This window comes from Chlorocebus sabaeus, chromosome 20 (genome assembly GCF_047675955.1).
Source record: "Chlorocebus sabaeus isolate Y175 chromosome 20, mChlSab1.0.hap1, whole genome shotgun sequence".
Taxonomy (NCBI): Eukaryota; Metazoa; Chordata; class Mammalia; order Primates; family Cercopithecidae; genus Chlorocebus; species Chlorocebus sabaeus.
The window spans coordinates 41,301,297-41,373,385 of record NC_132923.1 but is presented as its reverse complement, the minus strand read 5'-3'; the positions used below and the strand labels follow the sequence as shown (position 1 = coordinate 41,373,385).

At 38.1% G+C, this 72,089-nt stretch overlaps 1 protein-coding gene across 2 annotated transcripts; it reads left to right on the top strand.

The window, feature by feature from the left end:
* The first annotated feature begins 14,222 nt into the window (after positions 1–14,222).
* Positions 14,223–28,765, top strand: RWDD3 (RWD domain containing 3). Of its 2 annotated transcripts, none has more exons than XM_007977884.3 (4): positions 14,223–14,388; positions 25,660–26,100; positions 27,965–28,080; positions 28,179–28,765. In XM_007977884.3, the coding sequence occupies exons 1-3, from the start codon at positions 14,304–14,306 to the stop codon at positions 28,039–28,041; spliced, it is 603 nt and encodes a 200-aa protein (XP_007976075.3). In that variant the 5' UTR covers positions 14,223–14,303; the 3' UTR covers positions 28,042–28,080; positions 28,179–28,765. The 2 variants fall into 2 exon arrangements, with proteins under 2 accessions (XP_007976075.3, XP_007976074.3); XM_007977883.3 differs by having other exon boundaries at positions 14,224–14,388; positions 25,660–26,147.
* The last annotated feature ends 43,324 nt before the right edge of the window (positions 28,766–72,089 follow it).

Genomic DNA, 72,089 nt, shown 5'->3' with positions numbered 1-72,089 from the left:
GTACTGGATCAACATTTTTTTTTAATTTTTAGTTTTTGAAACAGGGTCTTGCTGTGTCAGCCAAGCTGGAGTGCAGTAGTATGATTACAGTTCACTGTAATCTCGACCTTCTGGGCTCAAGTCATTCTTGCACCTCAGCCTCTTGAATAGCTGGGACCACGGGTGTATGTGTATCTTTAATTTTTTTTTTTTTTTTTTGTAGAGACAGGGTCTTGCTATGTTGCTCAGGCTGGTCTTGAACTCCTGGGCTCAAGTGATCCTCCTGCATCAGCCTCCCAAAATGCTGGAATTATAGGCATGAGCCACTGCACCTGGCCTAATTGTCACTTTTCATTTTCTGACTTCTGAATAGGTAGTATAGTGTAAAAAATTAGAGAGTTTCTGCTCTCTATAATTAGCATTGGGAATGGAAGAGAAACCACAGAAGAAAGCAAACTGGTTGTGCTGGTCAGCCATAGTTCATCTAAATTCTACCACTTACTAGTTGTGTGACCTAGGGAAAATTACTTGACCTCTGTAAGCCTCAATTTTCTCACCCATAAATTGAGAAAAGTAATAATACCTACATAACATAATTTTGGGGGACTAAATGAGATAATATACTTTTAAGTGTATTTGTAAACTCTAAAGTTGCACTGGTTGCGCAAGCTGACACCCAATTGCTGGGGCTGACACTCAGCCAGGATGCACTGCGCCAGCCAGCAGAGATGTTTATACCTAGTGTTTGTTAGATTGGCCAGGCCTCAAGCTGCATTCACTGTTAAATATTGTGAATATCACCACTGCTAGCGACCGGGGAGCCATACTGAGTCAGCTTCCTCCTGGCAGTCACAGCCATTTATGTACTGCTGGAACTAGCACCGTAGCTGGGCCTCACTACATGTGAATGACTAAGGTTCTCTGATGTCTTGGGATATGAGTGTGGGCAGCCAAATATTTACCATGATGCATTTTGAAACACAAACTTTCCTCTTGCAGAAGGCGTACTGGCTATCCTCGGGTCAGCATGTAATGCTGGTGTATTGCTTCACAGAGTATGCACAGACAGGCAGACAGACATTCCTGTATTCGTTCTGCAGATGAAAACAGTGGACATAATTAGTATTTAGTAAATATAGTTTTGTTCCTTTCCTTGCTTTCCCTTTCTTAAAATGTTACCCAAAGTAATGAACACATGACGGAAGTCATACCCCTGAATAATTGCTTAAGTATCAGTAGTTTAGGCATCAATACAGAGCTATCAAAAATTCCAAGCCATAAATATTACTGACTTTGAAGATGGTTCTTTCAGTGAATCATATGACACCATTAAATATAAAAATATATTGAGTTGCATCCCCTCAAATACATTATAACTTTAAGCTCTTTATTGAATCAATTCTACTTTTGTTGGAAAAAAAATGATTTGTGCTTTTGAGAGAAACGATAATATAATAATTTCCAAATTGCATCCTATGCTTTGTTTTTCCAAGTCAACATTTTGGCTAAGGAGTTTAGTTTTTGATTTGTAAAACTGTATCAATTGGCTAAGATTGAGTACACAAACTTTTTTATAATTGCAAGTTACTTATTAAGTTGGGCTTTTAAAAGGTCATGATTTTGGTGACAAAAGCAATCCCACATTCAATTTTGGTAATAAAAGTTAAAATCAAGCTGGGTGCTGTGGCTCACACCTGTAATCCCAGCACTTTGGGAGGTCAAGGCAGGTGGATCACTTGAGGCCAGAAATTCAAGACCAGCCTGGCCAACATGGCGAAACGTTGTCGCTACAAAAAACACAAAAATTAGTTGGGCATGGTGGTGTACTCCTGTAATCCCAGCTACTCAGGTGGCTGAGAGATGAGACTTGCTTGAACCCATAAGTTGAAGGTTGCAGTATGCCTAGATTGTGCTACTGCACTCCAGCCTGGGCAACAGAACAAGACTGTCTCAAAAAAGAAAAAAATAAATAAAATCAATAGTCCATGAGGAAAAACAAGAACATTTCCATTTCCTTCTCATTATCTAGCTTTGAAGATCTGACTTCAACTGCAGGGAGAATGGAAACTTTCTGTACCATTTCAGAACTTAGTGATTTTTCCTTTCCCCAGTCACAAGTCTTATAGTATAAAAACTATCATGAGGTAGTTGGAGATAAGGTTTATAACATCAGTTTATTCTTTTATTTCATCCATAGGTATTTCATAGTTCTTAGAAATTCTCACTACTGAGCACAGTGGCATTGTCTTCATTTAATTTTGTTAAGCATATCACTTGACAATACTGAATTTGAATTCTATTAAGAAGACAATACATATGATCAAAGAAACTGGGAGTGAAATGGGCCATGAAATCCACTGGATATACTCACATGTAACCCATGCAATGTCTGGATGACTTTAATCTGTGTGAGAGGAAAGAATTTTAAAAACCAGAAAGGTTCTCAGAAATCATCGTGTAATTTGCATCTTTTTACAGTGGAGGAAACTTTCATCAAAGTTAAGCAACTTACACTAAAACAGAGCTGCTCAGGAAAACTGAGCTGACTCATGGTCTAAGTTCTTTGTGCTTATTTTACTGCTTCTTACCCAGTGCTGATTAGGGCATAGTTTAATCCTACAGAGAATCAGACGCTTCCAAAGCCACAGACTTGTAACTGAAACAGCCAGCTTCATTCATTGCACTTTTAAAGAAGTGAGACAGCAGGGCTCAAATCTGGCTGTTAGAGGTATGTGAAAAGTAATGTTTTATTATTACTAGTAAAATGTATAAATGGTATACATTACAATGGTATGCTTTTGGTTACAAGGAATAAAATCCCAAATAGAACTAGCTAAGGTAAAAAAAAAAAGAGGATGCTTTGATATTAGGATTCTAAGGTATCTTACATAATTGAAGAAAGAGCTGCACCACCAAATCAAAGGTAAAGCTGGCTTTGAGAACAACCTGAACAGTGACTGAATGTTGCTGGGATTCTCATTCTCTCTGTCTCTTTCTAGCTCTCAGCACCTTCTTTAAGCTTTCACTTTGAACTCCTAGGGATGTTGGGGGTGGGGTGAGGGAAGTTGCTGTACAGAAAGTAAGAGCTTTTTTTTGAGGGGGGTCACTCAAAACTAGGTTCAAATTCTGCTTTGCAATTTTACCTTGGACATATTATTTAATGTCTCTGAAGGAATAAAAGTTCAATAATAACTGCCTTTTGGGGTTTTGGGGAAGAATAACATGCAACAATGTACATAATGCACTTAGCATAACTGTTGGCCTATAGTAGCTACTCAATAAATGGTACCATTATTGTTATACATTTAAGATATTATTTGATTCCAGGTCTTTCGTCCTTACTCTTCCACCATAACCCTGGCTGAAAAGCCAACAGACACAAAGCCAACTGATAAAGATCAGTTTTCATAGAATCTAAGGTGCCACCAATTGTGAGATGGGCCACTATTTTATGTAGCTCTACAAAAGAAAATAGCTGCCAATTATACTCTGGCTTATTTATTGCTTGAAATTTTTATTTTATACTTCTTGAAAAAGCTCTTTTAGATTTAGTTAGATGTATATGATCAAATATCAGTATTATTCATACATAGAAAGGAAGATATCAGTCAAAACTTGGCTACAGTATTCCCAAAACTTAACATTCCATGTCTGTGAACCACATTTCAACTCAGAGGCATTTGTGTCTGTATTCTTCCATATGTATTATCTTTTGTTTCTTTGACAGCATTGGTGAAACTGCATTACTTAAGAAACAAACAAACAAACAAACAATTCCCCCCAAAACTCCACTAATACCTCCAGGACTTCTTTCCAAGATGTTAATAGTCATTTTGTCATTCTGTAAGATTTCATGATCTCAGAAATCAAGTCATCAAGGAAATGACAAAATAATGCATGTGCAAGCCATCTTGTCTGCTGCCTGGCTAATGCCAAGGCAAGATGCCATTGATGGTATGGCGCTTCTTGATTTCAGAGATGTTTATATATATATATATATAATGCATCTAAAAAGTGATATACAGTCTGGGCATGGTGGCTCACACCTGTAATCCCAGCAGTTTGGGATGCTGAGGCAGAAGGATCATTTGAGATCAGGAGTTTTAGACCAGCCTGGACAACATAGCAAGACCCTGTTTCTACAAATAATAATAAAAAAATAAAAAGTGATATATAAAGAATACTAGACTGCCCATATCACTACAGGTACCTGACTTTGCCAAAAATAAATATCATTATAAAATTATTTGAAATGTGAGTTCGTTTAATGCATTAAAAATTATTTGAATAACGGCTGGCTGCAGTGGCTCATGTCTGTAATCCCAGCACTTTGGAAGACTGATGTGGGCAGATCACTTGAGGTCAGGAGTTCAAGACCAACCTGGCCAACATGGTGAAACCCTGTCTCTACTAAAAATACAAAAAATTAGCCAGGTGTGGTGGCTCATGCCTGTAGTCCCAGCTACTCAGGAGGCTGAGGCAAGAGAATCGCTTGAACCCAGGAGGTGGAGATTGCAGTGAGCTGAGATCGCACCACTTGGTGACAGCGAGACTTGGTCTCAAAAAAAAATTTTTTTTTGAATAACAGTCTGTGTAAAATAAGGTGTACTTGAATCGATCATTTTTTTTCTTTTGGTTAATATTAACAGACAATGGTAGGCTGAGCTTTTAGGCTAAAAACAATTTTCCCTAAGTGAAGATTTGGTTTTCTTCAATTCTATTATCATTTCATTCACAGAGACAGATTGGTGCCATTTGAAGACACTTGAAACCTGTATTTTTTTCTTGCCAAGATTTGTTGTTATAACATAAAAATCAAGCAGTAGCAAAGCTTACATATTTTTTAAAAGAATAAATTCCCTTTAGTTTTTAAACTGAGGGCATACTCAGCTCAAATTCAGAAAAAAACGGGAATCTTATGAAAATATGAACTTGCTTACCTGTCTATTTTCCCCCAATACTTTAAAAAATCGAGATGTACATAAAATAAAATGCACAGCTCTTAAAGGTACAGTTAAATGGCTTAAACTCATGTAACTACTACCTCAATTAAGAAATAGAGCATTTTAATCAACAATAAAAATTTCCCTTGGATCCCTCTCCAGTGAATCCCCTACCCCCTTCAACATAATCTGATCTGTTAATTTAAGCCATGGTCAACAACATATTGAAGCATCAGAAAAATAAAAGGAGAAGCATGAGAAAAATTTAAAAAAATACAAAAGAAAAAGAGGCTTCTTAAGAGATTATGACCTATAGAGTTAGATATCTAAATGCCTCTTCTTAATTTTAATTACTATGGTTATATTGTTACACATCACTTGCCTATCTATGAGTGACTCAGTTATTTTAAAAGTGATTAATAGTAACTTGTATAGTAACAAAACATTATACCCTACTCACTTATTCAGGTGGAAATACGATAGATTTCTAGCTAGCCTGGATCAGGTACCATGGGGTATCTCATTTCAGTTTGGGACATAAATACTGTATAGATTTACCTACCACATGACTTCCAGACTCAACCCAGTAATTTCAAAAGTTTATATTGTATAGTAGCTTTAAATTACTTTAAACTAATTTAAAGTAAATTAAAGTAAATGGCTTTAAATTACTTTAAAGCCATTTTTATTTGCGCATAATACAATCAAGTGAAGTAGTAACTGTGAGCAACTATTAGTCAAATGTGAAAAGTTACTGTAAAGGTGGCATGCACTCCTCTTTTCGGCTCCTGTATGAAACTGTGGGCTTTCGTTAGGATTAATCCATTGTTTCATTTGCCCATTTGTATTTTCTTCACTACTGTCAATGTGAATCAAGTAAAGACATTAGTATTAATCTACCTGCTTAACACTGATGTGTGTCAACATGTTCAAGATCTAACAAAATCTGGTAGACATCAGAGTGAAGGTAATAAGAAAAGTGAACCATAACATATTTACTTACACACTATAACCATGCATTCATTCATTCTTGACTCATTCCACAAATATTCAATGTCTTTTACATGCCCGGCCCTGTGCTAAGAGTTGGAGATACCGAGAGGTGACAAGGTGCTAGCAGCCCTCACTCTAGGCGCCTCCTAGGCTTCAGCATCCACTCTGGCGGTGCTTGAGGAGCCCTTCAGCTCACCACTGCACTGTGAGAGCCTCTCTCTGGGCTGGCCGAGGCTGGAGCCGATTCCCTCTGCTTGCTGGGGAGGTGTGGAGGGAGAGGCGCGGGCAGGAACCGGGGTCGCGTGTGTACAGGCCAGCGCGAGGTCCGGGAAGCCTGATTGCGGGCTCTGCGGGCCCCGTACACGGAGCCGCAGGCCCAGGGCAGTGAGGGGCTTAGCACCCGGGCCAGCAGCTGCGGAGGTTGCGCCGCCTCCCCCAGCAGTGCTGGCCCGCCTGCGCTGCACTCAAATTCTCGCTGGGCCTTAGCTGCCTCCCCGCGGGGGCAGGGCTTGGGACCTGCAGCCAGCCACATCTGAGCTCCCCCGGTGCAGAGGGCTTCCGCGGTCCTGAGCCTCCTGCTCAGTGGCGCCCAGTCCCATGGACAGACCAAGGGCTGAGGAGCGCAGGTGCGGCTCAGGCCTGGTGGGCAGCTCTGCCTGCATGCAGCCCCTGTGCAGGATCCATTAGGTGAAGCCAGCTGGGCTCCTGAGCTAGATGGGAACTTGGAGAACTTTTATATCTAGCTGGAGGATCGTAAATACACCAATCAGCACTCTGTGTCTAGCTCAAGGATTGTAAATGCACCAATCAGCACTCTGTGTCTAGCTCAGGGTTTGTAAATACACCAATCAGTACTCTGTCTAGCTCAGGGTTTGTAAATACAACACTTGGTACTCTGTGTCTAGCTAACCTAGTGGGGACTGGGAGAACTTTTCCCTCTAGCACTCTGTGTCTAGCTCAAGGACTGTAAACGCACTAGTCAGCACTCTGTTAAACCAGATCAATTGGCTCTCTGTAAAATAGACCAATCGGCTCTCTGTAAAATGGACCAATCAGCAGGATGTGGGTGGGCTCAGATAAGGGAATAAAAGCAGGCTGCCTGAGCTAACCGGCGGCAACCCGCTCAGGGTCTCTTCCCTATCGTGGAAGCTTTGTTCTTTAGCTCTTTGCAATAAATCTTGCTGCTGCTCACTCTTTGGATCCATGCTGCCTTTAAAAGCTGTAACACTCACCGCAAAGGTGTGCAGCTTCACTCCTGAAGCCATTAAGACCACGAACCCACTGGGAAGAACAAACAACTCCAGCTGTGCTGCCTTTTAAGAGCTGTACTACTCACTGCAAAGGTCTGCAGCTTCACTCCTGTCAGCGAGACCACGAACCCACCAGAAGGAAGAAGCTCCAGACACATCTGAATGTCTGAAGGAACAAACTCCGGACACACCATCTTTAAGAACTGTAACACTCACCATGAGGGCCTGCGGCTTCATTTTTGAAGTCAGCCAGACCAAGAACCCACCAATCACGGACACAATACCACCAAAGATGACATAGAAATGCACCCTCATCTCATGAAAGTCATAATCTACTGGGATTATAGACATATAAGCAAATACAGTTCCATATGATAAGTGATAGGGAAGTATAGGAGGAGTGGGATTCAGATCTGAAGAATGAATAAGAGTTCACCAGGGGGAGAAGTAAGGAATTAGGAAAAAGGAGAAAGAGGTAATGACAAAGTATGTGGTAATATGATCCCAATAGTAGAAGCTCTGGCTGTGTTTCATCTGGAAGTATAATGTTCATTTTGAAACTAATGAAGCTATCGGTGAAAAAATTTCTGGCTAATTAATGTTTTGAACGGCAATGAGAATCACATAAATATACAAAGATTTTACCTAAAACAACAAATGACAAAGTATTATAGCCTAGCCTTTTATTCTTAGATAGCTTTTATATCACTAAGGCAAAGAGACAGAAACACACACACACACACACACACACACACACACACACACACAGAGAGAGGCAGGCAGACAGAAACAAAAGCCATGTGGTATTAGCAGGAGGCAGTTGTGCTACAAGGGAGTTTTTTTCTATTTTGACTTCTTTCCCCAACTAAAAACAGAAGGAAATAATATTAAAAAGTGAAAAACAACAGGGAAATGCAGCAACACTCCCACAAAGGGGTTATTGTTTTGATCCAGATTGTGTTAGAAACACCAGCAAAAGAGTGCTGCTTTGTTTCATTGCCAGGAAGTACATCACCGTCATTGTGAAATTCTTGTGATTCAGACCGGCAGTAATCTACTCCCATGATTTCTGCAGGCTGCAGATGACCACATGTATGATCTTTTAAGACCTGTCCCTCCCACTACACTACAACTTCTAAGAGATTCCTCTTGAAAACCAGTTTCCCTGGGACCTGGTGCAATACTTGGCACATAGTAAGGTGCTCAATGAATGCTTGTTGAAGAATAAAGTCAGAGATCTATCTTTCCAGACACACTTCCTTAAGCTTTCTTCCTCCTCCCCTAACCCTATGATGGGGAAACTCTATCACAATGACCAAACCAGGCATCCTAGACCTTCTCCAATGGTCTTTTACTTCTTTGGCAGGACCTTCATCACTTCATCCCAGGAAATGCTGGTGCTCCTCTGGGATTAGATTCCAAGTGTCTGGAGGGCAGTGACTATGTCTTATTCTCTCATAAAAATGCCTGAAATTTTATAAAATGACTAGCATATGGTAGGTGCTTGATAAGTCTAAGTTATTTTATCAAGAATTTATGAACTTTATGAGTTTATTTGTATCAATAAATATGTATTGAATTCCTAATCTGCCAGGCACTGTTTTAGACTCCTAAAATCTAGATACAGAGGTGAACAAGCATGATAAGGCCCCTGGAAGCTTAATGGAAGTTTAAATTCTAGTGGAGACAAACTAGATACCTATCTTTCACCATATACAAAAATCAATTCAAAATAGATTAAAGACTTAAATTTAAGACTAGAAACTATGAAACTACTAGAAGAAAGCCTAGGGGAAATGCATCAGGACATTGGTCTAGGCAAAGATTTTTTGGGTGAGACCTCAAAAGCAGAGGCAACAAAAACAATAGACAAATGAGATTACATCAAACTAAAAGCTTCTGCACAGCAAAGGAAGCAATCAACAGAGTGAAGAGGCAACCTACAGAATGGAAAAAAAAATTTGCAAGCTATCCGTCTGACCCAAACTCATCTTGAGTACAGGGCCTCTCAGATTAAAACCAACATTTTCAAGCTCTCTTTTAACTGGCAGCAGTCATGGGGACTGAGTTCTAGCCAATGAAATTGGACTGAATCCCATTCTTCTGACTGGTGGCTGGAGCTCCAAAAGCCACCCTGGACCACAGCATGACCATGGGAATCAAATCTGTGCAGAGCAGAGCCACAAAATAGATGGAACTTGTATCCTGACACTGGGGAGCACCAAAGCGCTGCCTACCTCCAGACTTGAACATTTAAGAGAAAACCAATTGTATCTTGTTAAAGCCACTGCACTGTTAGGCTCTGTGCTTTTTACACCCAAACTAATCCTAAATCATACATCTGTTAAACACATCACTTTAGAACCTGTCATCTTCTGTCTCTTAATATCATCCACCAACTCTATTCACTCCATTTGGCTCTGGTTTTTCCTTTTTCTTCCCTCCTATTTTCCTGATTTATTTTTGTCCTTTTTCCCTTAGTTAAGCATTATGCAAAACTCAAATATCCTGATGTATTATCTACTGAACACATTTTTTAAATTAACATTTATTAAAAAGAATATGAAATACACAAATGTAGAGGGAATGAAATACTGAATCTTCATGTACCCATCACTCCACCCCACCAATCGTTAACCTATGATCAGCTTCTGCCCCACTCACACTATAGCCTCTTCCCCCCTCCTGTATTATTTTGAATCAAATTTCAGATCTCATATTGTTATTGAATCAAGTTTCAGAATTCTTTATTTAAGAAGCAGGCAAGTCAATCTTTTTTACTTTTTCCTGACATAAAGACAAATTCCTAACTCATGACTTCTTTTGCCTCGTAAAAATCATCCTTTTCCTTCCGTATTTCTCCTCCTTTTCCCCCCTCCCGTTCCTCCCACCTTTTTTTTTCTCTTTCTGTTTCCCTTCCTACCTTCTTCCCTCCTTCCACTATAATTTTTAAAAGGGAAATCCAGTTCTAATTTTCCGAGTTTTACCTGTGGTTCCTTGATATACATCTATTTTTCCATTTGCAATCACTTTTGCTAAAATGGCAGAGTTTACTCATGGATAGTCCCCTTTATGAGTTTGGAGAAAAGGATATCTAAAAAGTCACACAATCCTCAACCCTCTTTTAGATAATAAAAACTGGCTACACTAGTAATACAGTGGGAAAATATAATGAATAAAAAGAATCCATTTATAGTATCACCAAAATTAAATATTGGATACTATTTTAACTAGAAAAACTCAAAAACCCTAATGATACCAGTGACTTGTTTTATAACATTGAGAAGGCATTGAGCTTTTATATTGGTAAATTTGGGCCATATGGATGGGTTCCCATAAAGCAAGCTGGAACTGTCTTGATATCATTCACGCATAGAAATCAAGCATGGCAGAGTGCAGCCAATATTTTGGAGGGAGTACAGATTACTTGGACATGATGGAGGCAGATCTTTCCACACAATGGTATGATCACAGAGCCAGTAGCAAATTCTCATATATTTTATTTGCTTTTCTTTTATCATGATGAAAAATAAATTTATGATCTGTATACTGTAACAAAACAAAACAACTATGACCAGTTAATATCCCAGACTTTGTGTACTTTTGGAGGGCTACTGTGTTCCTGAGCATTTCCAAATTATTTCTCCTCTGGGAAATTGTGGGAGGTATATGCTACTCCTACTCTGTTACTTTAACCTATACCATAATATTGAACCTCACACTGCTAAGGAAATGTGATAATTCTTGTACCCTCAGCTTGGTGAAAGAACTTGTAATTGTTGCATATTGTGTTTACTTGTCTAGACCAAAGGCTGTAGTCACTGGAAACACAGACTTGTTTTCATCTCTTAACTCTCCTCCTCTCCACACTCAGCCTGCAGAGCCGGGCCAACAATCAGTGAGTATCTAAGAACATTTTGTGAAATGAGTATGCGATTGCAGAAACTCTTTAGACAGAACCAGTAGCACAGTTTCTTGGAGTTCAGATTTATTTAGGAAGTTGGCATTTAAGTCCTCTTTTGGTTGTTTTGGTGGCTCATGAAAGCACTTTTACCTTTCTGAGTTTTGATTTGATATTTTTTCTTATCACACTCCACTCCAGTATCAGGATCCTCACCGTTTTTTGACATAACACTTAACTCTCCTAATATTCTTGAAATTGTGCATTCTCATTTCTATGCTCATGTGAGTTTTGACTTAAGATTTCAAACTTAGAGTTGAGTAAGTCTACATACTACTCATGAGAAAGTGAGTAGAACTGTTTCCCCCCAAAATGAAAAGAACTATCTTCTGGGTTATTGGTTTTAACTGAAGGCAAAAGGTTTTAAACCTTTCCCCCTTGTGGTCTTGGGGAACCAACTATTTAGAAAATTTGCTTGTAAAAATAATTGTTCTAGCAAATCATACACCTTTGTGTGTGCAAGGATGAGAAGGGAGAGATAGAGATGGAGATAGACAATGCTCTAACTGTAGACATTCATCCTACATTTAAATATTTTGAATTTTCAGTAGCCTGTGAATACGAGGAAACTTATTACATTAAGGTAGACTTTAGAGATTTGACATGTAGCTGATATTTTCACAGTGCGAGAAATATCAAGCTGACATTATGCAGTCTCTGAGATGATTATTTCCAAATGTCAGAGTGCAGAAACTTATTCATGGGACTTCAGTGCCTTAGGATAGTGTCAATTTAAAAGACATTCACATTGACTTCTTTTTTATTTAAACACGCTAAATGAGGTATGAAAAGCAGGTTAAGAAATCAACTGAGAAAGGAAGAGCAAAGAAGAAACCTATTGACAAGAAAATTTTAATAATAGATTGATGTACTCTTTAATCAATTTTCACGGACCTCTTGCTGACAGTGGGCTTCAGCAATTGCCTCCTAATCCTTCCTACAGCTGTAATTTTGCTCTTCGTGTTATTTCACTCATCTCACATATAGTAAATTTGGAAAATTAAAAATAAGTAAAAACTATTTGAATATTTTATAGATTTTTTTTTTTTTTTTTTTTTTTTGCTTTTGAGACAGAGTCTCACTTGGTCACCTAGGCTGGAGTGGTGCAAAGGCGTGATCTCGGCTCACTGCAACCTCCGCCTCCCGGGTTCAAACGATTCTCCTGCCTCAGCTTCCTGAGTAGCTGGGATTATAGGTGCCTGCCACCACATCCAGCTAAGTTTTGCATTTTTAGGAGAGACGGCATTTCACCATGTTGGTCAGGCTGGTCCCGAACTCCTGACCTCATGTGATCCACCCTCCTCGGCCTCCCAAAGTGCTGGTATTACAGGCGTGAGCCACTGCACCCGGCCTATTTTATAGATTATTTTCAATAAATAAGTCAAAAACCAAATTGTTTGACTTTTAATCGTAACACTGGATTTTGAATTAAAATAACAGTGATATTTTAAATTAAAAATGTATTCTTTTGTTCAATCTCTTTAGCAGTTAATCTGAACCTACTGAACTGCTGGAACGTCTGTTATTTTGGAAATAAAGGAGTTTTTTTTTTTTTTTTTTTCTTTAAGCCAATTGGCCATATCAGAGATAACTGAGTTTAAATAAGCCTTCATCTTCCCAATTATGTGCTCCTAATTACTCGGGGTCACTGAAATCCCATGGCATCTTCTGAAAAGCATTTTCCCTGCAGTCCATCTTGTTCGGTTTCCTTTCTGTTCCGGGAAGCCAGTATCTTTTCCTTTATCAGATTTCTTTTTTACCAATAGCGGGAATGGTAATGGTGAATGGATGCAGGGTCTTAAAATCAGCCAACTTTGTTCTGACTTCTGTAGGTCAGTGACAGGAGTCACTGCATAACGACCTAAATTCCCATATTTATCTCATGAAATGTGATTTCTCATACAAACAAAAGTTGTGAGAACTCCATGAGCAAGGCCAGCTGCTTTTGGGGGCTGCCAAATTTTAAATTGTTACTGGAAAAGCAAAGACCAGGCAAACATCCGAGAGACAGACCTACCGCAGATAAGTATTGTAATCTTGTTCACTAAAATCAAAACAGAATAGATTGCTTATTCTGTTACCCTATTGATATTGCTCACATTTTAAAATTTAGGTGCTGGACTCAAGAATGATAATTTCATTAAGCTTCAAGAGTCACATTGTATTGTATGCATCGAATATCACGAAATTGAAAACACTGCAAAGCTAGTGTTTATACCCTTGGGTCATACACCCAACAGCCAAGGATTCCCACTGGCCACCTGCAGCAGGGCTGTCCCCTGTGAAGGCAGGAGACAAACGAGGAGCCTTAGGACACTTTGCTCCCAGGACTTTGGCGCACACTTCCCATGAGTCCTGGTCCGTCAAGTCAACATCCCGAAGCCGGGACTGGCAGGTCCTGACCCTCCCTTTTTGCACCCGCACCCGTAAGGGGAAGGGCTCGGGAATCCGGACCTTGTCTAGAGTCCCGGCGCCAGTACCAGTTCGGAGGGCATCCTGGAGGTTATTACTAACCCGGGCCTCTTCCGGGCTGCCCAGACACCAGGGTTGCTAACAGCTCCACCGGGGCGAAGAATTTTATTTTGTTGACTGTGGTTATGTCCAACACTCAGTTCAAACCTGAGCAGGGCAAGGTCTCACCTCGTCTCTCGGTCACTTCCCTGCTTGTTTGTTTCTTCCTAACTCCCAAGTGTCCTTCGCCCAGTTCATCCCCACCTCAGCAGCCCAAGGCTGGGCGGGGACGGTCGGGGTTCGAAGCCTGCAGCTAAACTTAGAGGGTTTCAGGCTTTGCTGGGAGGCTTCCCTGTGCTCAGAAGAGCCGGGGGTAAGCTGGGCGGTCGCCTCCGGTGCAGACAGAGGCGCAGGGCCTCGACCTCCAAGAAAATCTCCAAACCGAGGGTCTGAGCTTCGCGTCTGTAGTTAATGAGCAAGAGCTTCCGGGAGGAATTTCTAAGGGTCCAGCCCGCGCAGTCTCCCCCAGCCCTCACCCCGTCTCGCCCCGCCCATGTTCGTTTCGCTCCGCCCTCGCCCCATCTCGCTCCGCCCCCGTGCTGCCCGGCTGCGGAGGTGCGGGGTGCCCCCGGGTGGCCGCAGGCAGTGCTGCTCCTGGCCAATGGAGGCGGCGGCGGCGGCGGCGACAGCGGAAGGGGAAGCGCTGAGGGGGCGAGGCCCACAGCCATGGCGGAGCTCGTGCGTGAGGAACTCTCGGCCCTGGCCGCGATTTTCTGCGGGCCCCACGAGTGGGAGGTGCTGAGCCGCTCAGGTGACTACCCCCGCGCGGGAGGGACAGGGCGCCCTCAGGGGCCACCCGCGTTCTCTCTGCGGCTCCTCCCCACCACTGAGCCTGGGCACCCCGCCTGGGCCCACGTATGGGGACCGGGTTAGTTGAATGATGGAGTGACACGTCCTGGAGGCCGGAGTGGTGTCGCAGCGGGCTGGAGTTTGAGGCGACCCCAGAGACACTAAGAGAGCGGTGCGGACCACTGGGGCCTCTGCAGCCGGTCCTGCTCCCGGAGCCGCGGGCCCCTGCGGTCCGCGTCCCCAGGCCCTTCCCCAGCCTCCCACCATTCAGATCTCACCCTGTAAAGAAGCCTGTGCTGAGGCCCCCTCGTTGTTCTGTGTCATTCGTAAGCACTAAGCCCTAGGCCCACGAGAGCACTCCCCGGTTTTAACTTTACACGGGTATTTGTACGTCTTAAGTTGCAGGAGGGCAGGGTCTGTTTGGTAATAACTCCAGGCACCTAGAATGGTGCTGGCCAGGCACATGGTAGGTAGTTGGTAAATGTTTGTTGACTGAACTTTTTAATTTATCCAGTGCTCAACCTCAACTTTATCTGCATTGTATTTCCAAGTTGTTTGCTTTTCTGATACCTTTTTTTTTTTGGTGGAGTCTCGCTCTGTTGCCCTGGCTAGAGTGCAGTGGATCCATCTCGTCTCACTACAGCCTCCGCTTCCCGAGTAGCTGGGATCACAGGCGTGTGCCACCATGCCTGGCTAATTTATATATATAAGATACTTTTAAAAATTTTATATATATATATATATACACACACACACTTTTTTGTTAGGTGGAGTCTCGCTCTGTCCCCCAGGCTGGAGTGCAGTGACGCGATCTCGGCTCACTGCAAGCTCCGCCTCCCGGGTTTACGCCATTCTCCTGCCTCAGCCTCCGGAGTAGCTGGGACTACAGGCGCCCGCCACCACGCCCGGCTAATTTTTTTTTGTTTTTAGTAGAGACAGGGTTTCACCGTGTTAACCAGGATGGTCTGGATCTCCTGACCTCGTGATCCACCCGCCTCGGCCCTCCAGAGTACTGGGATTACAGGCGTGAGCCACCTGCGCCTGGTCTTCCGATACTTTTTTTTTTAAACAAGCTCTTGAGAGCTTTATTAGTCAGTTAGCCCACATTTATTGAATCCCTGCTGCCTGCAGACTTTGTCAGGGTTTCAAAGACACCGCTACCCATGGCCTCTAGGAGCTTACAGTGTAGAGAGGTTCTTTTCACTATTTTTTGATGATAGGTGAAACTTACTGTCCCTGTATGTGGCTTCTATTGAGTAAAAAAAAAAAAAAAAAAAGCCATTTATGAGAAAGTGCAGTGACTCAGTTTTCACTTAGCTTTCAGATACATTATGGACATGTTTGGGGCATGAGAGTTATTGTTCTAATGTTATATTGTAGCTACTATTAAAATGGACTTTCTGACCATAAATTGGTTAACCTTTAAGAAGGTTACCTTTAAGAAGGTAGTCTAGGCCGGGCGCGGTGGCCCATGCCTGCAATCCCAGCACTCTGGGAGGCCGAGGCTGGCGGATCACGTGAGGTCAGGAGTTCGAGACTAGCCTGTCCAACATGGCGAAACCCCGTCTCTACTAAAAGTACAAAAATTAGCTGGGCGTGGTGGCATGTGCCTGTAATCTCCGCTACTCAGGAGGCTGAGGTAGGAGAATCAATTGAACCCGGGAGGCGGAGGTTGCAGGGAGCCAAGATCTCACCATTGCACTGTAGCCTGGGTAACAAGAGTGAAACTCTGTCTCAGGAAAAAAAAAAAAAAAAAAAAAAAGATAGTCTAAAATTGGGCTGGATGTTGTGAGAAAACCATCTAAGATTAAGATCCTTCATGGTATCCATTGGATGTGTTATTCACTGAAGGACAGGGAGTTGACTTCCATTTATTCCTTCTTGCATTCATCCACTTACATCCACTCATGGGGCACTGTTATGTTCCAGGCACTATGCACCTATTAGTGTAATGGAGTTGCTTTCTTTTTAGTGCCCAGCCTGACTTGCGTCTTTTGAAACAATTGTTTAAAATCCATATGAAGGGATTTACTCACTTTTAGTGTTTTCTTGTCATCCCTCTTCTGATTGGATAATTCTTCACCGTCTCCCTCTCTGTCTCCACTGTTCTCTTTAGTGATAATTACTTCTGCCTGAGGCAGCTATTTGAAGAGATCATCAGTTTTCCTAAATTCCTTTATTATGGCTCAGTTGGGATTATCCTGGAAAAATGAACCTGCAATTTCCCATCACACCTTAAAGAACTGGTAATGATCTGGGTCATTAGTACACAGCTGAGCATAAAACACTGCTGAAGGGTCAGAGAAAACCCAAAAATGTAAGCATAGAAAGAAAACAGTTTCTTAATCTTGAGAACACTGTGGACCCTTTATCTGCTGTTAAATTAAGCATGACTTTCAAGCCATGCCTCCTAATTAATTTAATTCAGTGTTCTGGCATCAGTAAGTAATTGAATTATAAAAGAATTCAGTGTAACTTAGGACATTTTGTTGCTGAGAGGTAGAACAATTCAGTGATTGAAACGGGGATGTTTGATGTTCACAACTTGGAATTAAGGGTAAGGTAAGGCCTTTTTTTTTTTTTTTTCCCCCATGGTTTTTGTAACATCTTTTTACAAAGTAAGGACTTCTTTAACAGACCACAGTAAACATGCAGCAGACTGCTGGCTACCACTCACCATCACTGTCAGTTTGGGTTGGAGGATGCACGCCTGATACCAGAACACTCTGAACACCAGTTCTTTTTTGGCCTCCCCCAAATAGGGTTCTCCCTTTTGCTGCTAGAATCAGGAGAATGTTGCAGAGGAATTGCATTCCTGGTAACACGATACCCAGCAAGACTCAGACTGCTAACCCAAGGATCAACTATTAAGGCCGTAAGATTGAAGAAGCTGAATAATTGGATTCCATTTAGCTGGACTAATTTTATGCTGAGAATTTCAGGGGATTTTATCTGCCTTTTGATCTCTTTACAATGGTTATAGTAAGCTCATAGTAAGAGGCATAACCATCTCTTAGGGGTGCAAATTAAGTAAGTCCCTACACTCTCATCTACAAGGGAGGGCTGTGGATAGACCCCATTAGGGATATTCTGTTTTTTTCTATGCATTGTAGTCAGTCCAGTTGCCAGATTTGATGGGGTGACCTGCCACATATGTGATACTTTAAATACATCTTACTTGATGAGGGTTACTATTGGTCTTATTTCACAGAGAAGATAACTGATACTTAGACTGGTTAAATAACCACCAGGCTCCAGGTGTATGGGCCTTTGCACTGCATCATGCTCCTTAATAGAGAGATGGGGCTGTTGCATCAGGAAAATCGTTCTTGGAAAGCAAGGAAATACTTGTCCAGAGAGAGAGATAGTGAGCACCCAGAGAAAAGACATGAGTGTGAGCCAACTTATGTTCAGAACAATCCCAAAGGGGAGTGTTTGTGCATATATGTGTGGATCTATGAGAGGCGTGAGATTGGTATTGTATCGCCATTTTCCTGATGGGGAAATTGAGTGACACAGATTATGTGGCCATAGTCAGTGTTCATTTTATGTGGCAGTTGTGCGTCTGGAAATAATCTCACAGATAAAGTTGTAAGATGGGAGAATCCAATATCATGTAATATGTTTTCACAGAAGCTGTAGAGTGAATTTTTGTATTTTATCAACACTAATGTTCAGATTAGTTTGGACCCTTTTATAAAATAAATCATGACTGCCACACATTGACCCCGCTAAATCTGCTCAGCTTGGTTTTCTGCTGATTGTCGGTATTGAGCTCAGTTCTGTAAAACCAATGAGATTGCTACTTTTAGCTTCATTTATTTTTAGGTTTTTTTTTTTCCTTCTGAAGCTACATTGAAACTTATGTAAAAATCCAACTGAAGCATAAAACAAGCACTGGTGTATGCTTGCCTGGGAGCTGCCTGGGAGCAAGAGGAGACAGTCTTGTCTTATCAAGTATGAGAGGGTGCTGGAGGTTTCTTAGTGGTTTTCTTCAAAGTTGTATGTTGAGGATATATAACAATTGCAAAGAAAAAAATACAAGTGTAGAGAAAGTCAGATGTATATGGTATGTAAATGATTTCTTAATTGGCTCTTAGTGAATCCTGAATAACCCATTCTCTTCAATTTTACCTTTTTAAAAAGTGTCTTCTGTTATTTGCATTTATAGAGTTTCTATTGTCTGTTGTATTTTATGAAGTAGAATGAAACCTTAAATATAGCATTAGTGTGAATTTGGAGTTCTAAAAGTTTAGTTTCTCTAGTTTGAATTTCCGTTTGGAATGTAGTTAGGAGCATACTTTCAGATGTTTGTAAGGAAGTATAAGGTTTGAAACCTGTTTCAGTTTGTGTTTTAGGTATGAAAATGACACACTTACTATAAGACAGAATGATTTGGTGAGAAACAAGTAGTCGATTTGTATCAACTTCAACCAGAGGGCAAGACCTACATCTTTTGGTAGGGTCTTTAGAATACATGAAAATAGCCTTGGACTTAGGAAATGTTAGTTTTCTGGGGGCAAGCCTTAAGTTTTCTAGGGCATAGATGTTTGTTGAGAATGATCAGTTTGTGAATTAAGCTTATTAACTAAAGTTTTGGGGGGCTATGGAGGGGCAGAGATTAGTGTTAGATTTAGAGCATAATTATTTTTCTGCTAATCACTGTTTCTAAGCTGTTAATAACCTTAAAGCAGATAGGGGCAACTTTGTTTTCTTTTTCATTATGGCAAAAAAGAAAACAAAAAATCAGATTTACAGTGCATGTGTTATATGAAAAATTGTGAGGCAAAAAGGAGCCAGTTTAATTGCTTGTACAATGTCAAGCAGATGAGAAATGGAAGAGTACAATACATACTTGTAGAGTTTTCAGGAGAAAATGAGTTTTTAAAAGTATGTAATTTTATTGCCACATTAAATACCAGAAGAATGGAGGATGTTATTGGGCTTTTCAGTTTCTTGTAGAGATGACAGTATCATTTTGTATAATCTTATTTTGCAGCTGGTGGGCAGGGGGATTTACCAAGACCAATTAGGAAGAATGCTAATCCTTTCCAGTTCTTAAAAGAACTAAGGCAGTTTTCTTCCAAACATATAACTAGTATGGGGGTCACAGTTTTCTAACGTGAAAGTCAGGAGTTTCACCCATTGCTATTCTGTTTGCTGACTAGGACCAGAAAATAACACAGAGAAAAATGAAAATTGGTAAGGACTGACATGGCTGGTTCAATAGCTTTTTAAGACTTTCCCCCTGGACTACCAACATGTTTCTTTCATGTGGTTTCCTGCACTAGAGAGGACCCAGTGGGTGTTTATATGGCACAGGTTGGAGAACACTATGGGTGGTCTCAGGGTCTTGATCAGACAGGGATTCTTCAAAGTTTGCAGCATAGCATCTTGCTTCAGTGTGGATACACTGCCTTCTTCTGTAGTAAAATCTCTGTCTCCTCCTTTTAAGGACCCTTGTGATTACATTCAGGGCTCACCTGGGTAATCCAGGATAATCCCCCCCATCAAAATCCTTAATTTAATCATGTCTGCAGAGACCCTCTTGCCATGTGAGGGAACATATTCACAGATTCTGGGGAACAGAATGTACACATCTTTGGGCCCATTATTTAACACAGGTACCAGGGATTTCTGTACCTGTGAGATCCATGGTTACAAGCTACTAGCACAATTCCAAAACCTATATGACTGTAAAGTTTAAAAGTTTTTTTGTATCCCCCCATTTTGGTTGTTGTTTAAAAAGAAAATCAAGATATTTCAGTGCTGGAAAAATGTTAATTTAGTTTAACCACAATAATTCTGGGCATGAAAATACCATGAAATAAGTTTGAAATACCATGGAAGTCATTAGGTGGGACTTAGGGAGGAACTGTGGAACTGGACAAAATTTTAGTAGACAGAAAGTTAAGGGCCTTCTTGGAGGTAGTAGGAGCAAGAGACAGAGATGGGACACCTGAGACTGAGGACATGGTATAAAATGGGTAATGAAGCAAAGAGTGAGGGGAGAGGAAGTCAGAGTGGTAGGCTGGCCCTAGGCGTTGCATGGAGGAATTTGTAATTCATTTCAGTCTGGGAGAGTGGTATTGGGATGATTTGGTGTGGGGAGAGGCAGGCGGCGAGGAGACCACTATTGCAGAAGCCAGAGAAAGGCCTGAATTAGGAGGGTGAAAGGGAGAGAAATTCTGGAGGACTTGTGGGATTTGGCAGTTGAATGCTAAGTATGAAAGGAGGGGAAAAAAGAAAGTGGAAGGCAGCTTTAAGATTTTATGCCTAGGCCAGGTGTTGTGAGTCACACCTGTAATCCCAGCACTTTGGGAGGCTGAGGCGGGCGGATCACCTGAGGTCAGGTGTTTGAGACCAGCCTAGCCAACATGGTGAAACCCCATCTCTACTAAAAACACAAAAATGAGCCAGGTGTGGTGGCGGGCACATGTAATCCTGGCTACTCGGGAGGCTGAGGCAGGGGAATTGCTTGGACCTGGGAGGCGGAGGTTGCAGTGAGCCGAGATCACACCACTGCACTCCAGCCTGGGCAACAGAGCAAGACTCCATCTCAAAAAAAAAAAAAAAAAAAATGCCTAGATAACTGGAGGAAGAAAGTTGTTTGTGGAATTATGCTTTAGCGAATGCCTGTCATTTAGGGGTTTAGGAAAAGTAGAAAAACAGTGCAGTGATGAGCAGGGATGTAGGAAAAGAACCAGGACACTGTGGTGCCTGGGAGGTAAGGGAAGAGAATTTTGAGATTGGTTCAGCAGGTTCAGAAGCTATAGAAGGGTAGGACTGGATAAGGGCCACAGAATGTGGCTATGTCAGGGGTGCCCAAAGCACCCTCACACTCAGTGATTTGCCAGAAGCACTTATAGGACCTGGAAAAACTGTTATATTCATGGTTGCAGTTTATTGCAGCATAAGAATACAGACTAAAATGAACAAAGAAAGAGTTGCATGGAATGAAGTCCAGGAGAAACTGGGGGCAAGTGTCCAGGTGTCTCCTCCAGTAGGGTCACACAGACATGCTTAATTTTCTTAGCAATCATGTGTGACAACATGTGACATGTGTTCCCAATCAGGACAGCTCATTTGAGCCTCCTTGTCAGAATTTTAATTGGGGTCAATCTTGTCAGCATGTAATAACTTACGTGACTCATTTCAGCTACTCAGACTCCAGTCTCTAGAGCAAGAAGATTTACCATAAATCACATTTTTAGCCTAAATCCTTTAATCAGACTGTGTGGTCCAACACTTCAGGCATACAAAAAAAAATGAATAAATAAAAAATGAAACCCACACTCTTTTTTTTTTTGAGATGCAGTCTCACTCTGTCGCCCAAGCTGGAGTGCAGTGACGTGATCTCGGCTCACTGCAAGCTTCACCTCCTGATAAAACCCACACTCTTAACAGGTAGAATGTTACTCAGCTCTTAGGAACCAGCCATGGGCCAGTCCTGAAGACAGGCTGTTTGTGAGAATGTGCATAATTTGAGCACCTCACTCCTGCTGAGTTTTCTCTTTCTTGCACAGTGGTAATTAGGAGGTCATTGGTGACGTTTGAGAAAGGAGCTTCAGAGACAAGGTATGTCGGAAGCCACGGTACAAGTAGTTGTGAAAAGAGTGGTTTGTGGGAAAATGGATGAGAGAATTATATTTTAAGAAGACTGCAGATGAAAGGATAGAGAATGATAGGTCAGTAGCTTAAGGGAATTAGTAGCACTGAATTTTTTTTTTTTTCATGCAAGAAGATAAATATTTTCTTAGTAGAGGAGAGGAATAATTAGAGGGAGGGATAGAAAATGCAAGCACTGCCCAGGTGTAGTGGCACACCACCTGTAATCCTAGCACTTTGGGAGGCCAATATGGGAGGATTGCTTGAGGCCCGGAGTTCAATACCAGCCTGGGCAACATAGCAAGGCCCCCATCTCTACAAAAAAATAATAATAAAAATTAGCCAGGCATGATGGTACATGCCTGTAATCTCAGCTACTCAGGAGGCTGAGGTGGGAGGACTGTTTGAGCCCAGGAGGTCAACACTGCAGTGAGCCATCATCATCCCACTACACTCTAGCCTGGGTGACAGAGTGAGACCCAGTCTCAAAAGCAAACAAAAACAAAAAACAAGCACAAGACCAGTGATAGGGTTTCCTGTGGAAGGGAGGAAGACACTTCTTTCTCAGATAAAACAGTGAAAAAGAACAAGATGATTAAAAATAAAAAAAGTGTAATCAAGTGGCCCAGCAGTTCTTAGGTAGCAATGACAACTGCAGTTCCTTGGTCACTAGCACACTTCCATGGATTCAGCCAGTAAGGAGACAGTGAACCCAGATGGATTTGGACAGTCACTGCTTACTGCACAGCAGGCAGCATTAGCTTTGTGTTCACATTGATTCTCCTTGTTCCCCAAGTTCAATGGTGTGATGTGGAGGTAGACTGAGGTGCATACTATGCATTCAGTGGGTCTTTGTTATAGCTGAGGGGCAGTGAGCTTAGGAACCCTCTGGTCTTATGAGGGGGCTGCTAGTGATCCTGCTCAATCTTTGTCCTGAAGGAGTATGTTACCTTATATTGCTTAGGAAACAAATCTGCCCCCTGACCTGGAGGGAGAAACTCTAGCTTCCAAGGCTGTCGGTTATACAAATGTCCTTGAACAAAGCTGTTGATGCCCTTTTTTCAGAAGGCATTTAGAAATGCTAGATTGTGGCCGTCTGACCTGCACACACTGACCTAGCGATGGATGAGAGATGTACACTGACACAGATATTTTGCCTGTCAGTGTGGCTAAGGGGGTTCTGCTCCTGAATCTGCAGTGTGGGCCCCAATAAGCTGGCGAAGTTCACATTTATTTAGTACAGATTAAATGACAAAGGCCACGAGTAAACACCACTAGTGGGTAATTAACATTGCCATCCCCTCGCCCGCCCCCAGTAGAGAGCAGTCATGCACCCACGGAAAATGAAAGGTTGGTCTTAGGACCACATGAGTAAACAAGTTATTTAGGTAAACTCCCCCACATTCCCTTGTTATTTGCTCTTTTGCTATCAACTCAAGGTAAAGAGGATTATGCTACTTTCAGCCAAATCTTTTACTGAAGCTATGCAACACCCCCGGCCTTCTAAGAAGGTTTGTGACTATTTCCTATAACTATCTTTTAATTGTTCTTCTACAATTTTTCCCACCACCCTGACTGAACTCCCACTCCAGATCCCTGGAGAATTATCTACCAACACAGACATTTATGTTTATATAAATTATATGTACATGTATATGTATGCATATTTATGAATAAAGATGAATAAAGAAATGTTTAGGTGTAGAAGAGAAGTCAAGGAAGATCACTTGGGATATATCCCCACTCTCGTGTTCTGAAACACTGGATTGAGTCAATATGATGGGATCTGTGTCTTACCTATCATTTTCCCTCAGAGACTAGTACAGTGCCTTGAGCTTAGTAGGTGTTCAGTGAATGTTGAATGATGAATAATTGAAGATCTTTAACAGTTCTCCTCCTTGAAGAGAGAATGTCAATTCTCTAGATGATTACTAGAAAGTTTATTCAGCCTAAATGGTCATGTGTTGTCTGCAGTTCTGTTTGTAATATCTGTTTTACATATTGAAATGTACTGTTTTAACATAGGCAGCCTACTTTAACAATAAAATATTTTTTTAAAAAGGATAAATACTTAGGCTGGGTGCGGTGGTTCATGCCTGTAATCCCACCACTTTGGGAGGCCAAGGCGGGCGGATCACCTGAGGTCAGGAGTTTGAGACCAGCCTGGCTAACATGGAAAAACCCTGTCTCTACTAAAAATACAAAAATTAGCTGGGCATGGTGGCACATGCCTGTAATCCCAGCTACTCTGGAGGCTGAGGCAGGAGAATCTCCTGAACCCGGTTGGCGGAGGTTGCAGTGAGCCGAGATCGTGCCACTGCACTCCAGTCTGGGCGACAGAGTGAGACTCGTCTCAAAAAAAAAAAAAAAAAAAGGATAAGTAACTGGATAGAAGAAGAGGGGATTTTGAGAAACATAATGGGTTTTGGAGGAATGTGCAAAGTTACATTTGGAAAATTTTTCTTATGAAATATACCTGTTTATAACGGTTAACTGTCTGTGTTTCCAGATGATGTCCTAAAATAGTCGTTCCTTGCAGCTGGTACTGAAGAGTGTATGAAAGAAAAACTCTGTAACAGATGTATCTGGTCCTGTATGAATCAATGTCTGTAGCAATGGCTTTTATATATGTGGAATCAGAAGGCTAGGAAGCAATTTTAATGTTCTGTTCTTTAAAATGGGGATACATTCAGGTTTCAGTTGCTGAGGCTGTTGAGCAGCAGTCCAGGTATGAAAATGGGAAAGATTTGACTGCTTCTCTCATGCAGAGGAATAAAGCAAAGGCACATGCAGAGGGAAGCAGGGGTGGAGAGAGGCAAGTTAGCTTCAGAGAGATTTATTTGCACCCAGTTCTGTTCTACTCAGCCTGACGTTTTATCATCTTTTTGAAAAGTGGCGTGAAGTGGTGTGGAACACATCAGAGGGTGAAGCCGAGCAAATCTGAAAGAGAGCAGAGGATTTCATATGATATCCTATGTGTGCTTTCCCCTTCCTTCTTAGGAGCTGGAAGAAGCAGAATTGATGTCCACTCAATTTCAGTTCATCTTGCCACCTTCATGTTACACTGATACTAATATATTTGAAATAAGAAGAGAACATTCCAGGCAGTTACTGTGTCACATGCAGTCATCAGTTTCTCTGCAACCCTACAACTACAGGGGATTCCACTGTTTGCTTTGACTTGGACTTCCCATAAAATAACTTTTGTTGGATTTAATGTATAATTTTTAAATTAATTACTGATTTTGTACATACATGGTATTGTATCTCTGAAAGCGCATATGAGTTTATTAGGGATTTTCAGAATTATCAACTAAGTCTGGCTAGAAAAAAAATTATCTGATGAAAAACCTTTCTGGTAACTTAATAAAAATGGGGTGATAGCAAGTGTAAATGCCAGTTAAGTTGTGGGCGCTGGTGTGTGTGAATACATGAATACATGTGTATGGTTGAAGGAAATAATTTGTGAATCATAGCTTTCCTGGTATTATGTGTCCCTTCATAAAATAGCTCAAAGTTTTCTCATGAAAAATAAATTGACATTTGAGACAAAAGTTTGAACTTCCTAGTGTTCCATTCAAATTAAATAATGTACAGCTTATGATTATTTTTGGATGCCTTTCAGAGACAGATGGGACCGTGTTCAGAATTCACACAGAAGCTGAAGGATTTATGGATGCGGATATACCTCTGGAATTGGTGTTCCATTTGCCAGTCAATTATCCTTCATGTCTACCTGGTATCTCAGTTAACTCTGAACGGTTGACCAGGGCCCAGTGTGTGACTGTGAAAGAGAAGTTACTTGAGCAAGCAGAGAGCCTTATGTCGGAGCCTATGGTTCATGAGCTGGTTCTCTGGATTCAGCAGAATCTTAGGCATATCCTCAACCAACCAGAAACTGGCAGTAGCAATGAAAAGTGTACTTTTTCAACAAGCACGACCATGGATGATGGATTGTGGATAACTCTTTTGCATTTAGATCACATGAGAGCGAAGACTAAATATGTCAAAACTGTGGAGAAGTGGGCTTCAGATTTAAGGCTGACAGGAAGACTGATGTTCATGGGTAAAATAATACTGATTTTACTACAGGGAGACAGAAACAACCTCAAGGTGCCAAAAAGTTAAATGTTGAGTATGAATCTGGCTATTTTCTGCTTAAAATGGTGTGTCTAAGTGTGTTTTGTAACAATGGGATAGATTAATTATTAAGATGTTTCTGCTTTCATTATTACCATCTTAATGGATCTTCCTTTTCTTTTTAAAGAATGTCTGACTGCTAATTACAAGTACAAACTTGCAAAGCTTGAAGAATAAGATTACATTTTAAAAATCATGTTACTTAATAAAGTGACAGGTTATTTTAAAAGCTCTGTGGCACATGAGTGTTTGTTTCTGTAATTAGCTATGAGCTTGAACTTTATAAATGTGCACTAAAAGTTTGTGCATATTAATACTTCTTCCCATAGTTAGGCACAGCAAGGTGTGTATTTGTGGATAGTCTGCAAGATTTGTAACTTTCTGGCTGTTAAAAATACATTCTGACACTTTAATTTGGTATCTATAATACCTGGAAACAGGAGCTTGTCTGTTATAACTGAGATTTCATGTTAGTAGAAGTAGAATCATTAGGGCTGTCAACTTGTCACCTCCTACCTAACTTTTGCTTTCCACCTGATTTGTCTCAGCAATTGCTTTCAAAATCATCATCTTCTTCAGATTTTTCAAGTTCTTATTCTAATCTCATCTGACCTGTTTTATGTGGGACAAGATGAGGAAAACTTTTTTATATTTTAAATCTTAGAAGAGCTACAAATCACTTAATAGGTTTTATACTTTCAGATACGTTAGGTCACGAATAATTACATTTGAATTTATTTAAGACAAATTTAGTGTGAACAGCCTATAATCTTAAAGATTTGTAGAATAATGACCTAGTTTTTTCATGATGGGCTCTTATCACAAAACTACTTTGGCATTTGGTTAACCAGACTCATGCTGGGTTAAAGTATATAGATACAACAGTAATTCAGATTTAATACATATCTTGGATTGGGGCTGACTGAGGAACCTCTTGTTTTAAAGTGATTTGTAGTATATCTATAATGTTTGATCCTTTCGGGTAAAATAATACTGACAAAAAATAAATACAAATTAATTTTCTTGCTCATCTTTACCTAAAAGGCTCAGATTTCTCTTTAAGCAAGCTCAGGAATATTAGGCTAAACACAGCTATTTTGCAGATGTTGTTACTCAGATTGAAACATCAATTAATTAACAAGTATTTATTTATATTTACTAGAACCCTGCTAATGTAGAGAAATAATACTTTTTTAGGAGATCTTTTTTCAGCTCTCTCTAAAATGTCATTTTACATAAATTTCTCATATTTTTATAAGAATGTATACTAGGATTGAGGATGTATAGGTACGTATTTATAGATGCTATCAATTTGGAATGCTAAGTGCTGTGTGCCTGGTAATGTCATTTAGCTGCTGAATTTGTAATAGTAAGAACAGTGGCTTGTGCTCTCAAGCGTGCCGTGGTGCTATATCCAGGTACTCTTCTAGTGCTTTGCATGTATTATTTCATTTAATCAGTACAACTTTCCCATGAGGTAGATCCTGCTATTAATCCCATTTTATGGAGAAGGCAACTGAGCCACAGAGGATTTAAGTAACCAGCCCAGAGTAAGAACTAGTAGGCAGTTCAATCCAGATTTAAACTTGGGGAGTTGGATTATATTGTTCTTTACTCCTGTATCCACCACTACATTATTCTGCCAAGTATGTAAAAACAAGTATGTAAAAATTCTTACTGCTTGATTTAAAAAAGGGGTATTCTTTAAGCATGAAAATAAGCCTACAGGTTTATGGCTCCTTTAAGATTCAGAGTAAGATACGTATTTAATGTACTGATTTATTATTTAGGAGTACCTGATTCTTCAGAAAACCTCCAAAGTAGATGTGGACTCAAGTGGAAAGAAATGCAAAGAGAAAATGATTAGTGTGCTGTTTGAAACAAAAGTACAGACAGAACACAAAAGGTATAATTTAGTACTATTGCAGATGGAAAAGCAACTGAATCGATAATTATACTCTGACAAACCTAGGCATATTCATGAGTTTCTCTTGTATAATGCAGGTTTCTGGCATTTGAAGTCAAAGAGTATTCAGCGTTGGATGAATTACAAAAGGAATTTGAAACTGCAGGACTTAAGAAGCTTTTCTCCGAATTTGTACTTGCGCTGGTAAAATGAAATGGAAGACAGGAACCTTTTAGTAAAATAGCAGTGTTTTTTGTTGTTTTTGCATTGGATTTTGGGAGTGGTTAATTGAAATAGTCACCAGGGAGCAATTTTAGTTTCTCTGAAGCAAAATGATAGGCATCATTCTAACTTCAGGAACAAAAGCCAGTTCTGTTTTATGAAATATTAAACATGAAGAAAACTTGTATATTCTAATGTTTGCCAGGAAAGACTAGGTTCAGTAGATGAGACATTATTTAAAAGACACATTGAAAAACACGGTAAATGAACACTTGTTTTTATAGACAATATTTGTTTGGAACTATGTAATTTTCTGGCTGATTTTCTTGTAATTAGATGATTTTTTAAAAAGAGATTTGTTTTCATGTTTACTTTTTTTATGTTTATATTTTTAGCATTTGATCACCATTTTCCACCATCCAGCTTATGTCTAATGTTTTAATAAATGTTAAGAAAAATATAACACCGATTTTTTTTTATGGAATTACATAAATTGTTAGTTTAAATACAAAGTTCTATAGAACCAGATTTACAGTTGCTTTTTGAGAGTGTTTTAGAATAGCATGATACTTGCTAGCCTTAGGACTAGAGATTTGATTCCAATTAAAATTCTTATTTGAAAAATTGAACTTCTTGTTTTGTAAGAAGAGAAATGTTCATACAGAATGAACCTGCCTTGCTAGATGGAGGAAATTATATAAAAATACTATTTTTATTATGAAATCTGTCAAAACATGGTAAAATATATTTATCATGAACTAATGAGAGAAGAAGCCATAAAGCTTATATTAAAATCTGTAATAAAATATAAGTAGACATTTATATCTCAGAAAGGATATTTGTACACATGAAGCCACCTGGGCTGCTAAAATAAGGGGCTGAGTCATGGAAGAAAGGCCAAGTGAATCCCTTTCACTGCCACCTATGAAGTATAGTGATATCATTATACAATTATAACTGATGGGGGAGGGAAGTGAGGAGAATGTGGCATGCTGAGCAGTGTTTCCTGACAGTAGTGTTCTGTGATGATGTCAATTCAATCTGATTGTCTTATTTTCAGGTACCTTTGTAATTTAATTATACCTATCTGTTGATTATTTTATGGGTTTCTTTAATGAGGAGATGTTCAGTTTATTTACTGTCATTCTAGTGTGTTGTGTGTGTGTGTGTGTGTGTGTGTGTGTGTTTTGGAGAACTGGTAAATGTAGTTAGATTATTCTATGGCAAGAGCATGTAGAACAAGGAGAAGCTACCCCTCTGGTACGCAGAACTGAGAAAATAGGCCTGAAAATTTAGGATTGCTCATTATTACCCCTTCATTTGATTTACTGAAGTTTCAGTGAAAATTAACATAACGAAAAAGAAAAGAGTGGAGAATATTGGCCATGTGGTTGAGATGGATTGAGGGGATCATGATATAAATTTTTACCTTGACTCTTCTCTGCAAAAATATGTTCCTGCTTATGCTTTCTGGTGCCCTTTTAGCCTTTCATCCTCAAATTTGACTCTTTACAGAAGAGCTTGAATCAGATCAACTTGAATGTTCGCTGTAATGACTTTCTCCAACTTAATGATATTTCTATCTGCTAAAATTATTTTTTTAAAGTATTGGTTATTATTACTTTCTTAGATGTTTACATGTAAGTCTTTCACAGATACATACACATCAGAATAGAAAACTAAATCTTGACAGAGTTAGCGACTTATATAAATGTAATTTGACCTTTGGATAAAATAAAATTTTAAATTATATACCAAAAAGCTATGAGTCTCTTTGGTATTTCTTGAGTATTAGAGGAAGAGACTCTTAATTATTTCCATTGATATTTTTGCCTCAAACTCTGCTTTCTTTTCAGCTTGAGATACTTATGAAAAGATAATTAAGACTTCTGCTTCAGTGATGGCAGACCAGCTTTTCACTGAAGAAAACTAAAAACAAAATATAAAACACATCCTCTTAAAAAGAATCAAAGTCAATAAGACAGTGAAAATTGCTGGGCTAAATCCTGGAGGGGAGAGGAATTCAGAGAAGTAAACCTAGCACTTAGGGCTATTTCTTCCTATGCGTACATTTGCCACCCTGCAATAGTCAGCTGAAGGGCTGAGTTCATTTTTGTCAGCTTGAAGATCTAGGGAGTAAATTTGGGGTCTGGAGGATAAAGCAGGTGGGGCCAAGAGGTAGGACCCCTAAAGGACTACACTGTGTTAATAAAGGTGAACTGTACATAAACCAATTGTCCTAGACTATAGGTAAGGTTTGAGAATTCTGGTGGGTCCAGAAAATCTTAAATCTTCAACTTGGATGAAGGTCTCTGTCATTCTAATACTCTCAAGTCCTCCAAATCTTCTTTGAAGGAAGCTAACATCTTCCTAAGGCCTCAAATTATATCTATAAATTATTTCAAAATTTAGTATCTAGCAAATGATCAGAGGTAACTGGATACATGAAGAGACAAGATAGAAACAGCAGAAAAAACAGGCAATAGAAATGGTTGTGGTAGCTCGCGTCTGTAATCCCAGGAACTTGTGAGGCTGAGGTGCGTAGATTGCTTGAACTCAGGAGTTCAAAACCAGCCTGGATAATGTGGTGAAACATGTCTCTGCAAAAAATATATAAACTGTTAGCTGGGCGTGGTGGCATGCACCTGTAGTCCCAGCTACTCAGGAGGCTGAGGTGGGAGGATTGCTTGAGCTGGGGAGTGAGCTGAGCTGAGATCGTGCCACTGCACTCCAGCCTGGGTGACAGATTGAGACTCTATCTCAAAAAAAAGAAAAACTCTGGAACTGAAAAATGCAGGAGCTCAAGGGATGGTTAATCAGTTAAGGTCCAGTTAGGAAATCAGAAACTAGTGTAGGCATTTCAAACAGTAAATTTAAAACAGACATTGATTACAAATTAAAAAGGCTGTAAGAGTTAAAAGGAGAGGGAGCGGGGCTGGATAAAAGAAAAGAAAAGGAGAAGGGTGAGACACTCAGAGTTTAGAAACTGCTAAGAGCCTACATCTGCTATTGCACTATTGGAGACTCCTCAAATCCTTCCTAGACCAGAGCTAAAATTGCTAATAGGCGCTGTCTCTGGTCCATTTGAATCTGGACTCACTCCACCCCTGTTACCGCTATACTGACTGCCAACAAGGATCACAGTGCTATCTGTGCTACCTTCTGATCTCCCAGAAGTGCCTTCTATTGACAAGCCTAACAGGAACCAAGCAGGCAAGGAAGTCTGGGGAATGTAGATCGCAGAATTTCAGCCTCAGGAGAACAGAGCTGACTATAGAAGGATGGCTATGTGTGTGTGAAATGGGGAGAGGGCTCAGTGCCCACAGAAAATAACCAACCAGTACCCTTACTTTCAGATATTAAGCATCCACACACATCTTTCTACCCATATTTAAATTTCTGTGCCACAATAACAGTTTTATGCTTCTGTCTATGTAGATTTAACTCTCTGTTGTTTATGAAACTCATCATTGCCTCAGAAAGGGGAGAAAGAGTCCCACCAATTACTATTGTTCTCATTGGTGTTAATTCTTCTAGTTTAGTCACAGTCCCACCTGGATATTCTGTAGCTTGAAGATTAAACTGTAAATCACTATCACTAGTATTAGTGGCATTCCTTATACTCCTAAGGCTTGAGAGGGGGAAGGAAAAAAATAGTTATTATATACAAAGATATTTAAACCAAGCAATGAAGCACATTTACACAACTACTTTGGTACTTGTTTCTGTAACTGGTCATGAAGCTGTAGGTGATATTTGTAACTTCTTCCTCTACTTAATTTTTCATTGCTCCTGGCCAGCACTTTAGCTGGCAAATGTTCTATACCTAGTAGGGAAGCTGAATCTTCATTCTGGATTGGTCTGAGTCCTTAGTAGTTGAGGTGCTTATTAATTTTCACGATTAAATAGGTCTTAAGAGGCAATCCAGAGATTCCCCTGGGGTCCTTGACCTCATTGTGTAGCAGCAAACCAATATCCCTAATAATACTCTAGATCAGTCACCCCAACTGATACAGGGATCTCTTTGTTTTTTAGTTTAGTGTCATAAGAAGCCTAATACATTTAGGCATCAGTCTCAATTTTCAATTCATTTGAACCACTTTATGTGCCCTGGTAGAAGCATTCTTCCCTTGTGAACTAAGACCTGTAAACTAGCATAGTCCAAGTTTACAGGGATGAGAATTAGAAATTCTGTGAGAGGGTTATTAAGTATACTATTGAGTGGAATCAGTCCTAGTTTTATCCCTTGATTCCTGGACCCATGTATTCTGGCAATGGCAGAAATATAATTGTATGCTGATCACTGGTTCAAACTATATGCCACATTTTCTATAATAGCAATGAAATCTCTCAGGGGCTTGTCTCCCACCAGGACTAATAACTGAGTTTTTTTTTTTTTTTTTTTTTTTTTTTGAGACAGTCTTGCTCTGCCACCCAGGCTGGAGTGCAGTGGTGTGATCTCAGCTCACTGCAACGTCCGCTTCCTGGGTTCAAGTGATTCTCATGCTTCAGCCTCCTGAGTAGCTGGGATTACGGGTGCATGTCACCACACGCAGCTATTTTTTTTGCATTTTTAGTAGAGACGGGGTTTCACCATGTCAGCCAGGTGGGTCTTGAACTCCTGACCTCAAGTGATCTGCCTGCCTCAGCCTCCCAAAGTGCTGGGATTATAGACATGAGCCACCACACCCAGCATAACTGAGTCTTAACAGGTCATTATGTTATTCTACCAAGCCAGCCACTTCGGGGGGATTAGGTATATGGAAAGGCCTATGAATTTCATCCATTGCTACATTTATTTTGTTGTGAAATGAGTTTCTGATTCAGAAGTTATATTGTGAGGGATATCATGTCTATAGGATCATAGTTGGTTATATTAGAGGAAGGGACTTCAGATTCATATCCAGAAGTATCAGTTTAATAAGGACAATTTGCTGGCCCTTCCATTAGGGAAGGGATCCCATGTAATTAATCAGCCACCAGGTAGCTGGTGTTTTTTAGGAGGGGAGGCCTTTTTGGTGGCTCACTATGGGTCTTTGTTTTTAGCAGGTTAGGTACTCAGCAGGTTAGCAAGATTACCCTTGGTGAGGGGAATTTCATGTTGTTGAACCCATGAATAACCTCCTTCCCTGCTGCCATATTTAATTTGTACCTGAGCCCACTAAGCAAGCACTGGGGTGCTAGGAAAAGAGGCTGACTAACATGCACAGGAGGATTCAACTCATCTATTTGATGGATGGAGGCCTTCTCTGCAGTGGTTTCCCTTTGATAAACATCACATGGGACACAAATATCCTCACATTTTGTGCTCAGCCTGAGAACTCTATTCATATACCTCTGCCCCATGTCTCTTTTTCATTAGTCCTTTTATTTTGTTCTTCAAAGTCTGTGACCTTCTGATCAACCTGTTAGCTGCTGCTCATGAAATACTATAAATCTATATCTCGGGGTATCTCTTTACCTAGAGAAGGTATACAACCAGAATTACTGCTCCAAGTTCTACCCACTGAGTAAATTTTTCTTGACTTCTATCTTTCGGAGACACTCCAGACTGGAGTCGAAATTGCTGAAGTGAAGAATATTGTGAAGAACCACCCATAAATCAGGCCTGAAATCTGTCTTCCTTGGTTATCAAGTTATCGGAACTCCCCATAAGATCCTCAGTGTGGACTGAGAAAGAGGAAGCTGTGCAGAAGAGTAGCTACTATAGATAACTGAACCACTTGATCATGCAGTTTACTTGTACCTTTGGGACCCACTTGTGCCTGATCTCATATATATTACTCCATCTGCACATGCCCAACTTCACAATTTCATGAATGAGGTAATTCCCAGTTAGTGATATGTAGCTCCATGTTCAACTGATGTCTCATGGTCAATTGTTCAATTTTATCTAAGACCCAGTGCCAAGCTAGGAGCTCTTTTTTGAAAGAAGGGGCTGGTGCGGTGGCTCACGCCTGTAATCCCAGCACTTTGGGAGGCCGAGGTGGGTGGATCACGAGGTCAGGAGATCGAGACCATCCTGGCTTTAGTAGACACCGTGAAACCCCGTCTCTACTACAAATACGAAAAATTAGCCGGGTGTGGTGGTGGATGCCTGTAGTCCCAGCTACTTGGGAGACTGAGGCAGGAGAATGGCCTGAACCCGGGAGGTGGAGCTTGCAGTGAGCTGAGATCACACCACTGTACTCCAGCCTGGGCAACAGAGTGAGACTCCATCTCAAAAAAAAAAAAAAAAAAAAAAAAGAAGGATAATTATTTGCAGAAGAGGGCATGGCTTTGATTAAAATCTTAAGGCTCTGTTGGGCTTGTGAGTTCTCTAATATAGCATCATTATAGGCCATAACTATATTGAGCACCATTGGATCTTAAGGGTCATAAAGCCCAAGTAGCAGGGCAGTTTCATTATAGTCTGGATCTGTAGCCTATTATTTTGCTCTGGGCCCCACTCAGAACAGACAACTCTGAGAATTAATCACTAAATAGGTCAGAGTATACATTCAAATATGAGATATATTGCCACCAAAATCCAAAGATACCTAGGAAACATCATACCTTAATGGTAGGAGTACAAGGTAAAGTAAGTAACCTTTCACATTGGAATATTCTGGGATATACCTTAAAACACTAGACCCTTAAAAACTTCACTAAGGTAACTGGCTTCTACACTTTCATGGGTTTTATCTCTCTCCCTCTGATAAGTGTCTTCTAAGGCATTTAGGGTTTTTGCTACATTCTTTTCACCAGGTTCAATCAGCAAGTTTGGTGAGATGTTAAAATGAATGAAGTCCTTGAATACTGGTTTATGACACAGAAAGGTTGAGAGAGTCCTAAAGTAAGATACAGTCCTAAAGTGGAAGTTCGTGGTTGTGGTTACTTCTTGTGGCCTTTGCAAATTAATATAGAGTAAAAAGTATTTGCCAAATCAAGAGCTAGATATCAAGTACCCAGAGGTATGTTGATTTGCTTCAGTATAAGACTATATTTGGAAGAACAACTGTAATTAGAGCCACCAGCTATTTAAATTTGATAATCTGCAGTTACCCTCTAAGACCAACTTGATTCTGGACAAGCCCAAAAGGTGAGTTAAATGGGGATGTTATAGGAATCACACTCGGCAAGAACAGTCTTTTCAACACATGGTCCTGGCACAACTAAATTTTGCCCCTATCTCATATACTCTAGGTTAATTTCAGATGGATTCCAGTCCTGTGTGAATATAGAATATTTTCTTGACTTTTGGATCCTAGTCTTAAACAGGACACAAAGCAATAATCCGTACGGAAAAGACTGATAGATTGTACTACATCAAAACTAGGAACAACTACTCATCAAAAGATATCATTAAAGATAACAGAAAAACAAAACTCAGAATAGGAGAAGTTATTTGAACACATTTAATTGCTATTGTTCGAATATTTAGAACATTAATAAGAAATAGCAACCTAATAGAAAAATGGGCACAAGAATTTTGAACAAGTGTTTCACAAGTGACAATATCCAAATAGCCAAAAAACATATGTAAAGGTGCTCAACTTTATTAGTAATCAAGGGAAATGCAGAGATAAAACTATAGTAAGATACCACTAGTCACCCACTAGAACAATTAAAATTTAAAAGATGAATATTTGCATCCACTGAAGTACAGAAATAAAAATTTTAAAAAATATATATTTTTAAAAAGATGGATAATAGCAAGAGTTGGCAAAGAAGTGGAGCAATGCCAATGCTGATATGCCATTGGTGGGAGTATATATTTTGACCCAACTGTTTTGAACAAGCAGTTGGATATTATCCATAAAAACTCAAGATTCTATACCTTATAACTCAGCAATTCTACTTCCAGGTACATACCTAACAAAAATGTGTACATATGTGTAGGAAGTTACATGTACAAACATGTTCGTGACATCATTTTTAATAGCCCAAATGAAGCAACCCAAGAATTTATCAGCATAAAACAGACAAGTAAATTGTGGTATATTTATACAATGGAATACTATATAGCAAACTAAATGAGCGAATTACAGCCTCATAGGGCAACATAGATCCATCTTTAAAAAATCAACATTGAACCAAGTGAAGTAAACACGAAAGAATATATACTATCTGATTCCAAACATTCAAAAGTAGGCAAAACAATGCTTAATTATGAAGGACACATACTTAAGTGGTGAAACTAAAAGATGAGCAAGGAAGTTGTTATAATAAAAGTTAGGATGGCAGTTACAAATCGGGGTATGGAAGGGGTTGTGACTGGAGAGAGGCATGCAAAGATATTTTTTGGGAGATGGCGACCTCCTGTTTCCTGACCAGGGTGCTGGTTTATCAGACATTTCTGATCTCCATCTTATCTCAATTATGCTAACTTTATGAGAACTTTTCTTGTTAGCACTATTTTTGATCCTTCAATTTGTTGTTTTTCACTTATTTTTATACGAAAGAGAACACATACCATTCAAATAATAGTACAAATAGAGCTATGTAAGATGAAGATACTGTTGAAATTTTGGAACCTTTACAAAATAGCTTAATTTGTTTGTTAGTTGATGCACAAAAGTCTATGGGCAATAAAAAAAGTTTTAAAGTATTCACTATTACAAAATGCATAGGGCAAGAAAATGAACTTGAAATTAAAAGATTCAAAGTAGGAGCAATCCCTTATACGAAAATTAATTCAAGATGGATTAGAGACTTAAATGTTAGACCTAATACCATAAAAATCCTAGAGGAAAACCTAGGTAGTACCATTCAGGACATAGGCATGGGCAAAGACTTCATGTCTAAAACACCAAAAGCAACGGCAGCAAAAGCCAAAATTGACAAATGGGATCTCATTAAACTAAAGAGCTTCTGCACAGCAAAAGAAACTACCATCAGAGTGAACAGGCAACCTACAGAATGGGAGAAAATTTTTGCAATCTACTCATCTGACAAAGGGCTAATATCCAGAATCTACAAAGAACTCAAACAAATTTACAAGAAAAAAACAACCCCATCAAAAAGTGGGCAAAGGATATGAACAGACATTTCTCAAAAGAAGACATTCATACAGCCAACAGACACATGAAAAAATGCTCATCATCACTGGCCATCAGAGAAATGCAAATCAAAACCACAATGAGATACCATCTCACACCAGTTAGAATGGCGATCATTCAAAAGTCAGGAAACAACAGGTGCTGGAGAGGATGTGGAGAAATAGGAACACTTTTACACTGTTGGTGGGATTGTAAACTAGTTCAACCATTATGGAAAACAGTATGGCGATTCCTCAAGGATCTAGAACTAGATGTACCATATGACCCAGCCATCCCATTACTGGGTATATACCCAAAGGATTATAAATTATGCTGCTATAAAGACACATGCACACGTATGTTTATTGCAGCACTATTCACAATAGCAAAGACTTGGAATCAACCCAAATGTCCATCAGTGACAGATTGGATTAAGAAAATGTGGCACATATACACCATGGAATACTATGCAGCCATAAAAAAGGATGAGTTTGCGTCCTTTGTAGGGACATGGATGCAGCTGGAAACCATCATTCTTAGCAAACTATCACAAGAACAGAAAACCAAACACCGCATGTTCTCACTCATAGGTGGGAACTGAACAATGAGATCACTTGGACTCGGGAAGGGGAACATCACACACCGGGGCCTATCATGGGGAGGGGGGGAGGGGGGAGGGATTGCATTGGGAGTTATACCTTATGTAAATGACGGGTTGATGGGTGCAGCACACCAACATGGCACAAGTATACATATGTAGCAAACCTGCACATTGTGCACATGTACCCTACAACTTGAAGTTTAATAATAATAAATAAATTAAAAAAAAAAAAAAAAAAAAAGTAGGAGCAATCTCCATACTATGAAAAACAGACAGAAATACCTAAAATTTGCAAAATTGCCAATGATGCATAAAAATTACCAAGAAGTGAAAAAAGTTGGGGAATGGAATCTTCATGTTTGATAAGTTAATGATTTCAACTAATTTAATATCTCAATCAGTTTGCTTTCCACCATTTTGTTTTTGAGAAGATTGCTTTTTTCTTAGTAACCTGGATCATAGGTTTCAATTTTCTTCAGATCACTTGGTTATGTTGCTTTATTCCTTCCATCCCTTTTGTATTAGTAAGGGTTCTCCAGAGAAACAGTGCCAATGTGTGTGTGTGTGTGTGTGTGTGTGTGTGTATGACAGAAAGGGAGAGAGAGATTTATTTCAAATAATTGGCTCATGCATTTCTAGAGGCTAGCAAGTCCAAAATCTACAGAGCGAGCTGATAGGCTGCAGACTCAGAAAGAGCCCGTGTTGCAGTTCAAGTTTGAAGACTCTGAAGATGGATACCCAGGGAAGAGCTAATGTTGCAGTTGATGTCTGAAGATAGTCTGCTGGCAGAATTCCCTTTTGCTTGGGGGTGGAGTTGGAGGGTGGGATCAGCCTTTAATTTGATTCAGGCTTTCCACTGATTGGAAGAGGCCCGATCACATTATAGAAGTCAATCTGTTTTACTCAGAGTTCACCAATTTAAAAGTAAATCTCATCCAAAATACCCTCACAGAAACAGAGTAATGTTTGACCAAGAACCGGGCCTATTCAAATTGCCACATAAAATTAACTATCACACCTCTCAAGAAATACCCTGTCAGTTGCTTTGCTTTTAGAGGTGAGGAATGTGGCTTTCAGTTCATATCTGCTTAACTCATTGCCATCTCTTCCCTACCATGGTTTCATTGCTATAAAACATTAAATACTGGTATGAATTTGTAGTAGCATCGGTAAAACAGATACCTTTTACAAAATAAGTTAACAACCTGACAAACTATAGTTTACTTTGGCTTGAGTGACTCCTCTTGAGTCACAACTAACCATGATAACAGATTCCACAAAAAACTACATTTCTGCTAGCCTAGGAGTATAACAAAAGTTGACTGAAGCATATATTTTGATTTTTTTTTTTTTTTAAAGTGAGCTCATCTGCGTTGGGATATCTCTCCAAAGCTGTAAACTTGTGTTTGCTCAGTTCACTGTTGGCAAGACACCCTGAAGTAGTTATAAGGAAGGAATTCAGGAATTGCACTTTTATCTGTGTGAGCCTTCACCTGGTACATTTCTGGTGCTTCTGATAACGCTGCCCCTCCATCACTAAGGCATGGTTAGCGTTTGTTAATCTTTAGCAATAGATCTTTCATGCAGCCACGAGAACTATGCTGTAAAGTGCTCGCGATTTACCAAAATTCCATGCATGAATTTCTTGATTCTTTGAGAATTCCATACATTTTCATAACTTCATCATTCCTCTCTATGTAGTTGAGTCTCAAATTTACACCTCAGGTCCTGACCTCTCACCTGACCTCTAAACACTCATTTCTAACTCTCTGCCTCACATTACAACCTAGATGTCCTTCCAACACCTTAAATCCATTATGATTAAAGTAAATCCATTAATGATCTCATTTTTGTTATTGTTGACTGTTGAAATTACTACTAGGCTTCCAGGATTAATCTTGGATTTTCCTTTGACGTTTTCCTTACTCCCTTACATCCAGTTAGCTTCCAAGTATAGTGTCCAGTGATTCTTATATTCACCCATCTTTTCCATTCTCATGGCCACCACTGTATGTAAGTGACCAGGACTATTGGAGGTCACCAAACTGGCCTTCTCACCTTTGTTCTTCCACTTATTCCATTCTATACATTGTTACAGTTGATAATCCCTCATCTAAATCTGTTGGTATTAAATCTGTTTTTAGAATGAAGATTTTTCTTTTTAATTTTTGCAGTTTTAGAAAGGTAATATGGTTGTACCATATATTTTTAAAAAATCTACCCAATGGGGCTGGGGCAACATCCTGTAATCAAACACAGTTACTTCTTCAGTGAAACACGTGAATATTCACATTAAGATAAATAAAGAGTATAAATATTCTCACTTTGATTCAGGTTAAACTTGGATGCTAAATGAATTCAGATTAGACTGACTTTTTAAGCTTTCAGAAAAAAACCTTAATATGTTTTGTTTTTTAGAACTTTTTGGATTTTGGAATTGCGAATTAGGGATGGCAGACGTGGACTAGATAAATCTTCCTCAAGTAATAGTATCACTCCTGTTTCCTACTGAATTAGTTGTAAACTCTTCACTCTGGTATCTTCAAATGCCTTCTCAATTTGACCCCACATCATTATTTTCTGGGTTTATTTTCCACTCATTCTCTATGTAGCTTTTTTTTACCGCAGTCAAACTGTATAAATATTGCTTATTTTTCTTTCCTCTGCATATAATAAAATTTGTCCTTCTTCTTGAAATGTTATTTTTTTCTTATCCATTCTTCTACAAACTGTCTGTTGACATCTTTTCTATATTTCCAGAGCTGTTTCCTATATAAACTGCTTGATCCCTATTTTGGGATCAATAATTGTTCTCTGATCTGAATTCCTGTAGCAAGCTTCAGTTTTGACATATGTACAATCAATCAGAATAATACCCCTTTCTTATCTCTTAGACTTGTCATTACATTAAATAATTCACAAATGCCTTTAGCACGGTGTCTGACACATAGTAGGAACTAAATTGACATTAATTATTCCCTTTTCCTCTCTTTCTCCTTCCTTTCCTTTTCTTAGTATATACTGTATGTTATCATTTTAAATGTACTTTGTTCTTCCCATTACTGGATCGGAAGTTTTTGAGGGTAGGACCTTACTTATTGGAGGCACAGTAAATATTGAGTTATGTGAAATGAAAACAAATAGTGTTACTAGAGAAAGTTAAACTCCTCTTCTGGATTCTGGAAAGACACTGGTTTGTGTATATATGAATGTACATTGAAACTTCAAACAAAACAAAACCTATGATCACAAATATAAGTTAAGTCTTCAAAATCTCCATCAATAACGTTCTAACTGCCAGAGATCACCCAGTATGACCTTCCATATACTTCCTCTGGTTCAAATATTCTTTGTATTATTATTCCCTTCTCCTTCCTAATCTGGAGACAGAATGGTTGTCTTTTGTAAGATAAGACCACTTGCCTATACACTTGATTCCATCCTCTGTCTTCTGTGAGATTTCATAACATTAATTTTCTCTTACATTTTTAATCTTCAATAATACAAATGCTCAAATATTTCCTCTTATAAATAGCGTTCTCTCTTTGATTCCCACTTTGTTTTGTTCATTGAACCGATATCTATTATGTTATTATGTCATCACATCCCATGCCTCTTTAAAAAATTGTTAGTGTTGTGAAATATAACACTCATACATAAATGAATAAGATATAATTGTACAGCTAAAGAAATTATTATGAAGTAAAACCTGTATAAATACCACCTGTTCAAGAAATAGAACTTTGCTAGCATCTTTACACTTCCTAGTCTCAACCCCCTGAATTGACCACTATTTGGATGTTTATGGCAATCATTTCCTTGTTGTTCTTTTTTTCTTTTGCTACCTAAGTAAGCTGACAGTATAATTTAGTTTTTTAACTTTTTAAAACTCTTTATAAAAAGTCTGATCATTTCTGCTCAGTCTTACATTTGTGAAATTCATCTATTTTATTGTATATAGCTATAAGGCATTCATTTTCATTGTTGTATGGTATTCCATATTGTATATAGCTATAAGGCATTCATTTTCATTGTTGTATGGTATTCCATCGTATTTATATAGCACAATTTATTTATTGAGTCTACTATAGATTGTTATTTATCTAAATATTTAAATTTTTTGCTATCACAAATGGTGGTACAATAAATATTGTTGTAGCTATCTCCTGGTACATGTAAATACACATAATTGTTGAGTATATAACTAGCAGTGTGAGTACAAGGTTTTAATGTTTGCATATCTTCAACTTTACTGGATGATACTAAACTGTGCTCCCAAGTGGTTGGGGCAATTTACACTCCTGCCAATACTTGGTACTGACTGTCTTTTTAATTTTAGTCATTAGAGTGTGTATCTAGTGATGCTGGATATTAATAATATTGAGCATATTCTAGTATATGTTAGCCATTTGGAGATCCTCTTTTGTGAATTGTATATTCAAATCCTTCATTCATTATTCTACTGGGCAGTCTGTTGTTTTCTTATTGGGTGTACATTATGCCTTCTGTATATGAGCCCTTTGTTGGATATATGTATTGCAATTAGCTTCTCTCACTCTGTGGTTTGCCTTTTCCTTGTGTCTTTTGATGAACAGTTCTTTTTTTTTTTTTTTAATAATATGACTATAAAAATAAAATTCACTCATTTTAAGGTTACAATTTGATGCCTTTTGACTCATGCACACATCTGTAATCATCAACCACTACTTCAATTGTTGGGTCCGCCAACATCCTCTCTGCCTTCTTCCTGTGTCCTGGCCAGGAAAAACAGAGTGCCTTGACTACTCTGTGACCTGGCCAGCTACCTGTTTTTCCTGCGTCCTTGAATCCAAGCTAGGACGTTGAACATTCCCAGCTACTGATAAAGCTGTTTAGGTTGTTGCTGGAAACACAGAGACTGATCATATTACTATACATGTAGAAGGTGGCTCAGAAAAATTCTTTAAGCCCTCACATAAACTCCATAACCGGACCCCTCATTGCAGACACACCCCTCACTGTCGCTCAGACAGACCTGCTGAGCTTCCTCCTGTGTAACTTGTAAGTTCCCCTAATACATGCTTCAGATTGGTCACCCTGGAATTTAGTGCTTCCTTCTCTGAAACCCAAGCCAGCCCAATCTCAGGAAGGTTTGGGATAGTCCCTTGAAGGGATTCCCCTGTCACTGCTCTTGGGGTGACTCCGGCTGCTGGGTTTGGCCAGAGAGAAAACCAATCTACACGTACAACCTTTCCACCTTTCCACCTCCCCAGAACCTTTCCACCTCCCCAGAAATTTCCCTCAGCACCATTGCAGTCAGTCTCCTCCCCTCCTCTCCTTAGGTAATCACTGTTCTGATTTCTATCACTGTAGATTAGCTTTGCCTGTTCTAGAATAAAGGTGTTACTGAATAATGTGTACTCTTCTGTGTCCAGCTTCTTTCACTGTCTGTGATTTCATCTACATTATGTTGTGTATTGGTGCTTTGTTCCCTTTTACTGGTGGCCAGTAGTCCACCGTATAAATTTGTTTAGCCATTCACTTATCGATGGATATTATTAATAAAGCTGCATAAATATTTAGGTATAAGTCTTTTTATAGATACACATTTTCACATCTTTTGGTAAATATCTAGGAGTGGAATTTCTATGATATGTCTGTTTAATTTTATAAGAAATAGCCAAACTGTTTCCAAAGTGGTTGCACCATTTTATGCTTCCATTGGCAATGTATTAGGTTGGTGCAAAAGTAATTGTGGTTTTAGCCATTACTTTGAATGCAAAAACTGTGTTTATTTTTATTTTATTTTATTTTATTTTTGAGATGGAGTTTCGCTCTTGTCACCCAGGCTGGAGTGCAATGGCACGGTCTCAGCTCACTGCAACCTCTGCCTCCTGGCTTCAAGCGATTCTCCTACCTCAGCCTTCTGAGTAGCTGGGATTACAAGTGCCCACCACCAGATCCGGCTAATGTTTGTATTTTTAGTGGAGACGGAGTTTCGCCATGTTGGCCAGGCTGGTTTTGAGCTCCTGACCTCAGGTGATCTGCCTGCTTCAGCTTCCCAAAGTGCTGAGATTAGAGACGTGAGCCACTGTGCCCAGTCAAAAACCGTGATCACTTTTGCACCAACCTACCTATGTTCCATTCCTTCACCAAAAACACGTATTGCTATTCTTTTTCATTTTAATCACTCTAGTGGGTGGGATATTACATCAAGGTTTATGTTTGGTTATCTGTAGTTTTCCTTAAATAGTCTGAAATAAGTAATTAGCTCGGAATAAAATATTTTAGGAACCAATGCTGGCAGGATTACATCTATAAAGAGGATATTTTTCTCCAGTTTTGGTTCTGAGCAATCTTGAGCTAGTCCTGTGCTGGTGTGAAGTGTGCTGGTGCGAAGTGTGCTGGTGCTTTTTTATACAATCAGGATGCATCTTGATGGTTGGTGTAATAAGTAATAATTTCTGTTTCAGTGGTCTTCTGAATGTCCAGAGCCATTGTAAGGGGGATCGCCTATGCAGGCCATGCCAAGTCTCAGAGCATAGCAGAACATATTATAATACTTCTGGTGCAGTAATAGGCCACTGTGCTTTTGGTGGTCCCTTTCCGGAAACTAGTGGTCAGGATGATTAACGAAGATCTTCTGCACAGTGAGATAAGGTGCTCACTTGAATGAAACCTGGGTAGTGGCAGGGCACTGACTCTGTTCCCAGATCGTTCCCTGGGGCTCACTCTAGGTGGTCTATGAATACCACCTTTGCCTTTGTCCACCTGGTCCTTTCAGTTTGGTTCCCCTTATCTTCAATCTCTACTGTCTCACCCTCTCAAAACAATTCCTTTAAAGGCTCTTAAACCACAACCCAGAGAAAATTATGTTCTCTAGTGGGAGAAAAGCTAGTGATGGTAGAGATCACTAGGTATTTACATAGTTTCCATTTTAACCTTCCTTTATAGTAATGAGCCCCAATTTCTACCTAGGCACAGTGCCATTTAGAATAAAATCCATATTTTTTAGATTTCCTTTAAACTCGGCAGGGCCATAAGGCCAAATTCTGGGTCCTGAATGTGACTTCCAGGAAGGCTTCTTGAAGGTGCTGGCTCACTGGGTGCTGTCTCTTTTGCCCTCCCCCTTCCTCCCCCTGGCATGTGGACACGGTCCCAGACATTCTAAAGGCAGTCTGGGATGATGAGGTGAGCTTGAGGGTGAAAGTGGAGCAGACAATAGGACTTACCCTCTAAATGTTTTTTTATGTGAAAGAATATAACTCTGTGGCTTTCAGCCACATTTTAAGTTTTCTATCACATGTCATCAAATCTATTCCTGATGTACATATATGAAATTTGGAACCTACTATAAGTAACAGAGTATAAAATGTGACTGACGCTGAGTCATTCCAAATCTATTATTTATGGCTTAAACTTTTTGCCTACAGTTCTTAGAAACCTAGATTTTCTTAAAGTAAGCTTTTGAAATATAATATCCAAGAATTTAATTTTTCTTTACCTGTGTCCAGCTTTAACTACTCTTCTTTGTTGCGGTGAAGGCGAGATGACCTTGTGATTTGGGTTGAAAAAAGATACAAACAAAATGCAAGGGGAAAAGACAAATAAGTTAATATTTTAAAATACCATCCCGTATCATATTAAATAAATATTTCTTTGACTATTTGTAGCAAACTATCACCTTAGCACATTCTCAGTTTGTGTTCCTATGTTTCTAATAAAGTATAAGACAATTTGGTATGCTTTTTTGTTATTATAGTCTGTTTCCTAGAATTATTACTAATAATTATTCATAATTTCCATGGTGTTAAGATAGTATACTTAGAATGGCACTAAAGTTCTTGCTCTTATTTCTCCTGAAGACACAGATTCCTATGAAAATAACACACAGGGTGGGGGAAAAAGGAGAAAAATCTGCTGTGAATTTAATATCTGGTCACTTCTTGGTTTTCTTTAGGCCCACTGCTGGATTTACATTATCAGGCCACAAGAGTGTGAATTCCCAAGAAACCCAAGTAGAAAGAGAATAGAGAGAAGGGCAGAAAACATTTGATTTCTTTATAGTTAGAGCTTTGTTCTAGGTCCTCAAGTATGAAGTTATTTAGATCTATTTACAAATCATCTATGTATCTATATTCATAAACCAACTCCATGTGCAAGGGAGCATCTCAGTTAACTTTGAATGAATGAAGTTCCCCACGATCCAAAGGTCAGCTCCTTAATTAGCAAGGCCTTTTTGGAAACATTTCGGAGATTAAATATTTTAAAATGTTTTAGTCATGTGCATTAGTCTGTTCTCACACTGCTATAAAGAACTACCTGAGACTGGGTAATTTACAGAGAAAAGAGGTTTCATCAGCTCTGAGTTGTGTAGGCTACATAGGCTTCTGCTTCTGGGAAGGCCTCAGGAAACTTACAATCATAGTGGAAGGTGAAGAGGAAGCAGGCATGTCTTACATGGCCGGCATGAGAGACAGAGACAGAGAGAGAGAGGGAGAGAGAGAGACAGAGAGACAGAAAGAGAGGCAGTGCTGTGCTCTTTATAACAACTAGATCTCATGAGAATTTATTCACCATCACAAGAACAGCAAGCAGGGAGTCCACCCTCCATGGTTCAGTCACCTCACACCAGGCCCCTACTCCAACACTGGGATTACAATTCCACATGAGATTTGGTTGGGGACACAGAGCCAAACCAAATCAGTATATTCAAAGTAGATTGAATATACTAAGTATGGTGCAACAGAGGTTGGCACTAACAGCTTTAATTACACCCTGTTGTGATATGAAGGAGCTCTCTGCAGTTCTATTGAAGTAGAAGAACCTCAGCTTCCATATTTTGCAGTCATCTGATAAGCAGAGTAGATTGAATTTACTAAGTGCAATGCACCTGGGGGTTGGCACTAACAGCCCCAATTCCATCCTGTTGTGATATCAGGAAGCTCTCCAGTTCTATTGAGGGAGAAGAACCTCACCTTCCACGTTTTCTGAATGGCCCCATTGCCTTCAGCTTCCAGAAAGTGTTTGATACTCTTCCTTTTGCTACCTCTGTTTCATTTCTCTCTCTGTTTTTCCCTACTTGCCATTCTTGATGCCTCTTTTAATCTCTGCCATTGTAGAGACTGGCTGCTTACTAATTTCTTTCCTCTTCCCTCTTTTTTGTCTTTTTTCTTCTTTGCTGTCTTCTCTTTCCCTTTCTTGCCACTTCTTCCAAATTTTATGGTTTTATTTTATGGTAGCAGGGGTTAGCTTTTATAGTTATCATCATTAATGAGAGTGGATCTTCTTTCAGTCAGTGCAACAACTGATCACAACAAATTTTCCTTGGTACAATTACAGGTTTTAGAAATTGGTTTTAAGTTTATGGTTTGCTCCTGAAGGTTGACAGTGCTTGACTGCATAAGTGGCATATTGTATATGTAGAATCCATAGACCTGAGAACTAGAAAGAACTAAAAAGATAATCTAATCTGCTTTTTTTAAAAAGTGGGGCTACTGATGTAAGTTAACTTACCCAAGGCCACTCATATATCTGATAGCAAAACCACAACTAGGACATAGGTCTATAAAACTATACTCGGGAGACAATTAGCTCTTTATTCCTGTAAATAACGCAAAGAGAACTCAAGGAACCAATGAACAATTGTTGTCCAACAGTTACAGCCTTTTAGGGAAAATATCTGCTCCATTCTGTTCAGGTACTTTAGAGAGGAGAGATGATTTCCTTCCTTCTTTCTTTCTTTCTTTTTTTTTTTTTTTGCAACAGAATCTCCCTCTGTCACCCAGGCTGGAGTGCCGTGGTGTGATCTCGGCTCACTGCAACCTCCACCTTCTGGGTTCAAGTGATTCTCATGCCTCAGCCTCCTGAGTAGTTGGAACTATAGGCATGTGCCACCACGCCTGGCTAATTTTTGTGTTTTTAGTAGAGACAGGGTTTCTCCATGTTGGTCAGGATGGTCTTGAACTCCTGACCTCAAGTGATCCACCTGCCTCGGCCTCCCAAAGTGCTGGGATTACAGGCATGAGCCACTGCGCCTGGCCAATTTCCTTTATTCTTGAATTGTAAAATTATCCTTACATTTATACTCACAGTGAATTCCAGAGTTTCTTCACAAACAAAATCTCTTTTCTTAACATTGCAATTATTTATGTATGAATAGAACACATAGTACCTGATGCCTGAAATTTGCTATACTACTTGTTTCATACATATTGGGAGTTTCAAATGACCAGATGATTTTTTGTTAGGGAGTAAGCATTATATGTATAACAAAATCTTATATTTATTTTTAAAAAATCTAATTAAAATATTTTGCTGTCAGATAAATGAGCATACAATAAAAATCTCATTTTGAGCTACATTTATGCATTTCATTTTATATAGACAAATAGAATTTGAAACTTGGGAAGAAGCTTAGAGATTTTTGGTTCAACTTTCCAACCAGTGCAGTAATTGTTAAAAATTGTAACTGTGATAGCCATCCACCTCCTGCTTGAAAAACTCCAGAGATTAGTGTCACCCTTGTGAGCAGCTGTTGTTACTGCACAGCACAGTAGACAGAAAGTTATTTCTTGCATTTAATCAAAATCTACATTTCTTAACCTATGGCTTTTTGTTCTAGTTCTGGTCTCTGGAGCAACATGGAATTAGTATACTCTTCTCTCTATGACAGCTCTTCAAATATTTGAAAGTAGTTATTATGTCTTTTCTTATTCTTCACCTCCCAAGTTTCTTGAATAATTTATCAAAAATTATAGCTTCTCCCACTCACCTGGACATTTGCCTTTCATTACGTTCTAATTGGTCAATGTCCCTCTTAAAATGTGGCATCCAGAATTGAATTCTATGTTATAGACATGGTTTAACTAGTCAGAAATACAATATAACTGTCACAGGTAGTGTGGGTAGTAATTTCTCAAGGAAGCCTCATCCTTGAGATAGACTAAGACCCTTAAAAGAAAGGGGCTTGCAGGAAAACACTTGGTAAATTCTAGAGTGCTTTATAAATGAAATAATTTGCTATGTCCCATTTAAAACTTTAAAATACAACAAATAATCAAAGAATGTACTTTTTTTAAAAAACATATTCTTTATAGCATTTTACACAGGGCTGATTTCAACCATTGTCTGCATAGTTAGCAAAAGGGTTAATTTTTTTTTTTTTTCCTATGGAAAAGTAGAAAAACACTTTAAATCTCAGCCATTATTCTGGGTCACTGGGCCTTTCTTGAGTTGAACAAATTTTATAGTCTTTTTTAGAACATGATTTTTTGAAACAAATGATAAACGTCATTTTTTTACCTGTACCTACTTATTTAATGAGATAATAGCAGAATCTTCTATTGACAAGACCTTTTAATAAGTAGAACCACTTTTACATTTGAAGTAGTTTAAAATATGTAACCTATGTTTCTTCAATTTTAAAGTAAATTTAGACTTTTCTGATTTTAGCTAATTTAGAGTAGAATGGGAATTTTACCTGAATATGGTTTAATACTGTCATTTGACCATTCATTCATTCTCAGTTGCTTACTTAGTATTGATTACATGGTAAGGACTTGAAAAAATATATTGTTAATTCTTCTTTCATTATTAACCCTAGAAAAGTTTTTTAAAAGAATAACTTTCTTCTAAGATGTTTGGCATATATCTGTATGCTGAACATTCTGATTAAGGATTCTAACATTCTAACAACAGGTTATAGAGTTGGCAAATACAAATGTGAATATGAATGTGTATAAAAAATATTGTGAAATATAAATATGTGGCCCCAATGGGATAATCAATAATGAGTGCCCAGCACACTCCCTGGCACATAGTAGATTCTTAACTACTTAATATTCATATTTGCCATATGAATATTACATATTAGGGGAATATTATTCCTAATCTTGGCAGTGAACCTGTTATTACAATGGGAGATTGAGTCCTGTAGATTTCTGTGCCATTGTTCAAATAAGTGAGACATTTCGGGACTGCACTATATTTTAAGACCTCATATCTCTTTTGGAGGAACATTATTTCTTGGTTGAAAGAAATTACTGTATTTTCTAAAACATGACATTGTGGTGGTTGTAGTTTGATTTGTAACATGTGTCAAACTCTAAAAAGCATAAATTCTTTAAAACTACATAAATACTCAGAATAAAATCAGTCATTTAGTACTAGCTACATTGGAAATAAATTTAAGAAAAACCTAGTAAATCACTTGTAAGGATATAGTATTCTAAAATTTATTTAGAAATATAAGAGAAAATTAGAATTCTGGAGAAGCATCCATTTTTTTGCATACTTTTAAAAAAATTGTGCAATTTAAACTTTTTTTTCCTGTTACAAATCTTGGCAACTAGGGCAATGTAAATTAGAGGGTACTTGCTTTGTAAAATTAGATTTGAAGTCATGTAATTTAAATTTATACCAGTAGGTCCACAATTTCCCTTTCTATTAAATTTACTTTCTTTTTAATAGCTTAAAAAATTATTATTCAAATAGGTAAACATTTCCAGAGAAGGACTGTGTTTTCTTTTAGTTTATGAACTTAAATCTTCCTAAGCTAGGTATTATTTGGCTAATCATAGAATTTATACTCATAATAGGCTGAAGAGCTATAAATATTCTAATAGCTTCTAGTGGTTATTTTTTTGGCAGTATGATGTGTGGGCTTTTATATCAATATTAGGTAGTGTTTTATAAACTTCATAGTATTTTCCTCCAGCAAAGAACTGTCTCTTTTCTGAGTAGGAAGAAAATTTTTGCTTATAAAATGAGGCCATTTTGCATGTTAATTAGGAGGTCTTTGAACTCTAAGAATAAAATCCATTAATGCTTTGGGTATGGAACAATTATGCATTCAAGGACTTTAATTTTATGCTAATAATGTGACAAACTTTACATTTTTCTTTGTTTTGTTTGCATTTTCTAAAGATAATTTAATGCAAATAATCCATCCATATACTGCATAGAGCGTGTCGGATGGTTTCCCTATAGTTAAGATTGTATCAGCTCTCCTATTATAAATCTCTATTACCCATGGTTTGTAATTTAATTGAAAAAACTCACTGCAGGCAGAAATTCAACACTTAGAGTTTCAGGCTAAAAGCAATATTTCTTTTTTTAAAAATTGCCTTCTCTATTTAATTTCATAGCTAATGGAAATATAAGAAGGATGATCCTGGAGCTGATTTTCAACAAAGACAAACAGACCATTGTCTATAACTAAAATAATTTCTAAATAATAGTAGTTGATATCTTATCATTGGTCTAATACTACAATGTTTAACCAAATAAGAAAAGACAACAGTGAATTCTGTTTATCCTTTCCCTATATGAAAAATACACACTTACAAGGAGAACAAGAAAATTCTGTAAGACCAGACATGTGTAAAATGTATATTTGACAATATTGTCTGAGGTGTTATGTTTTTATTTGATTTCTAAGTGCATACTTTACACCTTTTAGTGGATCTAGACTAATGCTGTGAAATCTGCTTTTTGTTGAACAAATATAGGAACAGGGCATAGGGCAGGAAGATGCATGCTCCAAAATTCTTCACTTTATCTGTCTTCATCTTAAGTTTATACTTCAAATACCTTGATGGGATTCAGGGGTTAATTAATAGGCTTAGCAACTTCAGCTGCCTTACCCAGTAAAACTGAGAAGAGTTTTTAGACCCACGGTGGTTTTGTCATCAGCTTTTGAACTCAAATCCTGTAGTATAGAAAGGTTAACTTGCCAGGTGATATGCAATCTCCAATCAAGAGTAGTAGTTTTATCAAGCCCAATGAGACAAAGAAAATATAAGTGAGTTAGAGCACTATGTACCCTATTTCCCTCAACCCATGAACATTTTCCTATTTAATTCTTACTTGTAATGCTACATGTGACATATATACCATAATTTTCTAACCGTAGGTAGTTATTGGAAACTTGCTTAAAAATGATCTGGCTCTCAATATCATACTGAATGGGCAAAAACTGGAAACATTCCCTTTGAAAACTGGCACAAGACAAGGATGCCCTCTCTAGCCACTCCTATTCAACATAGTGTTGGAAGTTCTGGCCAGGGCAATCAGGCAAAAGAAAGAAATAAAGTGTATTTAAATAGGAAAAGAGGAAGTAAAACTGTCCCTGTTTGCAGATGACATGATTGTATATCCAAAAAACCCCATGGTCTCAGCCCAAAATCTCCTTAAGCTGATAAGCAACTTCAGCAAAGTCTCAGGATACAAAATCAATGTGCAAAACTCACAAGCATTCCTATATACCAATAACAGACAAACAGAGAGCCAAATCATGAGTGAACTCCCATTCACAATTGCTTCAAAGAGACTAAAATACCTAGGAATCCAACTTACAGGGGATGTGAAGGACCTCTTCAAGGAGAACTACAAACCACTGCTCAACGAAATGAAAGAGAACACAAACAAATGGAAGAACATTCCATGCTCATGGATAGGAAGAATCAATATCAGGGAAAATGGCCATATTGCCCAAGATAATTTATAGATTCAATGCCATCCCCATCAAGCTACCAATGACTTTCTTCACAGAATTGGAAAAAGCTACTCTAAAGTTCATATGGACCAAAAAAGAGCCCACATTGCCAAGACAATCCTAAGCAAAAAGAACAAAGCCGGAGACATCACACTACCAGACTTCAAACTATACTACAAGGCTACAGTAACCAAAACAGTATGGTACTGGTACCAAAACAGAGATACAGACCAACGGAACAGAATAGAGCCCTCAGAAATAACACCACACATCTACAACCATCTGATCTTTCACAAACCTGACAAAAACAAGAAATGGGGAAAGAATTCCCTATTTAACAAATGGTGCTGGAAAAACTGGCTAGCCATATGTAGAAAGTTGAAACTGGATCCCTTCCTTACACCTTGTACAAAAATTAATTTAAGATGGATTAAAGATTTAAATGTTAGACTTAAACCATGAAAACCCTAGAAGAAAACGTAGGCAATACCATTCAGGACATAGGCATGGGCAAGGACTTCATGACTAAAATACCAAAAGCAATGGCAACAAAAGCCAAAATTGAGAAATGGGATCTAATTAAACTAAAGAGCTTCTGCACAGCAAAAGAAACTACCATCAGAGTGAATAGGAAACCTACAGAATTCGAGAAAATTCTTATAATCCACCCATCTGACAAAGGGCTTATATCCAGAATCTACAAAGAACTCAAACAAATTTACAAGAAAAAAATCAAACAACCCCATCAAAAAGTGGGCAAAGGATATGAACAGACACTCGGCAAAAGAAGACATTTATGCAGCAAACAGACACATGAGAAAATGCTCATCATCACTGGCCATCAGAGAAATGCAAATCAAAACCACAATGAGATACCATCTCACACCAGTTAGAATAGCGATCATTAAAAAGTCTGGAAACAAGAAGTACTGGAGAGGATGTGGAGAAATAGGAACACTTTTACACTGTTGGTGGGACTGTAAACTAGTTCAACCATTGTGGAAGACAGCATGGTGATTCCTCAAGGATCTAAAACTAGAAATACCATTTGACCCAGTCATTCCATTACTGGGCATATACCCAAAGGATTATAAATCATGCTGTTATAAAGATACATGCACACATATGTTTATTGCAGCACTATTCACAATAGCAAAGAAATGGGGAAAGAATTCTCTATTTAACAAATGGTGCTGGAAAAAAACTTGGAACCAACTCAAATGTCCATCAATGATAGACTGGATTAAGAAAATGTGGCACATATACACCATGGAATGCTATGCAGCCATAAAAATGGATGAGTTCATGTCCTTTGTAGGGACATGGATGAAGCTGGAAACCATCATTCTGAGCAAACTATCGCAAGGACCGTAAACCAAACACCACATTTTCTCACTCATAAGTGGGAATTGAACAATGAGAACAGTTGAACACAGGGTGGGGAACATGACATACCAGGGCCTGTTGTAGGGTGGCGAGAGGGGGAAGGGATAGAATTAGGCGATATACCTAATGTAAATGATGAGTTAATGGGTGCAGTACACCAACATGGCACATGTATACATATGTAACAAACCTGCACATTGTGCACATGCACCCTAGAACTTAAAGTATAATAATAAAAAGTAAAAAAATTTTAAAAAAGATCTGGTTCTATCTATGCAATGTATTGTGTTTCTAAATCAGTTTCCTTTGGGCCTCTAAGGAAAATTATTGAGGATAATATACAAACTTACATCTCTTATAACACTTCACTATCTGCAGAGGGCTTTGATACACATGATATACACAAATGCTGAGGTAATAGAGAAAGCAGAAGCTAAAATATTAAGTAACTTGCTCAAGATGATGAAGCTAACAAGCGGTGCTTAGTGCTAACATTCTGTCTTCAGGCTAATATATCTTTTCCTGTAGCCCAGTGGCTCACTCCTTGTGGTTCTTTTGGGGTACCTCATATTTTTAACTTTGAAAAATAGGGTCAGTGATACTGTCTTAGTTTGTTCCTAGTGTTAAAACAACGTATCTTAGACTAAGAGATTTATAAGTAATGGAAGTTTATTTCTTACAGTTTTGGAGGCTGGGAATCCCAAGATTAAGGGGCTGGTATATTTGGTGCCTGGTGAGGGCTTGCTTTCTGTTTCACAGATGGTGCTTTGTTGCTGCATCTTCTAGAAGGGACAAATGCGGTGTCCTCACACGGTAGAAGGAATTGAAAAAAAAGGCAGCTCTCTGAAGCTTCTTTTGTAATAGCATTAATACCATTAATAAGGGCAAAACCCTTAATCACTCCTCAAAATACCTCACCTCTTAGACTACACAATGGAGATTAAATTTTAACATGAATTTGGGAGAGCCACGAACATTAAGTATATAGCAGATATCATGAGGAGAATGCCTTGTACTTACCTGACATGTGTCAGAAACCATAAGAGAATTTATAAAGTTTCTAGTCAAATTTTTAAAATATTCCATGTTATCTTAGATTCATAAATAAATAACTTAAAGCTTAGATAAAATGTATGTACATCTTAAGTATAACCTTGAACGTAAATGGATTAAATTTCTTATTTAAAAAATATAAGACTGGCTAAATAGATTAAAAAGACACCTAAGACTGAACTATATGCTGCCTGCAAAAAACTCACCTCACCAGCAAAAACACACATACACCAAAAGAGAAGGGATGGAAAAAGATACTCCATGCAATTAGAAACCAAAAATGAGCAGGAATAACTATACATACATCAGACAAAACAGACTCCAAGTCAAAAGCTATACAGTCAAAGATGGACATTACATGATAATAAACTGATAAATTCAGCAAGAGAATATTATAATTGTAAATATATATGCACAAAACATCAGAGCACTCAGATCTATAGAGCAAATATTATTAGATTCAAAGAAAGAGATAGACTGAAATACAATAATACCTGGGGACTTCAACATCCCACTCTCAGCATTGGTCAGATCATCTAGACAGAAAATCAACATAGAAACTTTGGATTTAAATCATACCACAGACCCAATAGACCTAACAGACATTTATAGAACATTTCACCCAACTGATGCAGAATACATATATTTTTTTTTCATCAGTATGTGGGACATTCTCCAGGACTGACCATATGTTAGGACACAAAGCAAGTCTCAAAAGTTTTTTAAGAAGTGAAATCACATCAAGTTTCTTATTTGAACCATGATGGAATAATACTAGACATCAGTAATAGGAAGAACATTTGAAAATATACAAATACATGACAATTAAACAACATACTCTTGAATAACCAATAAGTGAAGAAACAAACTAAGAATAAAATTTACAAAATTTCTTGAAACAAATGAAAATAGAAATATAACTTACAAAATATTTGAGACACAGCAAAAGCAGTATTTAAAAAAATTATTAACTTTATACAAGTTTAGAAAAGCAGTATTAAGAGGCAAGTTATTAGTAATAAATGCCTACATAAAAACTAGGTATATGTAAAACAACCTAATGATGCATCTGGAAGAACTAGAAAAGCAAAAATAAACTAAATCCAAAGTTAGTAAATGGAAATAAATAATAAAGATTAGAGCACAAATAAAGGAAATTGAGACTAAAAATACACACAAAAAAATCAATGAACAAAAATGCTTTTTTGAAAAAGATAAAAAATTGACAGACTAAGAAAAACAAGAGAGAAGACCAAAATAAATAAAAGCATAAATGGAAAAGGAGACATCACAATGAATACCACATAAGTAAAAAAAAATCACTACAGAGTACTATGAACAACTATATGCTAACAAATTTGAAAACACAAAGAAAATAGATAAATTACTGGACAATTTATCAACCTAAAAGATTGAATCAAGAAGAAATAGAAAATCTGAACAGACTGAAAACATATAACAAGAGTGAATCAATAATAAAAAGTCTCCCAACAAAGAAAAGTTCAGGACTGAATGACTTCACTACTGAATTCTATCAAACCTTTAAAGAAAAATGAATAACAATTCTTTCAAACTATTCAAAAAAATTAAAGCAAAGGGAATTCTTCTTGATAACTCATTCTGTGAGGCCAGCATAACCCTGATGCAAAAGTCAGATATGGACATAACAGAGAGAGAGAGAGAGAGAGAGAGAGAGAGAACTACAGGTTAATAACATCCCTGATGAACACAGTTGCAAAAATTCTCAAGAAAATACTAGCAAAGCAAATCCAACAACACATCAAGAAGATAACACACTGGCCAGGCATGGTGACTCACACCTGTAATCCCAGTACTTTGGGAGGCCGAGGCAGGTGGATCACGAGGTCAGGAGATTGAGACCATACTGGCTAACACGGACAAACCCCATCTCTACTAAAAATACAAAAAATTAGCCAGGTGTAGTGGTGGGCGCTTGTAGTGCCAGCTACTCCAGAGGCTGAGGCAGGAGAATGGCGTGAACCCAGGAGGCGGAGCTTGCAGTGAGCTGAGATCATGCCACTGCCTAGAGCAAGACTCTGTCTCAAAAAAAAAAAAAAAAAAAAAAGATAACACAGTATGCTCAAGTGGAATTTATTCCAGGAATGCAAGGATAGTGCAACACAGGCAAATCAATAAAATGTCATGGATCACAGCAGTAAAATGAAGGTCAAAAGACCATATAATTATATAATTGTCTTAAATGTTGAAGAAAAACCATTGGGAAAATTAAACATCCCTTCATGATTAAAACTCTCAGTAAATTAAGTATAAATTACCTCAACATAATAAATGCCATGTACAAGAAACCTGCAGCTAATATCTTACTGAAGGAAAAAAAGCTGAAAGCTTTTTCTCTAAGAACTGGACTAAGACAAAGATACCTGCTCTACCATTCTCATTCAATATAGTACTGCAGTTCTACCTTGAGAAATTAGGCAAGAGAAAGAAATAAAAGGCATCCAGTTTGGAAAGGAGAAAGTCAAGTTGTCCCTATTTGCAGGTGATGTGATCTTATATATAGAAAAACCTAAAGATTCTACCATGTAATTTTTGAACTGATAAATTCAATAAAGTTGCCAGATACAAAATCAACATAAAAAATTAGTAACATTTCTATATGCCAAGAGTGAACAATATGAAAAATAAACCAAGAAAGTAATCCTACTTATAGTAGCTACAAATAAAATAAAATTCTTAGGAATAAATTTAAACCAAGGAGGTGAAAGACCTCTACAAGGAAAACTACAAAACATGGGTGAAAGAAATTGAAGAGGATATAAACAAATGGAAGACATCCCATGATTACATATCAGAAGAATTAAAAATATTGTTAAAAAGACCATACCAATCAAAGCAATCTGCAGATTCAATGCAATTCCTATCAAAATACTAATGACATTCTTCACAGACATAGAAAAATGAAACCTAAAATGTGTGCAGAACCACACACACACACACACACACAAATCCCAAAGAGCCAAAACAATCTTAAGCAAAAAGAACAAAGCTAAAGGCATCACGTAACCAGACTTTGAAGTATAATACAATGCTGTAGTAACCAAAACAGTATGGTACTGGCATAATAACAGACACATAGACCAATGGAACAAAATAGAGAACCCATAAACTAATCCACGTATTTACAGTCAACTGAGTTTTGACAAAGGTGCCAAGAACACTTATTGTGGAAAGAGCAATCTCTTTAATAAAGATGCTAGGGAAACTGGATACCCATATACATGAGAAGGAAACTAGACCCCTACCTCTCACTCTATACAAAAATCAACTGTAAATGGATAGAAGATCTAAATGTAAGACCCAAAACTATAAAATTACTAGAAGAAAACATATGGGAAACAGACTTATTATGAATGAGACCTCAAAAGCACAGACAGCAAAAGCAAAAATAAACAAATGGGATTATATCAAACCAAAAAGCTTTTGCACAGCAAAGGAAACAACCAATAGAGTGAAAAGACAGCCTACAGAATAGGAGAAAATATTAGCAAACTGTTCATCTGACAGGAGACTTACATCTAGCATATACAAGGAACTCAAACATCTCAATAACAAAAAGGCAAAAAAAATCTGATTAAAAAGTGGGCAAAGGATATGAACAGACATTTCTCAAAAGAAGAAATACGAACGAACAACAAAGGTAAAAAAAGATGCTCAACATCACTAATAATCAGGGACATGCAAATAAAAACAACAGTAAGATATCTCACCATGGTTTGGATGCCTATTATCAAAAAGACAAAAAATAAATGCTGGTGAGGATACAGAGAAAGGGGACTCTTAAACACTGTTGGTGGGAATGTAAACTAGGGAAGCTACTATGGAGAACAATATGGGAGTTCCTCAAAAAAACACAAATAGAAGTACCATATGATTCAACAATTCTGCTACTGGGCATTTATTCAAAGGAAAGGAAATCAGTATATTGAAGAGACTGCACCCCCATGTTTATTGCAACACTGTTTATAACAGCCAAGATATGGAATCAACCTAGGTGTCCATGAATGGGTAAAGAAAATGTGGTATATATACAGAATGAAATACTATTCAGCAATAAAAAAGTAAAATCCTGTCATTCATGGAAACACAGATGAAACTGGAGGACATTTTGTTAAGTGAAATAAGCCAGAAACAGAACATTCAATACTGCATGCCCTCACACATATGTAGAAGTTAAAAAAAAAGCAGATCTCATAGAAGTAAAAAGTAGAATGAAGGATATTAGTGGTTTGGAAGGGGAGGGGAAAGGGAGGAATAGGGAGAAATGTATTAAAGGATACAAAATTATAGCTGGATAGAAGGAATAAGTTCTAGTCTTCTATACCACTGTAGAATAACTATTGTTAACAATAGTACATAGTTTCAAATAGCTGGAAAGAGAATATTGAATGTTCCCAACACAAAGAAATAATAAACGTTTGAGATGATAGATATGCTAATTACCCTAAATCGATCACTCTAATTGTATGTATCAAAACATTACTATGTACCCCATAAATATGTACAACTGTTATGTGTCAATTAAACCTACTAAAATCCATATACATCTAAGCTACACAGTAAATCAGTAACAAAATAAAAGGAAGTCATGAATTTACTAGTCTATCTGATGAAAAATTGTTCTTAATATTTTGATTATATCAAAAACATTGCTTAGGTATTAAGGTTATAAGAAAAGATTGTGTGAACACATGTGATTGTTCAGTCTTAAAGAGATTTTTGAGAAAATAGTAGATAATTTCCAAGGATGTTTTAAGGTAGTAATGGTATAATAAAACAGGGAATGCACTAAGAAAACCTCTCGGATTGCTTTGAATCTGGAAGTTCATATATTCTGTATATAGTGAAAAAGCAGACTATTTCTGAAATTTACAAACCAATTCAAATTTCTTTTTTTCCATTATAAGAATTTGAATAAGCCATTACTTCTCCCCCTTTTATTTGTTGCTTTTGAATTGAATAAATTTAGAATGTAAGGTAGGGTTTACTTTTAAACTTTCTTTTCTCAAAAAAGTTTTCCTTACTCATTAGGTTTTGTGAATGTTGTGTGACATCGAGTTCAGGTATTCAACTTGATAACATTTCATGTAACTGAATGGTCAGTCCGTATGTCACGTAAGAACCAATAACCCTGTTTCCTTCTACCTTGTCCTGAGCAGACATTATCATCGAACTCTCTTCATTCTTACAAGTTGAATTTGTTCATCCTCTTTTATCTTTTTTGCACTGAAATACTCTTGCTGAGGCTCCCAGAGATCTCTCAACGGTAGCAACCAATGTATAATTTTTAGGCAGTACCTGGAGAGACAGTGAGATGTATTTGAAAGATGATGTGTTTTTTATTTAGACCAGGTGTTGGCAAACTTTCTGCAAAAGATCAGGTAGTAAATATTTTAGTTATTGTGGTTCATATGATCTCTGTCACAACTACTTCACTCTGCCACTGCAGTGTTAAAGCAGGTATAAGAAATATTTAAACAACTAAGCATGACTGTGTTCCAATAAATGCTATTTATGAACACTGAAACTTGAATTTCAAATAATTCATGTGTCACAAAGTATTTTTCTAAATTTTTTCAACAACTACAAAATATAAAAGTCAGCTGGGTGCCCGGTGGCCCACGCCTGTAATTCCAGCACTTTGGGAGGCCGAGGTGGGTGGATCACTAGCGGTCAGGAGTTCGAGACCAGCCTGGCCAACATGGTGAAATTCCCATCTCCACTAAAAAAACAAAAATTAGCCAGGCATGGTGGTGGGCACCTGTAATCACAGCTACTCGGGAGGCTGAGGCAGGAGAACCACTTGAACCTGGGGGTGGAAGTTGCAGTGAACTGAGATCACGCCACTGTACTCCAGCCTGGGTGACAGAGTGAAACCTGGTCTCAAAAAAAAAAAAACCAAAAAAACAAAACAAAACAAAACAGTAAAAGTTATTCTTAGCTCACAGTCCATGGAAAAACAAGGGGTGGCTGGCATTTGGCATGTGGGTTGTAGTTTGCAGATCCCTCGTTGCTTTGGGCAGACCTGGCTTTACATAGCGGCTCCAATAATTGTTGGCTTTATGTTCTCGGGTACATTCGTTTACTTTTCTGAGTTTCAGGTTTGTCAGTAAAATTGGAATTTGTGTATAAAATATTTGTAAGGATTAAACTAGATAATGTATGTAAAACACTTAGTGCAGTAATTGTTAATAGTAAGTAATTTGTAAATAGCAAATATAAGGGCAATCCAAATTTTGAATCATAAATGATTAACTTACTTGATGACTCTTCCTCAGTTAACTTCTTTTTTCTCAAATGGAAACATCTTTCTTATTCATGATTAAAACAATACATATTATGTTAAAAATAATATGAAATAGAAAGATAAGAAAGATGATAGCCAGGCACGGTGGCTCGCGCTTGTAATCCCAGCACTTCGGGAGGCCAAGGTGGGCGGATCTCCTGAGTCAGGAGTTTGAGACCAGCCTGACCAACAAGGAGGAAACCCATCTCTACTAAAAATACTAAATTAGTCAGGCGTGGTGGTGCATGCCTGTAATCCCAGCTACTCAGGAGGCCGAGGCAGGAGAATCGCTTGAACCCGGGAGGTGGAGGCTAAAAAAAAAAAGAATAATAAGACTAAGAATAAGAACAAAGATAAGAATAAGATTAACCCACAGGGTTAATCCCATAACAACCCTAGTATATAGATATGACCATCTCTTTCATTTCATATATAAGGAGACTGAGGCTTAGAGATGTTAGGTATTGCCTAAGGTTACCATTTATATAATGTTTATTTACCTTTTTCTGCTCAGAAAAAAATTTTTCTCTTGGGGAATTGTGCTTTTTCTATCCAAAATGTGATTGTGGTGGGGGGTAATCAGATACTCACACCCTGTGGCTGCAGGGTAGACATGTGTGTCAGAAAGGGTCTAACCCCATGCCCTGCTGCCCTGTCCTGCTGTGTTATTTGTCCACGGTTGACCATGTGATCTAGGCATGCCCAGTCAGCAGCATTTCCTGAAACAATTTTCACTGAAGCGCCGGGGAACCTCTTTTCTCTTTAGCCACCAGTCTTGGAGAACATAAGTTTACTATTACCTGAAGCCATGGATTGAACTTGTGGGAACAGCTGGCCTGGGAGAATGAAGCCAGTATGAGGAAGCAGTGCTGGTAGGCTCTGGGAAGGAGAAAGAAAAAACCTGATGACGTTTGACTCCCCAGATCCAGGCATTTCTGAAGGCAGATCTGCCCCTGGATTCTCTATCTCTTGATGGTGCAAGCCTTGACCAAAACTTTTTCCTTGGGTTGGTTTTATTTTTCCCGTGTGTGTGTGTGTGTGTGTGTGTGTGTGTGTATGTTTTCAGTCAAAAGATTATTGACTGAGCAGCTAGAATCAGGATGTAAGCCCATATATGGCTGACCCTAGAGCCTTGAGCTTCTCTCCCTTTCCTCTTCAGAGACAACCACTGCTAGTGGTTTGATATTTTTCTCATGACTGACTTTTGGTTTTTAAAATGATTGTGCAAATATTGTGGTATATGTGAATACTTAAATTTGTCACTTATTGCCAAATTATCATCCAATTTGGCTTTACTAATTTATACTTGCCCCAACACTGTCACACTGGATATCTCCTGTTGCTCCTCCAGGTGCACCCCTTACTTCTTTCCATCTGTACCAACTCCTGCCTGTTTTGTGCTCTGGGAGGCTGACCTGGGAGGAAAAGTCCCTTGGCTTCTGCCTTATGGTAGTGCTGGATTAATGAGAGACTGGCAGGAGATGAGAAGGAAAGAGGAGAGTTCAGTTGAGGTTTGCTTCTCCTGGCTTTGTCTGCAGGGTTGATGAGCTGTGGCTGCCTCCCTTGACCCAGTGTCACAGTTCCTGGTCATTGAGCCTGTCTGCTCAACTTTGTCCCTCTGCTTGTAGCCCTGGGGACTGCACCGTCCTTCATAGGTTCTCTCCACCCTATCCTCACCCGTATTAATAATCCTTTTGCTAAATGCTCTTCAAATTACCGTATTTTAATGTGATCTTTGTTTTCTGTCTGGACTCTGAGTAATACTACTCGTATGAATATCTTTTCCCTCCACATTTCATGTCAAGATATGGTATTTCCACGTTTTAAATCATTTCAGTTCTCATAAGGGGAAAATGGCATCTTGTTTTAATTTGTATTTTTTTGATTATTATTGAGTTTGAACATCTGTTCATATGTTAATTGGCCATTTGCATATTCTTGTTAATTGCTTATTAATATTCTTTGCCCATTTTTCTTTTGGGTGATCTCTCTCCCTTTCAAATTCCTATTATGAGTGGAATATTTTTTCTATTATGTTTTCCAACTGATTGCTGTTAGTATAAGTGAAAATTATTGATTTTGTGTTTTTCTGTATTCTTCTGAACTCTTTTATAAGTTTTAATAGGTTTTAGTTGATTTTCTTGGATTTTCTAATATCATTTGCAAAGAATGACAATACTGTCTCTTCCTTCCAATTTATGCCACATTTCTTTAACTTGTTTTACTGCATTGGCTAGATCCTCCAAAATACTGTTGGACAATAGTGGTGTTAATGGGAATCATTGGGCAATAGGGGTGTTAGTGGGAATCACTGGGCAGTAGGGGTGTTAGTGGGGATCATTGGGCAATAGGGGTGCTAGTGGGAATTTTTGTCTCATTTGTGACTATAACTCAGCTCTTCACAGAATGTGTTTCACAGAATACTACCACAGAGAGTTAACCCCATGAGAGAAGTTCAGACTTGTGCGGAAGCACTGCACAGTCTTAAGGAGTCTCAATGCACATAAGCATGTGAAAGTCTCTGAGACTTTTATTTTGTCCTTGCCTAATAGAGCTCTGGTAATTAATTTTATGCAGTACATTTTCAGTTCACTAATTTGCATGGGTCCTGGAGGGCCAAAATACAAACAAAATGTTTTGCAATAATATAGCTAAACCACTGTGGTTTTATGGAAAAATTCTGCTGAATTATTCTAAGAATTATTTATTATACCCCTTCTCAATGCTTCTTACTTTAGAAACATAAGCCACTATATTTTGTATTAAGCGATCAGATGGATCATTCACTATTTTGGCATGTTTGCCTTCAAAAGAAACAATTGGAATGAAAAAACTAACTTAAATGGAAGGATGGTGTTAGGAAACCATACTATTCTTGCCCTTCCTTTTCTTCTCTGTTTTACACACACAACACACACACGCGCACACACACACACACACACCAAACAAAAACATAAAAGCCAAACAAACAAAAAACTCCATACACCAATGGACCTCAAGTTACTATTTTTTCACATGTACACACTTTCTTCTTAACCCCTTCTCCCTTCTTTTCCTTTCCATTATTTCTTCCTTCCCCCTTTCCTCTCTTCCAATGCATGCTTAATTATCTCCAGAAAAATCTTCCTCTGTTATTGCTCATTTTCCACCCCAACTATAAGTTAAAAATTATTCTTATCATTATTGATTATTCTTATCATTATGATGAAAACAACATTCATATTAGGGAATACCAGTAATGAGGGAAGGGAAGGGCACTAGTTTTAGAATTTACCATAATTGTACAGCTAATACATATTGTTATGTAGTCATGTGAAATTAGGCCCTAATAGAGAACTGGTGGTAACCACTTCCAAAGACCTTGAAGAAGCTCAGAGGTCCTTTTCAGAATGCTCACAAACATCTCATTAAATCTATTGTTCCTAGAGCATTTAAGAATAATAAACGATCTTTTATTCTATTTGACTTTCCATTTTCTTTAATTACTAGTATGAAACAATCTTGCTTCCTGCTATATTTCATTGCAGATATTTCAGATATGCTATAAGCCTAAATTGAGCTTTTATAGATTTTTTTTTCAGGAAAACCTAATCTTCATTTATTACTTCTAGGGTAATATTCATCATAAGTTTCAAAATATGACATGTAAATAAACTCTGAGAAAACAACTCACTTATAAATTGGCAATTTTCTGTCTGGTGAATAAAAAGATATACCAAAAGATATACTCTTTTATATTTACAGACTTTGTTTAGTTAGTTAGATTAGGTCAAATTTGTGGGTGTGAATTTAAATCACATTTCTAGCTTAATATAGAATTACTGAAATTCAGTAGTCTCTCAACTTAATTGATATCTCATTATTTTTGTCATATGTTCTCATTTTTCATTTTAAAATCAATTTCTTTTATTTCTGAAGTTAGGATTCCAATGTTTTAAAGATTAGATTCATGACTCTATGCTAAATAGAAGGGAATACTGGATATGTTTTTCTTTTGGACATGGTTGGGAGTGGTGTCTGGCAAAATGCCTTTTCCATTAAATAATCATAAAAAGAAAAATTTATTATTGCTAATGAATTCAGGGATTTTGCTTACTAGAAGTAGTCAAGTAGTCTGATACAAAAATGCACATTGCGGTATGAACCATAACATTGCTAGGTTTGTAATGTAAGAGTTGCTAAATATATTTTGAATATCACAAAGACTGTATTTCTGGCCTGGAGCATGCTCTTTGTTATACCCTCCATCTCATATTCTTATCTTTTTCATGAGAAGTAGTGAATCTCAATAAAATCTATGGATTGTGTTGTGTTTAAAGGCTCCTAACTGAACCAATATGTTCACAGATAAGATCAATAATATATGTATAAACCTTTGAAATTTAGATGGAAGTGGAAGCTGCCCAATAAAACTCTGGTACTGAATTTTATACAACATTACTAGTCTTTTAATTTTATATTCAGGTCCCAAAGGACTAGAAGACAAATTGAACACATCTGCAATTTTCTGGATTAAACGATTATAGTTTTATGTAAAAACTCTGAATGCACTTAAGGTTTATGTATTGTAAAGGCATTGTGTAATGGTTATTCATTTCATTTCTTTCTTAAGAGCCTTTGTCTAATGTTGAAATTTTGAATTAAAAGTTTTATGTTTACACCTATTTAGTTGGACCATTAGTTCAAGATGCAGACTAAGGAAACTCTATAGTTCTAAAGTACGTTTCATTCAACCTTTTTTTTAGAGAGTTGGTATCTAATGCTGTATTGGTAAGGCCATCATTATCAAACCATGTAAGTGCTAAATTCCTTTTGAAGCTTTCAAGAGGTATTTTAATTAAGTTTTCAAAATTGCTTTCAGATCATACTCACAATTCTTTTGTGCTTTATTTCCATTAACAAAATAGTAATTAAAATTAAATTTTAAAAGAAATAACCACAGTAGGTCATACTTTTATTAACTTGAGGTAGATAATGAACCTGTCCTATATACAGACTGAGCTAAATCTGCTGAGAGGCTGTAGATAGTGTATTTTAATTAAGGTAATCCTTATTTGCATCTAACAAGCAGCATTGCTACTTAGAAATTTAAGACCTTAGTGATGCATATTAGTACATTACCTCAACAAATCTAATAGAGATTTAATACTTGTGTTTTAAGGAGCTATTTGTCATAAATTAAGAGTATTTGCATAGTAAATTTCAAGGATATTATTCTTTTCAGAGTTTTCTACAATTAAGCAACACATTAAACATTAAAATTTTATAATTTTTGTAGTGCTAGGAATGCTTGCTTTGTTATTAAACTGAACCTCATTTTCGCTGCACATAACCCTATGGAAAAGTCCTGTGTTAATAAAGACATAAGGAATGTACTGTCGCTAAGGTTTTTTTCCTCTTAAATCTGAGTGATAGCCTATGTGTTTAAAGAATGTTTTAGCATGCAAAATGCAACTCGGAAGACATCCATTCAGTTGGATGGAGAGTATTTAATCATTTAAAAAGTAGGCCAAAGAGACTTATCTCAACCATACTGCTAAATAGTTATGAGCTGCATCATATATAAATTAAGTGTTCTCTAATTAGGGGTATGGATAGAATCTTTCTTTAGTCAATTAAGTGTTTACAGTATTAGTATCTACTTCAGTTAGTTAGAGCAAAGAAATTAAAGAGACCATTTTAATTAAGAATGACAACTTTATTCTCAAGGTCCTTTTTATTTTGATGGTTAACAGGATAATTTTAGCATTTGCATTTTATTGATCCAGAGAGAGTGATTTTATGAAATATAGCTTAGAAATAAGGCTCAACAGTTGTGTTTACCTGTGGTCATGTAGATTTGATTTGTGGTGAAGACCTCTGTCACTTAGACATCTTTACCTGGGAGTAACTTAGGTAGGGTATGAAGGGCAAGATTCCTTTCCTACAAAGAAGGAATTTATACCTCGTTCAGCTTACCTTAGACTTCTGTGTGTTCTTATTTATTTATTTATTTATTATTATTATACTTTAAGTTCTAGGGTACATGTGCATAACGTGCAGGTTTGTTACATATGTATACTTGTGCCATGTTGGTGTGCTGCACCCATCAACTCGTCAGCACCCATCAACTCATCATTTACATCAGGTATAACTCCCAGTGCAATCCCTTCCCCCTCCCCCCTCCCCATGATAGGCCCTGGTGTGTGATGTTCCCCTTCCCGAATCCAAGTGATCTCATTGTTCAGTTCCCACCTATGAGTGAGAACATGCGGTGTTTGGTTTTCTGTTCTTGTGATAGTTTGCTAAGAATGATGGTTTCCAGCTGCATCCATGTCCCTACAAAGGACACAAACTCATCCTTTTTTATGGCTGCATAGTATTCCATGGTGTATATGTGCCACATTTTCTTAATCCAGTCTGTCACTGATGGACATTTGGGTTGATTCCAAGTCTTTGCTATGGTGAATAGTGCCGCAATAAACATATGTGTGCATGTGTCTTTATAGCAGCATGATTTATAATCCTTTGGGTATATACCCAGTAATGGGATGGCTGGGTCATATGGTACATCTAGTTCTAGATCCTTGAGGAATTGCCATACTGTTTTCCATAATGGTTGAACTAGTTTACAATCCCACCAACAGTGTAAAAGTGTTCCTATTTCTCCACATCCTCTCCAGCACCTGTTGTTTCCTGACTTTTTAATGATTGCCATTCTAACTGGTGTGAGATGGTATCTTATTGTGGTTTTGATTTGCATTTCTCTGATGGCCAGTGATGATGAGCATTTTTTCATGTGTCTTTTGGCCGTATGAATGTCTTCTTTTGAGAAATGTCTGTTCATATCCTTTGCCCACTTTTTGATGGGGTTGTTTGTTTTTTTCTTGTAAATTTGTTTGAGTTCTTTGTAGATTCTGGATATTAGCCCTTTGTCAGATGAGTAGATTGCAAAAATTTTCTCCCATTCTGTAGGTTGCCTGTTCACTCTGATGGTAGTTTCTTTTGCTGTGCAGAAGCTCTTTAGTTTAATGAGATCCCATTTGTCAATTTTGGCTTTTGTTGCTGTTGCTTTTGGTGTTTTAGACATGAAGTCTTCGCCCATGCTTATGTCCTGAATGGTACTACCTAGGTTTTCTTCTAGGATTTTTATGGTGTTAGGTCTAACATTTAAGTCTCTAATCCATCTTGAATTAATTTTCGTATAAGGAGTAAGGAAAGGATCCAGTTTCAGCTTTCTATGGCTAGCCAATTTTCCCAGCACCATTTATTAAATAGGGAATCCTTTACTGATTTCTTGTTTTTCTCAGGTTTGTCAAAGATTGGATGGCTGTAGATATGTGGTATTATTTCTGAGGACTCTGTTCTGTTCCATTGGTCTATATCTCTGTTTTGGTACCAGTACCATGCTGTTTTGGTTACTGTAGCCTTGTAGTATAGTTTGAAGTCAGGTAGCGTGATGCCTCCAGCTTTGTTCTTTTGACTTAGGATTGTCTTGGAGATGCGGGCTCTTTTTTGGTTCCATATGAACTTTAAAGCAGTTTTTTCCAATTCTGTGAAGAAATTCATTGGTAGCTTGATGGGGATGGCATTGAATCTATAAATAACCTTGGGCAGTATGGCCATTTTCACGATATTGATTCTTTCTATCCATGAGCATGGTATGTTCTTCCATTTGTTTGTGTCCTCTCTTATTTCACTGAGCAGTGGTTTGTAGTTCTCCTTGAAGAGGTCCTTTACATCCCTTGTAAGTTGGATTCCTAAGTATTTTATTCTCTTTGAAGCAATTGTGAATGGAAGTTCATTCATGATTTGGCTCTCTGTTTGTCTGTTACTGGTTTATAAGAATGCTTGTGATTTTTGCACATTAATTTTGTATCCTGAGACTTTGCTGAAGTTGCTGGTCAGCTTAAGGAGATTTTGGGCTGAGACAATGGGGTTTTCTAAATATACAATCATGTCATCTGCAAAGAGGGACAATTTGACTTCTTCTTTTCCTAACTGAATCCCCTTGATTTCTTTCTCTTGCCTGATTGCCCTAGCCAGAACTTCCAACACTATGTTGAATAGGAGTGTTGAGAGAGGGCATCCCTGTCTTGTGCCAGTTTTCAAAGGGAATTTTTCCAGTTTTTGCCCATTCAGTATGATATTGACTGTGGGTTTGTCATAAATAGCTCTTATTATTTTGAGGTATGTTCCATCAATACCGAATTTATTGCGCGTTTTTAGCATGAAGGGCTGTTGAATTTTGTCAAAAGCCTTTTCTGCATCTATTGAGATAATCATGTGGTTCTTGTCTTTGGTTCTGTTTATATGCTGGATTATGTTTATTGATTTGCGAATGTTGAACCAGCCTTGCATCCCAGGGATGAAGCCCACTTGATCATGGTGGATAAGCTTTTTGATGTGCTGCTGAATCCGGTTTGCCAGTATTTTATTAAGGATTTTTGCATCGATGTTCATCAGGGATATTGTTCTAAAATTTTCTTTTTTTGTTGTGTCTCTGCCAGGCTTTGGTATCAGGATGATGTTGGCCTCATAAAATGAGTTAGGGAGGATTCCCTCTTTTTCTATTGATTGGAATAGTTTCAGAAGGAATGGTACCAGTTCCTCCTTGTACCTCTGGTAGAATTCAGCTGTGAATCCATCTGGTCCTGGACTTTTTTTGGTTGGTAGGCTATTAATTATTGCCTCAATTTCAGAGCCTACTATTGGTCTATTCAGGGATTTGACTTCTTCCTGGTTTAGTCTTGGAAGAGTGTAAGTGTCCAGGAAATTATCCATTTCTTCTAGATTTTCTAGTTTATTTGCGTAGAGGTGTTTATAGTATTCTCTGATGGTAGTTTGTATTTCTGTGGGGTCGGTGGTGATATCCCCTTTATCATTTTTTATTGCATCTATTTGATTCTTCTCTCTTTTCTTCTTTATTAGTCTTGCTAGTGGTCTATCAATTTTGTTGATCTTTTCAAAAAACTAACTCCTGGATTCATTGATTTTTTGGAGGGTTTTTTTGTGTCTCTATCTCCTTCAGTTCTGCTCTGATCTTAGTTATTTCTTGCCTTCTGCTAGCTTTTGAATGTGTTTGCTCTTGCTTCTCTAGTTCTTTTAATTGTGATGTTAGAGTGTCAATTTTAGATCTTCCCTGCTTTCTCTTGTGGGCATTTAGTGCTATAAATTTCCCTCTACACATTGCTTTAAATGTGTCCCAGAGATTCTGGTATGCTGTATCATTGTTCTCATTGGTTTCCAAGAACATCTTTATTTCTGCCTTCATTTCGTTATGTACCCAGTAGTCATTCAGGAGCAGGTTGTTCAGTTTCCATGTAGTTGAGCGGTTTTGATTGAGTTTCTTAGTCCTGAGTTCTAGTTTCATTGCACTGTGGTCTGAGAGACAGTTTGTTATAATTTCTGTTCTTGTACATTTGCTGAGGAGTGCTTTACTTCCAATTATGTGGTCAATTTTGGAATAAGTGCGATGTGGTGCTGAGAAGAATGTATATTCTGTTGATTTGGGGTGGAGAGTTCTGTAGATGTCTATTAGGTCTGCTTGCTGCAGAGATGAGTTCAGTTCCTGGATATCCTTGTTAACTTTCTGTCTCGTTGATCTGTCTAATGTTGACAGTGGGGTGTTGAAGTCTCCCATTATTATTGTATGGGAGTCTAAGTCTCTTTGTAAGTCTCTAAGGACTTGCTTTATGAATCTGGGTGCTCCTGTATTGGGTGCATATATATTTAGGATAGTTATCTCTTCCTGTTGAATTGATCCCTTTACCATTATGTAATGGCCTTCTTTGTCTCTTTTGATCTTTGATGGTTTAAAGTCTATTTTATCAGAGACTAGTATTGCAACCCCTGCTTTTTTTGTTCTCCATTTGCTTGGTAAATCTTCCTCCATCCCTTTATTTTGAGCCTATGTATGTCTCTGCCTGTGAGATGGGTCTCCTGAATACAGCAGACTGATGGGTCTTGACTCTTTATTCAGTTTGCCAGTCTGTGTCTTTTAATTGGAGCATTTAGTCCATTTACATTTAAGGTTAATATTGTTGTGTGTGAACTTGATCCTGCCTTTATGATATTAACTGGTTATTTTGCTTGTTAGTTGATTCAGTTTCTTCCTAGCCTCGATGGTCTTTACATTTTGGCATGTTTTTGCAATGGCTGGTACTGGTTGTTCCTTTCCATGTTTAGTGCTTCCTTCAGGGTCTCTTGTAAGGCAGGCCTAGTGGTGACAAAATCTCTAAGCATTTGCTTATCTGTAAAGGATTTTATTTCTCCTTCACTTATGAAACTTAGTTTGGCTGGATATGAAATTCTGGGTTTAAAATTCTTTTCTTTAAGAATGTTGAATATCAGCCCCCACTCTCTTCTGGCTTGTAGAGTTTCTGCCGAGAGATCTGCTGTTAGTCTGATGGGCTTCCCTTTGTGGGTAACCCGACCTTTCTCTCTGGCTGCCCTTAAGATTTTTTCCTTCATTTCAACTTTGGTGAATCTGGCAATTATGTGTCTTGGAGTTGCTCTTGTCGAGGAGTATCTTTGTGGCGTTCTCTGTATTTCCTGGATTTGAATGTTGGCCTGCCCTACTAGGTTGGGGAAGTTCTCCTGGATAATATCCTGAAGAGTGTTTTCCAACTTGGTTCCATTTTCTCCCTCACTTTCAGGCACCCCAATCAGATGTAGATTTGGTCTTTTTACATAATCCCATACTTCTTGCAGGCTTTGTTCATTTCTTTTTCTTCTTTTTTCTTTTGGTTTCTCTTCTCGCTTCATTTTATTCATTTGATCCTCAATCGCTGATACTCTTTCTTCCAGTTGATCGAATCGGTTACTGAAGCTTGTGCATTTGTCACGTATTTCTCGTGTCATGGTTTTCATCTCTTTCATTTCGTTTATGACCTTCTCTGCATTAATTACTCTAGCTATCAATTCTTCCACTTTTTTTTCAAGATT

Coding starts and splice junctions, on each gene's coding strand:
- RWDD3 (XM_007977883.3), top strand. CDS start 14,304: ATGGCGGAGCTCGTGCGTGAGGAACTCTCGGCCCTGGCCGCGATTTTC. Junction 14,389..25,659: donor GGAGGTGCTGAGCCGCTCAG/GTGACTACCCCC, acceptor GATGCCTTTCAG/AGACAGATGGGACCGTGTTC. Junction 28,081..28,178: donor GTACAGACAGAACACAAAAG/GTATAATTTAGT, acceptor TGTATAATGCAG/GTTTCTGGCATTTGAAGTCA.